This window comes from Lactuca sativa, chromosome 5 (assembly GCF_002870075.4).
Source record: "Lactuca sativa cultivar Salinas chromosome 5, Lsat_Salinas_v11, whole genome shotgun sequence".
In the NCBI taxonomy this organism is placed as follows: domain Eukaryota; kingdom Viridiplantae; phylum Streptophyta; class Magnoliopsida; order Asterales; family Asteraceae; genus Lactuca; species Lactuca sativa.
Window position 1 is genome coordinate 291,317,498 of NC_056627.2, and position 72,089 is coordinate 291,389,586.

At 36.2% G+C, this 72,089-nt stretch overlaps 1 protein-coding gene and 1 long non-coding RNA gene across 4 annotated transcripts; both read left to right on the forward strand.

Moving 5' to 3' along the window:
• Nucleotides 1–39,839: 39,839 nt before the first annotated feature.
• On the forward strand, nucleotides 39,840–43,604 carry LOC111910336 (protein Brevis radix-like 3). Its single transcript, XM_023906165.3, has 5 exons — nucleotides 39,840–40,562; nucleotides 40,657–41,030; nucleotides 41,998–42,133; nucleotides 42,819–43,150; nucleotides 43,294–43,604. Exons 1-5 carry the CDS (start codon nucleotides 40,443–40,445, stop codon nucleotides 43,370–43,372), a joined length of 1,041 nt encoding a protein of 346 aa, XP_023761933.1. The 5' UTR covers nucleotides 39,840–40,442; the 3' UTR covers nucleotides 43,373–43,604.
• Nucleotides 43,605–50,276: 6,672 nt separating this feature from the next.
• On the forward strand, nucleotides 50,277–53,856 carry LOC111910337 (uncharacterized). Of its 3 annotated transcripts, XR_008232569.1 has the most exons (3): nucleotides 50,476–51,117; nucleotides 51,229–52,653; nucleotides 53,429–53,856. It is a non-coding gene; the product is annotated as an uncharacterized LOC111910337 (long non-coding RNA). The 3 variants fall into 3 exon arrangements; XR_008232568.1 differs by having other exon boundaries at nucleotides 50,277–52,653; XR_008232570.1 differs by having other exon boundaries at nucleotides 50,277–52,653; nucleotides 53,447–53,856.
• The last annotated feature ends 18,233 nt before the right edge of the window (nucleotides 53,857–72,089 follow it).

The window sequence follows — 72,089 nt, forward strand, 5'->3', positions numbered from 1 at the left end:
TAGTGTATCCACTCTCCTAATATCTCCTTAGGTGTAAAACCCTGAAAACTGCCAAACTTATACCATAAGTCTGAATTTTCACTGTAACTGCTCTACTTCCATTGGATTGAAATGGTTTGATTAGAATGGAAAATTTCGGGTTGTCACATCTAATAACTATTATTGCAAGTATGGCTTCAGAATCTGATTAGCAATCGTAGCTTTCAAGAGCCGTTGTTGAACTCTGATCTTATCAGCAATGCGTTCTTTAGATAAGGGATCATATATTCCTCCATTCTCAAGATATCGTATAGACATAAGACATGTATTATAGTCATTCTCTTTGTCTATGTGTTGTTTCCTGATTTCCGGTTTAAGGCGGCTGACAATAGACTTCAGTTGAACACATCAACTTAGTCCAGGCTTGGCCAAACGCTTAGGTGTCATCACTAAATCATCGAGGGTCCCACAGATATCGCTTTTATCCGACTTTGGATAAAAGGAACAGATAAATGTCGACTCATAAGCTTGCATTATTTATTCATCAAATCACACACAACAATACGTTTTATAACATCAAGTTACTGATGCATTTAAGCATTATAAATGTGCAACCGACTCGCAAACAACAACTCATCTCTCTTCGTTTCAAGAATATAAGATATTATCATCTCATAATCACTCGTGATAAAATCCATGAAGTGATTCATGTGAGCGTGGGTTTAATCCAACACGTGAGCGTGGTTTTATTTCAGGAGCACTCATGGTCAATGCAGCAGACTTTTGCAATGTCTAAACACTTTAGACAATCTACAGTCGGATTCATGACAACCTTACCTCATTACCTACTTTCAAAGTACGATTGACTGTGGATGTTTGAATAACCTAGTTATTCTGGAAGTCAAAACATGCGAAGTGAAACACAAGAATAATCGAATCCAATATGGCCTCAACACTTTGAATATAAATAAAACACTTATTATTTAATCACCATATTTATTACACATTATTCATTATATAATGTTTCGGATAATCAACTTAATACTTGAATTATAACATTAGTTATCCCATGCTCCAAGTATGCATACTATGTTTACTTATGGTCCTTACTTTGTGAAATAGATCAATTGAACACATTTCCAATTAAGGCTCATTTCACAATCCCTAATCCTTATCACTAGTGTAAGAATACCTAATTCTTGCTACTAGTAGAATGTGTTAGATTTTAAACTATCATGCAATGATCCTTTTGTAATCTCGAGGCACTAAAGTCACGGAAACTTGGTCAATGATATTACAAAACATTCCATTGGAGATTGTTACAAGACAATTCCACGAAATCAAAGTTCTCAAATTCAAAGTACATTCCTTTGAACATCCTTATTGCATAAAAGTTTATAACCTACACATAGATTCTCAATATCCAACTCCCATTATGGAAACATTTCCATAATTTCCATATGACGTCTCATTCTTAATATAATCCTATCTATTCATAATAATGTCAATATGGTAAATCTAATATTTTACTTCCAACTGCCCACAAGTGACCAATCTTTGGCGAACCTTAGATCGTACTTGATAGTTGTTTAATTTACTTTAGTCATATCTGATTCTTTTCCTTTTCCCTCTTAACGCCCTCGGCATTTGGAATAGACAGAACGGTTGAATATTACAACCTATGTAATCGATCCTATACCCGAAGCGTATGGGATATGATACATAATGTCTTACATAAATACATGATACTTTACCAGTCTCCTGCTATAATATTGCCATATGTAGAATTTCCTTATGTTGAGTGCTATAATATTGCCATATATATAATTTCCTTATGTTGAACCTTTTCAACATAACATTCATATATGTCCTTTGACTAAATTTGATTAAAATTTCTCGATCTAAGCTTTTACATTTAAAATAAAGTATAAATTTCTCTCCCTTAATTATAGCAAAATAACTTTTTCAACCTCTGCAACTTTGCAAATTGAAACTTTTGTTTTCTATAATTAATATTGTTAACTCGCAACATAATAATCATGCTCCCACTAACATGACAATTATATCTTTACCAACATAACACTTATGCTCCCACTAGCTTTGACATGTACTCAGAAAACAGCTGGACTTCTAGAAATCAATACTTATTGACTTTCTTACCAAATTTCATATTTTTGATACGTGATGCTTCGATAAGACTTTATCTAAGCTCATACACCTTTTATTAGAAAGCTCATATGTGTGTCTAACAATTTCAGAACTTACAACAATAAGTCTAAAATGTTTAACTAATTGCCAAATCTCACAGTTCAAACTATGAAGAGGGATGCCATAATCATAATCGATTTTGAGAATGCAATTTACACAATCACTATCTCCTTAAAATCTTTCTAGTGAAAGCGTTTCCTCACAATCATTTTCATGAAATGGAAAGAAACCTTATCACTTAGATTTTACAGTGCATGTGTTCCTATCCATGTGAATTTGTCATAAACAAAATTATAAGACAATGTTTGTGACAAATCCAAACTCATATGGACTGAACTTGTTCAATCTTAATTTCTTGCCACCCGGTAGCACAAGGGCCTACCATGTCTTCCAAGTTGTTTAGCAGCTCACCTATACCAGTCAATGCACTTTCATTGATCAAGGTGCTCTGCCTTGTGCAATCAATTGAGAACTCATATGACTCACATGCATAGTTAACTTCAAATGGAATGGGCACAGAAACACGAATATGTCAACACGATAGGTTATAAACCTCAAGTCGTGTGCTAGTGATAGACAATAGGTTTATTCTTGATTAATTTCTGAAGATATTCAAGACTATTAAGACTCCTACTGACCTCTTGACACATAAGATTCTCTTGTCAAGAAACATTCATTGGCAAACAAATATTCAAGAGTTAGTGCGGGTTCTTATCAAGACAAACACTTCATACAATTAGTCTTAGTTGGTCTTTGTATTGTCCAAGACATCACAACTTACCAATTTTATATGTACAAGAGTAAGAAACTTTTCTACTCCACATTTGATGTAATGACCAAATTTTTCAAAATAATTTTTTCATTTTTAATTATCCAAAATACGATTCCATCATCCACAAAACCAGTTACAATTGTTTTCAAACTCAATCAACTACAAATTTATTTCATAATATCAGAGTGTTCCATAAAACGCCTGAGAGAGTGCATGCCGCGCCATCAAGCCTTGCCCTTGCCCTTGGGCTCAGATGTGCCTGAAAAAAATCCACAAACTGTAAGCTAACGCTTAGTGAGTTCCCCAAAGCATACCCCACACATAAGCCACATAATACATATCATATTAGCTATAAAAGCTATCTCTACCATATAACATATATCACATTAGCTGTAAAAGCTATCTCTACCACATACCACATATTATATTAGCCATAAAGCTATCTTTACCATATAACATTAGTTATAAAACATTTATCTACCACAAATCCCTGCATAAGGATGCCATGGGCTCCCCCACATGGTTTTACACCTAAGTGTCATGGGCTCCTCCCATGGTCTTTCCCTGCCAGACAGCCATGGGCTCCCCCACATGGTCTTACATCCAAGTGTCATGGGCTCCCCTATGGTCTTTCCCTGCAAAGATCTCATGTGTATATATATATATATATATATATATATATATATAGCTAGCATATTACCAATCATATCTAACTATCATACCACATATCTCTACAACAAGTATACTACCCATATCTACACAACAAGTATTCCATCTATCATAAAATGGGTTGGCCTTGGTGCCTTGGACCCATTGTTATTGTGAGAAAACTGACCTCTGTCTGAAGAATCCGAAAGATGCTCTCCTAACTATTTGTAACCTCCTATGTTGAACCATGATAACATTACACAAGGTTAGGGTTAAGCATAACCTAATTGAAAAAAAAAACCCAAACTCCAAGTCCTTTCACAAAGGCCCAAAAGGTCTTCCTTAGTTAATGGGCCTAAAGTCCATATCCAAAATCATTAATGGGCCTCATGGCCCAATAAAACCTAATCATAACATCCATGGTCCAAAACAGATAAACTGGCCCACTAACCCCAAAACATGACCAGGCCCAATGACTAATTGAGGCCCAAAATCTCAAAGGCCCAAAAAAATCCAAGTCCATATGCTGTGCCAACGCTTAGCGTACCACCCTGGTATGCACAGCGTACTGGGCCCCTGGGCCATACGTGCTGCGTATGTTAAGTTACGCCCAACGTACAAATAGATTAACCACTTTCTTTCATCAAGTGCTTAATACTCAATTTTCTCACGTCCGATAGTTAGATCTAAGCTCATTAATACGTCCTAGGGCATAAAGTTGGCAACTTTATGCCTTTGCATGTCTCATATGCTCCCAATAACCCATTAAAACCTTTCCAAGGGTCTTAATCCATGCATGAGGTCAAAACACCGATCAAGACTTCATTTTTATGCTATAAATGGACCAAAGGACCTCAGATCTAATCTTTCCAGCCTCTGGAGTTGCTCAACTCACAAGAGGAGATCCAAAACCAACAAAAGTGACAAAACTAGAAAACCCTAGCTAGATCTAATGAATAAGATGGCAAGATCAAAGCTTTATACCTCCAGAAGCTCCTCAAGGTGAACTAGATGCAGATTCTTGAAGCCCAATGCCACTCCAAGCTTGCTTAACATCTTCTTATTCTTAAATGGAGACTAAAATGGCCACAATGCACTCCTTAAGCTCAAAACACACTCTTAAATGGTATTAGGGTTTTCAACGACGTTTGAAGGTGAAAGAGGTTGATTAATGTGAGGCTCAAATAAGATAAAGATGCTTATATAGGTCTCAAGTCCGAAAATTAGGGTTTGGACATCCGCCACGTACGCCCGACATACTCTTGGTACGCCCAGTGTACATGATGTCCCTCCGCGATCATTCTTGCAAAGTATCTTAACCGTATCGATGAGTACGCCCCAGCGTACTTAAGGGACTTGCTATGCAATATTTTAAAATCTTCAAGGGCTTCAAGGTAATACCTGGTTTGGAGTGTCACAATCTTGGAGTACGACTCTAAGACATGATTTTGGAACGAAGTATGATTCAACTTTTCATTTAACCATTTCAAAAAATCACGATTCCTCTTCTTAGCCATACTAATGCACTAAGGTGTCCTTAGAGGATCAATTGTGACAGAGTTTCATAATCACTAAGTTAATCATAAAACATGATACTTAAGTACTCTCCCTTCTTTTTAGATTGGAGAAACTTTTATCTTTCAGCCTAATTGATTCTTCCTATTCGTTCTGCTTTACATTGAAACATTTTTCAATGATTCGGAATTACACTTAATCTTGTAAGCATAACCATATTTACTAAACTCTTAGCAAATCATGAAAAATATTCTTATCGTTCTTTATGGTGGACTTGACCTAATGAACAACAATGCATACTAGATCCCCAAGTCCTTCACTTGACTCACATACTTATGAGAACAAGGAATTAGTCTTAATTTCCCAAATACGAAGGTTCTCATTCATCACACAATACAAGTCGCATGACTCCAAGTTTCTGTCCAATTGAAACTTGGGCGATGAGAATCTTTCCTTATTTGGTAGATTTCCGACATTACCACAAATAACATAACTAAGAATCACATCCTTTTCAATATTGCTAACAATATAAACATACAAACATCAATTTTCACAAAAGTCATTGCAAGGATATAAATATAACAAAAATCAAAATTTATTTTACTTATAAAAAATGTGGAAAAACTTGCAATTACAAATGAAAACTATGTTACTAAATATTTCTAAGCAATCTATCCTAACTCTTAAACAGTAGCTCAAAAATCCGATCTTCGAACCATGCGATCGAAATCCATTTCTTCGTGATCAGACTCAGTTCACTCTTCCTTTAAGCTTCCTTTTTTTCATCAAAATGTAATCTTATCACATTATACATTAAGAATCTACAAATAGGAGCTTAATAGAGTTAGATAGTGGATTTTACCTGAAGTAGAGTCATACACCTTGACCCTCCCATCCTTGTGATCCCTCAAGTAAATATGGCAGCTTTGCAACCAATGCCCCTTCTTTGGCAGTAGAAGCAAACAAACTCTTTTGGAATAACACATGGGACAATCTCAGATTTAGCCTTTCTTTTTACCATCCGGTCAGACAGTTTGACCTTGGCCAATCCCTTTCCATTGGGAAGAGAAGACTTTTCTGGACTTCTAATGTTTCCATTATCAATGTCCATAGAAGTTTGGGAGGTTGATATACCAGTCAATTTTGCTTTACCAGTGCACCAAATCATTGCTGATTCAACAACAATAAGCAAATAGGTAAGATCAATAAGTGTCATGCCGTAGTCCATCATATATTAATCTTTAATGAACTCACTATATGAGTCAGGAATTGATTGAAGAACCAAGTCAACAACCAGCTTCCTAGAGACATCGACACCCAACATCCCTAGCTTGTCAATGTGTGACTTCATCTCCAAGACGTGTACACACACAGACCTTCCATCTCCATGTTTGCTTGCCAACATGGCTTGAGTCCTTGAACTTTTCAAGTCTTCGAACATGTGGGCCAGGGAGAATAATTGGAGGAGGTGGAGGAAGCGAAGCATGATTTCCATTTCCGCGATCCAATCGTGGAATATCGTCTTCACGTGTAAAGCTTTTTCCAACGAATTCAGGAAGGCCATAGTTGTTAGAATTTGACATCTACAAAACGGTAGAAATTCAAGTTAGTTGATTTAATCCTTAATAGAACACCCAAATGAAATATTAAGGCTATGACCCAACACAATATTCTACAACTCGGAAGAGGGATGTCGTAATCCAGTTGCAGAATATTTGAAGGTAGGTAAATGACGATTTACCAATTTCCACCATGAAAAATGAAAATGAAAATTAGATTTTAAATGAATTTAAACCCCTGGATCTTTTGAGATTCATTGAACTTTTCAATGGCACGTTTAATCCCAACTATGCCCTTCTAGTTTGTGACTGGGATACCGAGGATCACAAACAAGGTGTGAATAACCATGTAAATTAGCTTGGTACTCTCGAAGACATATATCACCTAATCAATGTGTCGGTTAACCACACACACTCCATTGATCTATGATAATCTACGAGCTACCCATTTCCATTCTTCATTGGTCCCATATTAGTGTGCCAATTAACCACACACGCTCCACTAACGACCAACAAGGTGCAATGTGCAATTTCATGGATTAGCACCAAATTCACATTTATCCTAAAGTAACTAAGATTTGGGAATTTATAGAAGTGTTTAATTACTTTGTATTTCATTATACTTATAATGGAAGGTTGTGTCCTATCCTACCTATTCGGCTAACGACCTTCCACTAGTCACAGGTGCGATGGGTAAGAGTGGATACCCAATGTTAGTCATTTTACAGACCGCTTCCTTAAACACCCCTTATAGACCAGCTTCGTGAATGAGACCTACTAACGGTGAGACTAACCTTTACTTATACATATATAATATATTAGACTTTTAATTTTATATAGTATAAGGTTGTATTTTACACTTTTAAAATACTAAGAGGTTTAATCTATTAATAAATTAGACTTTTAATTTGATTAATCTTAAACCATATTATTATGGATTTATTAATTCTCTCTTTTAATTAAACTCTTGATTAATTTAATAAAATCCATAAGGGTGTAATTTGAACTTTTCAAAACACTAGGGTTTTAGAAATTAATATTTCAAAATTATTACCTTTTAATTAAATTCAAAATTCTAAAACTTGAGGACAAATTTTGAAACTTTTCAAAATATTATGGTTTAATTATTTAAATTTCAAAAACTAAAACTTTTAAGTTCAAATTTAAACTATAAAACCTAAAGGGTGTAATTTGAAACTTTTCAAACATACTAGGTTAAATATTTGAATCAAAATAATGCTATATTATCCATATTTAACCAAATCCAACTATTTTGATAAGGATATCCATACCAATCATAAAAAATCAAATTTAGGCAAGGAAAACGAGTTTTGGTAGTCATCCTAATCAAAAACTGGCCAAAAATTCAAAAATCCTGGCAACAGCACCCTGGACTCGTCAAGTCCAATATGGAACTCGTCGGGTTCATGCAACTCGTCAAGTCCATACATGGACTCGACGAGTCATCCAGTTAGACAACAAGATCTTCGACTTTTTGATCCTTTGGCAGTTCACTTTTGCATCTATTAAAAAACGACCTAGGCTTTGATACCACTGTTGGATTTTGAGCATAACATCATTCCTATGGTGTACATGCAACCCTAATTGCTTTGGATCTAGGTTTTTCTATAATGAACATACAACTATGAATACCAAAGAAATAACCCTATGGACTAGTATATAACAATCAAAATTGACATATAAACTAGGGTTTAGATCTTACCTCTCTTGTTATGTAGCAATAACAAGTTCACCTTGAATATCCTTGACCTTTGAAAGCTTAGTGCCTCAAATGTTACACCTCTAATGGAGTCCAAAAACCACTAGCAACAAGGAAGAATAAAAGAGAGAAGAGAAGGCTTCAAAAACATCTAGGGCCCTCTTAGAACTCATTTGAACGATTTTGGGAGTCTTTAGGGTTCCTTTTATAGTTGAGGCTTCTAGGGTTATCAACTTGGAAACCCTAATTCCCTTGCTTAGGCCCTAAGAAACAGATGGACTCGTATTAGACAAGCCTTGGACGAAATCTTTATGGACTCTCATATAGATTTCGTCCACCTTATACCAATAAGGTCCATGAGCCCAAACTATAAATATTACTGATTTACATAATCAGTCCCCGCTAATTTAATCAATCTCTTTTGATCACCAAATTAATTCTAAATTAATTTCTGATCAATACTAATTAAATAATATGATTTCTCAATTAATGTATTATTCTTATAATATATTAATAAATCATAATTAATCCTCTTTCTCCATAATTCATCCTATCAGTTGTTATGGTGAAGGCAACCCAAAAGGACCATGCTCATAATCAAATCAAGCACATACCAATAATAGTTATGGGTTTAGACACCTAATCCAACACTTTCGTCCCGATGGGGATACGAAACTCATCCTAGTTTCACACTTATTACTACTCCTAAGTACCTGATTGATTCTCCCCCACTTAGATTCGTCTAAGCCTTCACGACACGTGAGAATTGAAGGATTACCAATCCTTTTTGCTTTCTAATAATCAATTGATGACAACCTGTGCTTACCAATGCTAGCGATCAATCACCAGTTAAACCCTAAGATCGCCCATCCTTGTAAATCTTGAAGAGTACTCTTGAAATTTGGTCTAGTCTGACATCTCAATTCACCTCTCATGTTGACAATTGGAGGCCTTAATCTTCACCCTGGCTCACGAACCCTCGTTCCCACTTCCAATCTTGCAGCTCCACTGAACTCTAACCAAACACAACCCATGCGAAAGTACATTTCTCTTGAACATCCAATGTTCGAACACCTATGCATCTAACTGATGGGTTTTAGCCAAAAAGAACATCCTATGTGCTCATACAAACCATAATGCTTGGATCTAGGTTTCTCTATTGTACATGCAATTCATCCAAGACTATAAACCCTAGATATAGCATATGATAATCAATATAACATATAAATTAGGGTTTAGATCATACCTTGATTGTTATGTAGCAATAACAATCTCAAATCATTCTTGTATTGACTTTAGAAAGCTTAGAATCACAAATGTCACTCCTCTAATGGTTCACAAACACCAAGAGCAAGAGGATGAAAAGAAGAAGAGAAGGAGGCTACCCAAAACGTGTGGAAACCCTAGAAGACAAGTTCACCACGTTTTTGGGGCTTAAGGGTCCTTTAAACAGTGAGGCTATTAGGGTTATCTAACAAGGAAACCCTAATTTGGATGCTTAAGCCCTAAGCAACCCATGGGCTCATTCCTTAAAGGCCTTGGACGATTTCTAATGGGTTTCCCCATAGAATCCGTCCACTCCTTTAATATGGAGTCCATTAGCTCAATATTCAACTATCATACAATTGACAGTTTTAGTCCCTTAAGTTTAACTAATGTCTTTTAGCCACAAACTTAATTCTTATTAATTCTTGACTAATATTAATTAAACAATATGATTTCTCCTTTAATATATTATTCTCATAATATATTAATAAATCATATTTAATCCTTTCTCTCCATTATTCATCCTATCAAGTTGCTTTGGTGAAGGCAACCCAAAAGGACCATGCACCATCGGGTCAAGTACATACCAAAATAGTTATGGACTTAAACACTAATCCAACAGTCTCCCACTTGGATAAGTCTAATAACTATTCTGTGTATGACTTCAGATCCTGATCTGCAATCGTAGCTTTCCAAAGCCGCTGTCAACTCTGATCATATCAGATACGCGTGTCCTTTAAATAAGCGATCATATATTCCTCCATTCTAGATATCGTATAGACTGATACATGGATCTAAATCATTCTCTCTGTCTATGTGTTGTTTCCCGAATTCAGATTTATGACGACTGACAACAGATTACAATTGAACACATCAATTTATTCCCGGCTTGGCCAAGCACTTAGGTGCCATCACTAAATCATTGAGGGGCCCACATACATCACTTTTATCATACTTTGAATAAAAGGAACGGATAAACTTTGACTCAATGCTCGCTTACACTCACTTACCGAATCACACACAACAATATGTTTTATAACACCAAGTTACTGGTATGTTTACATATTATCAATGTGCAACCGATTCGTAAGATACAACTCACACATCTTGGTTTCAAGAATATAAGATATTATCGTCTCACCAATCACTCGTGATAAAATCCATGAAGTGATCCAAGTGAGCGTGGGTTTAATCCAATGCTCAAATCATATTCGTAAGCACTCACGAACGTTGCAGCAAACATTTGCTTATGTCTAATGCTCTTTAGACAATCCACACACCAATTCACGACAATCTTCATTCATATCTACTTCCAACATATGAACGACTGTAGCCCGTTTGAATAATTTGACTGTTCTCAACCAATTAAATTATTCAGGAAGTAAAAACATGTAGAGTGAAACACAAGAATAATACTAATCCCATATGGCCTCAAACCTTTGAGTATAAATAAAACACCTTTTATTTATCACCATATCGATTACTCATTATTTGTCGTTTCGGGTAATCAACCTTTTACTTGAATTATTACAATACTTGTCCCATGCTCTTAGCATGCACACAATGTTTACCTATGGTTCTTACTTTGTGAAATAGATCAAATGAACACGTTCCCAATCATACTCATTTCATAACTCCTAATCCTTTTCACATGTAAAAAAATATCAAATTCTTGCCACTTGTGGAATATGCTAGATTCTAACATTTAATGCAATGACCCCTTTTGTAATGTCATAGCACAAAAGTCACAATGACTATTGCCAATGAGATTACAAAGTCCTCTATCGGAGATTGTTACAATACAATTCCATAGACGTGATGTTTCTCACTCAAAGTACATTCCTTTGAACATCCTTTTGCATAAAATTTCTAATCTAGACATAGACTCCCAATATCCAACTCCCAATTCTAAAACATTTCCATATTTTCCATATGACAACTCATTCTTAATAGAATCTTATCTATTCATAATAATGTCGATATGGTCCATCCAATACTATACTTCCAACTACTCACAAGCGACCAATCCTCGACGAACTTTGGATTGTCCTTTTTCCCTCTAAATGCGCTAGACATTTGGAAAATTTTAGAATGGTCAAATATTATAGTATTTGCAATCGATCTTATACCCGAAGTGTATGGAACACGATGCATAATGTCTTACATGAAGATTTGATACTTTATCAATCTTCTGCCATAATATTTTATGTGCTACGTTCTCACAATTCGAACTATGAAGAGGAATGCCGTAATCATAATCGAAATTTAAGAACTCACTATGTATCCTTGACTAAGTTTATTAACATTCCACAACCTAAGCCTTTAGATTTGAAACGAAGCATAATATTCTCTCCCTTAATTATAGCAAAACAACTATTCAACCCTTACAACTTTGCAAAGTATGACTCTTGTTTTCTATAATTAATATTGCTAACTTGCAATACTTGCCTTAATAATCATACAATCATAACATTTATGCTCCCACTATCACGATGATTATTACAAACATAACACTTATGCTCCCACTAGCTTTGACATGTATTCAGAAACAACTTAACTTTCAGAAAAACAATACATATTGAATTTCTTAAGTTCATGTTTCTAATACCTAATGCTTTGATAATCTTTTATCAAGGCTTCTTAAACTTATACACCTTTGCCTTGGATAGCTCATATGTGTGTCTAAATAATTCAGACTAATTGCCAAATCTCACAATTCGAATCATGGAAAGGGATACCGTAACCATAATTGAATTCAAGAATCCAATTTTCACAATCACTATCTTCTTAAAATCTCTTTTAGTGAAAGCATTTCCTCACAGTCATTTTCATGAAGGAGGTAATCTTATGACACTTAGATTTTAATGGTGTATGTGTTCCTATCCATGTGAATTTGTTAAAACCAAAGTTTATGACAAATTCAAACTCATATGGACCGAACTTTCTCAATCTTGATTTCTTGCCTTATGGTAACACGGCTGCTCACCATGTCTTCCAAGTAGTTAAGCAGCTTAACTTTCCTATCAATGCACTTTCAATTGATCAGGGTCCTTGCCTTTTATGCATTCAAATGAGAACTCATAGGCTCACATGCATAATTAACTTAATTGGAACGGCACAGAAACAAGGTAATGTCAACAAGATAGGTTGTCAACCTCAACCTGTGTGCTAGTGATGATCGATAAGGTTTATTCTTGACTTGTTCTTGAAACCTTTCAAGACCATTAAGACTCCCACTGACTCCTTGACATATAAGATTCTCTTGTCAGTAAACATTTATTGACAAACAAATATTCAAGAGTTAGTGTAGCCTTTATCAAGACAAAACATTTCATAAAATTGGTCCTAGTTGGTCTTTGTCTTATCTAAGACATCACAACTTTCCAATTTCAAATGTGCGAGAATAGGAAAGCCTTTTTCCAAATTCTACATTTGATGAATGTTATAAACCTTTTTAAGACTTGTCACTCAATATTACAATCTTAACTCTAAGACTTGTTTTGGAATGAAGTATGATTGACTTCTTGATTTAACCATTTCTTCAATTCTTGATTCCTCTTCTTATACATACACTTGTACTAAGACTTATTTTAGAGGATCAATTAATATATGGTTCTTAATCATTAATACATAGTATAAAAGGTACTCTCCCTTCTTCTTAGAATAGAGAAACTTTTATCTTACTGCCTACTTGATTCTTTTATTCGTTCTACTATTGATTTAAACCTTTTTCAACCAATTCAGAATTACGCTTAATCTTATAAGTATAATCATATTTACTCATCCTTTAGTAAATCATGACGACTATCTTTGTTACTGTAACAGCCCGTAATTCCAGATATTGCTATAATTATGATTTTGGGTGTTTTAAGAGGGGACTCGGCGAGTTGGAGCTCAGACTCGCCGAGTAGGATCGCAGATCTGGTCGCGGGTTCGCGACTGGACTCGACGAGTCCGGATATGGACTCGGCGAGTCCACGCTGTTTAGCGAAACCCTAACCGTCCAGGTTGGGGACATATATAAGGGGCCTTATGGTCGTCAATGTTCACCCTAGTCCTGTGAGTGAAGCCCTAATTCGATTGTGAGCATCTGGAGCAAGGTAGAAGACCATTGTTGATTTTGGAAGTGTTGTTTTGCAAGGAAGAGGAGGCTTGGTTAAGGGAACAACAAGAGAAGCCACATTCTGAGGATTGGGGACACAGAGAGCACGTTATTCAGGTAATATTTCGAGTTGCATTCTTCTATGTTGATGTGTTTATGGATTTAGGGTTTATTGAACCCTTTTGTGGCTAGATTGAGTGTTACCTTAGTCCCCCAAGCGGTTGGAACCCTGTATTGGGACCTTTGGAAGTCCGGAATGTCCCATGCCTGAGCATTTCGGGAATCAATGGAGGTTTTGGATTGGAATCCTTATGCCTTAGGTCAAAATGTAAATTATGAGTCATGGGGTGTATTATGAGCACCGAAATGAGGATCTTACGTGATGAATCAGTCTAGGAAGGCCAGACCTATGAATGGTCGGAGCAGTTCTAACCTTAGAAAGCAGTTTGAGCGGTTGCATGACATGGACTCGCCAAGTCCGATGAACAGACTCGGCGAGTAGCTTGAAGATTAACTGGGACTCGTCGAGTTGTTCTTCAGACTCGGCGAGTTGAGTCGGGGTGGCCCCGCGATTCGTCCAGGAGGAACTCGTCGAGTCAAGGGGGGATACTCGACGTGTAGAAAGGGAATCTTAGAGAATCGGTGAGTCAAGGACGAGTAGACTCAGAGTTGTTGAACTCGGCGAGTTAGATCGCGGATTGAGTGAAGTCCTGAGTATGGGGACTCGGCGAGTCATAGGGTTGACTCGGCGAGTAGGGTCAGTTAGGGGTTGACTTTGACCTTGTCTTTGACCAAGGATTGACCAGTGGTTCCAGGGGTATTTTGGTAATTGCTGTTTATTGTTTGAGTTCAGTGCATTGGTGGCTGCCCAGAGGTGGAGATTGTATCAGTGATCGGAGCAGCTTGAGCTATCTGTTCAGTCGGCAGTTTCGAGGTGAGTTATCCTCACTATATCGCTAGGGTTTATGGCACCAAGGCCGACCCTTTTATCGGATGGAAATCCGGGTAGTTGTCATTACATGTTGTGGGCCGGAAGGCATTGCTATGTGGACCGGAAGGTCATGGCCTGGAAAGGCGTATGTATGCATTTAGTATGTTGACTGATTCGTAGGGTAATGTTATGCTAGTGACCGGCTAGACCGGTATCTTGTTTAGAGTAATGCTATGATATGTGAGCTGTTGATCGATTGTTGTCTGTGAATTGCTATATGATTATGTGTTATGATTGCTAGATCTGGGGTGTGACCCGATATGTAGGGTCGTTCTATGATTTGTTATGTTATGTATGCATTTTATGCTATGGGCCGGAAGGCAATATGTTGTGTTGTGGACCGGAAGGTCGGCGTGGGTAGGACCGGAAGGTTTACCCAGCAGGGACGGAAGTCCCCTGAGACACATGGACCGGAAGGTCGTGGCCTGGAAGCGCGTATATGTGGTTGGTATTTTGGGGGTATCTCACTAAGCTTTCGGGCTTATAGTTGTGGTTTTATGTTTCAGGTTCTCAAGAGTCTGTGGCAAGGCAAAGGCGTGATCGTACCGTTCCTCGCATTGATGTTTATGATATGAACCTGGGAAAAATACTCTGTTAAATAATGTATTGAAAACCTTTTGTAACAACGTTATTAAAATGAGTGGTTTTTGAAAAGTTTTAATTGTTTTGAAATTTTGGACGTTACAGTTACCCTTGTGGTGGACTTGATCAAAACACAACTTTGTGTACTCGATTTCCTAGTCCTTCACTTGACACTTTGTCAACGAATTAGTCTAATTTCCAAATATGAAATTTCTCATTCATCGTGCAACCAAGTTGCATGATTCCAACTTTTTTGTCCAATTGAAACTTGGGCGATGAGAAACTCTCCCTATTTGGTAAATTCTTGACATTTCCACTATTAACATAATTAAGAATCACATCCATTCGTTGTAGAAATATGCAAACATCAATTCTTTCATAACGATTTCATTGCAAGGAAATAAATAAATAAATGATTCAAACCAAAATTTATTTTATTCGTAAAAAAAAGCGGAAGACATTTGTCCTTACAATGCAAAATCAACTGAAAAACTATGTAGCCAAAAAGAAAAATTCCTAACAACTCTATCATAACTTCCTAAGCTCAGAATCTAATCTTCAAATCCATGCGATCAAGATCCATTTCTTTGTGATTAGATTCATCTTGATCTTTCATCAAGCTTCCTCTCTTTTCACTAATCCTGCAAAACATTCAAATGTAATCTTATCATATCATGTATAAAGAATCAACGAATAGGAACTTAATGGAGTTAGATAGTGGATTTTACCTGAAGCACAACCATAATCTTTGACTCTTCCATCTTCTGGACTCTTCAGGCTCTTAGGGCAGGCTTATATCCAATGCCCTTTCTCTTGGTAGCAAACGCAGGTCGGTTCTCCTAGAACATCCTCGGAAGCATGGTTGGTTGACTTTCCCAACAAATATGCTCCATTGCTTTGCCAAATCATTTATGATTCAATAGCAATGAGCATGTAAGTTAGGTCAATAAGGTTTTCATCATGATCCATCATATAATACTTTCTTTTGAACTCATTATATGATTCAGGAAGTGACTGCAGAACCCAATTCACAGCCAACTTATCAGGGAATGACGCACCCAACATTATCAACCTATCGATGTGTGATTTCATTCTTAGAACGTGGGCACACACGGGTTTACCATCTTCATGTTTCATTTCCAATAGGGCTTTAGTGACATTGAACCTTTCAATTCTTCGATCTTGTGGGTTAGGGAGAATAATTGGAGGATGTGGAGGAAGCGAAGCATGATATCTTGTTCCTCGATCGAATCGTGGAATATCATCTTCATGTGGAATGCTTGTTCCACGGGATTTGAGAAGACCATAATTGTCGTACATTGACATCTACAAAACGGGAGAAAATAAATTCAAGTTAGTTAATTGATTGAGTCCTTAATAAATCACCCAAATGAGATATTAAGGCTAGGACCCAACACAATACGCTACAACCTACCGTAATCTAGTTGCAGAATATTTGAAGGTAAGTGAATGACGATTCACTAATTTCCACCATGAAAAAACGAAAAAGAAATTTAAGTTTTAAATCTATGAAAACTCCTAGATCCTATGAGATTCATTGAACATTTCAATGGCATGTTTAAATCTCGATATGCCCCTCTAGTTTGTGACTGGGATGCCGAGGATCACAAAGCGGGTGTGAATAACCATGCAAATTTACATGGTGCCCCCACATGTTACAGTCACCTATTCGATGTGCCGGTAAACCACACACGCTCCACCGAACTATGACAAACATTGAGTCACCCTTTGCTACCTTTGCTTAAAACCATTTAGTGTGCCGGTAAACCACACACGCTCCACTAACGTCTTCACAAGGGCACAAAGTGTAATTTCATGGAATTGCATCAATTCACTTTTGCCTAAAGTAACTAAGATTGGAAATTTGTAAAACATTTAGTTACTTTTGTACTTCATTATACTTATAATGGAAGGTTCTGTCCTATCCTACCCGTTCGGCTAACGACCCTCCACTAGTCAAGAGTGCGGTGTGTAAGAGTGGATACCCATTCAATCGCCATTTTATAGGCAATTTCCTTAAACACCCCTTATAGACCAGCTTCGTGAATGAGACCTACTAACGGTAAGACTGACTTTTACTCATACATATATATATATATATATATATATATATATATATAATGTTAGACTTTTAATGTTATATATAGTATAGGGTGTATTTTACCATTTTAAAATACTAGGTGGTCTAAATTTAACAATTATACTTTTAATTCAATTAACTTGTAAGCCAAAACTTTTATGGATTTATTAAACCTCTTTTAGTTATACACCTTAATTAATTAATAAAACCATGAGGGGTGATTTGAACTTTTCAAAACAATACTAGGGTTTTAGAATTTAACATTCCTAAATTAAACCTTTAATCAACTTTTAAATTCCAAAACTTGAGGGCAAGTTTTGAAACATTTCAAAACATTAGGGTTTATAATTTAAATATACATCAAAATTAAACTTTTAATCAAAATTTTAAATTCCAAAACTTGAGGGCAAGTTTTGAAACCTTTTCAAAACATTAGGGTTTCAACTATTTAAATTTCAAAACAAAACTTTTGAGTTCAAATTTAAACTATAAAACCTAAAGGGGAAAAATTAAAACTTTTTCACAAGATAATTCAAATCTAAATTACAAATAATCAAACTTTATCTAATAAAACAAGTGATTATCTAAATTTTGACAATTATCTTCTATTTAGGTAAGGATAATCACCAAATATTGATAAATTTTGGATTTTATAACAAAAACATGTTTATGGTAATTATCCCAAGCCAAAACAGGAAGAAAATCGCGAATATGAGCTGTCAGACGCTTTGACTCGTCAAGTATGGACCTGGAATCGTCGAGTACAGCTGAGTCGGCGAGTGCACCAAGTGACTCGGTGAGTCAAACACTCGGAAGCAAAAAATTTTGATTTTCAGTGCTGATTTCGATCAAATATGCATCAATACAATAGAACTCAATCAAGGCTCTGATACCACTGATGGGTTTTAGCCAAAAAGAACATCATTTGTGCTCATACAAACCCTAATGCTTGGATCTAGGTTTCTCTATTGTACATGCAATTCATCCAAGACTATAAACCCTAGATCTAGCATATGATAATCAATATAACATATAAATTAGGGTTTAGATCATACCTTGATTGTTATGTAGCAATAACAATCTCAAATCCTTCTTGTATTGACTTTAGAAAGCTTAGAGTCACAAATGTCACTCCTCTAATGGTTCACAAACACCAAGAGCAAGAGGATGAAAAGGAGAAGAGAAGGAGGCTTCCCAAAACGTGTGGAAACCCTAGAAGACAAGTTCACCACGTTTTTGGGGCTTAAGGGTCCTTTAAATAGTGAGGATATTAGGGTTATCTAATAAGGAAACCCTAATTTGGATGCTTAAGCCCTAAGCAACCCATGGGCTCATTCCTTAAAGGCCTTGGACGATTTCTAATGGGTTTCCCCATAGAATTCGTCCACTCCTTTAATATGGAGTCCATTAGCTCAATATTCAACTATCATACAATTGACAGTTTTAGTCCCTTAAGTTTAACTAATGTCTTTTAGCCACAAACTTAATTCTTATTAATTCTTGACTAATATTAATTAAACAATATGATTTCTCCTTTAATATATTATTCTCATAATATATTAATAAATCATATTTAATCCTTTATCTCCATTATTCATCCTATCAAGTTGCTTTGGTGAAGGCAACCCAAAAGGACCATGCACCATCGGGTCAAGTACATACCAAAATAGTTATGGACTTAGACACCAATCCAACACTAACACCCGCAACTGACACTAGCATCTTCATGCTACCAATCCTTTCCTAGCAATGGTGGTGCCTCGAACTCCAAAGTGTTCCATAGATAGCTGTCAACCATACCCGAACAATGATAGAAGCACTGAACTCTGACTTCCCTGGAGAACTATCGCTCTAATCCTGACCCAATATCCTCTAAATAATACTCATGCACAGATTCCAACCAAGATCTGGAATGATGACGGTACACATGAGACCCACTCCGCACGAGACGACCCTCTGTAGGTTCATCAAAGACTTTTGGAATGCAAAATGACATATAAAAATCTTTGATAACCCAGATAATAGTAGAGAACCGACCCGAGATCTAACTGTTTTGAACTCAATCAAAATTAAAAAGTGGTACAAATTCCCGTCATCCACCTATTAGTAGTATAAGATATCATACCCGTAACAACTGGAGGAATCCTGATCACCTTCTCCGAAGATACATAACCCTCCAGAGATCATGGTGAAAAAATCCATTCCAATCTTGATGATAAGAACTGACAATAGGACCCTCCTTTCTAAAGGACTCTAAGGATTCACAGGATTTGGGCTTCAGATGATCCCCTAAATGCCTCGCGACAAATATGTACTATGAACCAAGAGAACACTGAACACCCCGAACCAGCAAAAGGGAAACGATCTTACACTGACCACCAGTAATTCCACGGTATGAAATTGGCATATGGCGATATTGATGATCTAACCCAATAGGAGCAAATAAATAAATCGGGGATCCACTTACTCATCCTGCTATAGTATCCCAAACTACAACACAATTCCCACAACAATGTGCAGATAAAACTGAAAAAAGGCAAGGTTACATACCCACAACGTCGCCTGCTGGAGTTCTAACTTCTCCTGTCTGACACTGCATGGCCTTACTCCTTCTGCTAACATGACCAATCCCGCTACACTTGTAGCAGCCTAACCCCTGGAATATCAAACTCCATTGTGTACTTTTCCATACATGTTGTACTGACTCCGACCGTGCTGGCCTTTCACCTGATGATTTGAAGTCTTGGGTCTCTCCCCGGTACCCTATACTATATGCACCTGGCACGACCCTCTCTTCTCCAAGTGCTCCAAATCGATCTCATATCCTCGAACTTTGGAAGTCATATCCTCCAGGGTCTGACACCCTATCATGCTCATTAGCTCACTTGCCAATGGTTGAGTTGCAACAGTTGTGTTAGGTGGATTTTATGCACCCATTTTGTAGTTTTATTCCATAAAAGTGCATTGCATTTAGGTTTAAACTCATGCATTTTTCATGTTTTTTGGGATTTTCATGAGGCAATTTCATTCACACATGTTTGTGATATTTCAAGGACTTCTGGAGGTAGGATCTTTTTTGAGGAGGTAAATAAGAGTTGCGGACAAAATTTTGGGACTTGCGGAACACCGAGGAGGAAGATATCAAAGAATCAAAGATTTTGGCTTTTCAGATATTTACACAGTCATGTAAATGGAAGCCTCGTGTTTACACAGGCCGTGTAAACGAAGACTCTTGAGCGTTCTGCTTTTCGTGTTTACGCGGGCCGTGTAAACGTCAATGTTAATTTATGAGGGTTGTGTAAACGTAAATGTGGGTTTTAAAGTAGTTTTTCACCTTTCTTAAAAAGGGGAACCGATTTTTTACTTTGGGGAGTTTATTTTGGGATCGGAGAAGGCGATTTTCTTGAAGATTTTGGAGTTGATTAACGCTTGGGAACATTTGATTTCAGTTTGTAAGAAATTTAATTTCATTTTCTAGATTTGTGATCTTGTTCTAGTCATGAGTGGCTAGAACCCTAGTTTCTCCAACTTCATGTCTTGACTTTTTAGTTGTGATTTCAATCATGTGATTTGATGTTTGCTTCCAATTCCTACCTAGTGAATTTGATTTTGTTTCAATTGAATGTTTGATCATAATTGTGATTCTTATTGGCCATTTGAATTAGTGTTAGGTCATTCAAGTTATCTAATTGCAAAATCCGTAATTGTTTTGTGAATTGGATTAAGTAATAAACACTAAATTGATTTCCATTGAATGAATTTAGTGTGAATCTTATTCACATATTCTTATGCTCCCGAGCTTGTGAGGATTATTGTGTTTTGTTGAGAACATTCACACAAATATTATTGCAACCTTTTGATTTCTATCTAAGAGCTTGTGTAGACTTAAATTAGAAGGTTAGGTTATTTTCAAAGAGCTTGTTTTGAATTTGACAACTTGGTGAATGGGAAGTGTTAGAGCTTGTTAACACTTTCAAGTACCAACTTAGGTGGAATTGAGTAGATATCATTTCATCCTTGGAATCACATTGTTAAATTGTCTTGCATAGAGTTGGAGTTCTCACAAATCCTGAATTTGTTACATAGAATTGATCATTTACTTATTGCTTTAGTATTTTGCTTAAATGAGTGCATTTAAACTCCCCACTTTTGTGACCACATTTGTACCTTACGTAAAAAGGTATAAAAATTTGTTCTGTGTTTATGTGGATCAACCATGCTTGCCTTGTATTACATTTTTAGTGCAAAGTAGCAATGTTTTTGGAGTCTATTGTACCCCTATTATTTATTGGGTTTGACACGCCTAACAAGATAAAGCATACTTTGCCCCCAAATCGGGTCACAAACTCCTCACCGAAGCTTCCCAGAATCTCCAAGACTCTCACCGATTTGAGTATGGATCATGGGCTTTCAGTAGTATGGGCCTAATACTACATCCCGCACCTATCCATACTTTCCTCAACAATTCCAAATCACTTCCTCAAACTAATACATCCATGTCTCACTAAACCTCACTACTAACCTACTGAAACATATCCTAAGCTTTCCTAGGTTCCCGAACCCATCCAGTCTTTAGCTACTGAAAGATTCCCAGTAATTTCAACCAGCTACCTCATGAATATAGCCACATGCAACAGAGATAAGACAATCCTTCAAGTAAAAGACCCATCCCTAAAACGGTTGGACTCAAACAAGAGTTGCACAATAAGGTCAAGTCCATCACTCTGAGATTATCGGCATGTGTCCCATGTGACTTAGCATATTCACTTAGTAACTAACTCACATCACTAAGAGTCCCACAAAGCACAAAGCAAAAAATCATTCAAACAATGGAAAATCTAACCATCATACTGATGGGTTTAGAGCAATACATCATTCCTATGGTGTACATGCAAACCCTAATAGCATTTGGATCTAGTTTGTCTAATGAACATGCAATTGAATATCCAAATCTATAAACCCTAGATCTAATAAACTATAACTGAAATTAGGGTTTAGATCTTACCTTTGATTGTTATATAGCAATAACAATCAATCATTGGCTTTAGAAAGCTTAGTGCCTCAAGTGTTGCAGCTCTAATGGAGTCACAAACACCACTAAGCAATTGGATGAAGGAGATAAGAGAGGGGAGGCACCAAAAACGGCTGGAAACCCTAATCCAAGTGTTAGCCACGTTTTTGGGGCTTAGGGGCTCCTTAAATAGGTAAGCAATTAGGGTTATCTAACAAGGAAACCTAATTTGACTGCTTAAGCCCTAAGCAGACCACAGACCCCTTTTGGAACATGCCTTGGAAGATTTCTAATGGGCTTCCCCATAGAATTCATCCAACCTATTATTCCAAGGTGATCCATAGCCCAATTTCAATTATCTTACAATTACAATTCCAGTCCCCTAAGTTGAATTAATCTCTTTTAGCCACAAAATTAATTCTTTATTCATTCTTGACTAACATTAATTAAACAATATGATTTATCCTTTAATATATTATTCTCATAATATATTAATAAATCATAATTAAACCTTTCTCTCCTTAATTCATCATACATATTGTTATGGTGAAGGTAACCCAAAAGGACCATGCTCATAATCGGGTCAAGTACATACCAAAATAGTTATGGACTTAAACACTAATCCAACACATACTCCAATCAATCCATTCTATCCTCTAATCATGGATCTGTATATGCAATTCAAAGGTGCAAACAATCAGGCATAACCTAAACATGCTACCCTATCACTGACTGATCAGTACTAGCATGCAGATCTACAAGCACATACAGTAGACATATAAGGCATCCTTCGTAGATACTTAGCCCTAATCTAGCATGCAATTCACATAATCTCAATTCATAACATAACATAACATGTATGGGTATCTTGGGGAAAACTTACTTGAGCTCAGCTGATTGCACGCATCACTCCTTGTTCTTTATCAAACCTCTTTATTTTAATTTTTAGAAAATTAATTTTCTTGTAAAAATCTTTCAAACCCCAGATTTGAGTCCATACACACCCGAGAGTGTGTCTGAATCCCTCAAACCAGGACTCTGATACCAACTTGTAACATCCCAAAATTCAAGACCAAAAATTTCATTTTTAGTTTAACAATTCGTAAAACCAGCAGTATAAAAACATCCATAAGAACATCCCATGTCAAAACCAAAGTGTCAACAATCAAAGCATGTTATCATAAAACAATATCAGAGTGTAATCCCAAAGATCTCATGTGCGGAAAACATAGTGTGATGCGCTGTGATCTCCGACTCCTTTCATTTGAAAATGAAGTACTTGAAACCAAAATTGAAAACCGTAAGCACGAAGCTTAGTGAGTTCCCCCATCATACCATATATCATACATAACACATACTGTATAAGATATCCGGGTACTAGTTACCCCTTCGGTCTCTTTCAACCGGTAACTTGCCTAACATATCAGGGTACTGGCCTACCCCTTCGCTCCTATCGACCGGTATCTTGCCTAGCATACCAGGATGCTGGCCTACCCCTTCGGTCTTGTCGACTGATACCTCGCCTAGCATATCTGGGTGTTGGCCTACCCCTTCGGTCCTTTCGACCATTACCGGGGACTATTTCACCCTCTACTCTACCACATAGCAACCTAGTGCATAAACGTATAAATCATATACTACCTAGCTTGTCTGGGTGCTAGCATACCCCTTCGGCCCTATCGACCTGTACCGGGATCTATCCTACCCCTCCTATCACATACCAGATAACATCATAACATACTAGAACATAATCATAACATATAGCAACATACCATATAATTATCACAAAGACAATCATCTATACTATAACTCTTACTAGTGGGTTGACCTTGGTGCCTTAGACCCACTTATACCGGAAGGTAACTCACCTCACATTACTGAAGTCCTGTAGACAAAACTCAAGCTGCTGGATGACATGTTCTCGAACTGTCAGTCATGAAAATAACACCCAATCAGCAATTAGGTTCCAACATATACCTATAAGTCCATGTTTGGGGTAAAAGATTGCTTTACCCGTATCTTAGCTTGATTCAAGCCCAAGGCCCAATCCAAAGGCCCAAAAGTCAACTATGAGTCAAAGCCCAACATTTGGCCCAATTTCCCAATTGGGCCCAAACCTTTACATGGTCTTATTCTAAGGCCCAACCATTTAGTCCAATCCAAACATTTGACATTTCTAATGGCCCAATATCTCATAATCATAAAGGCCCAATTATTGCCCACCTATGACATAATTTTCCAAATTGAGCCCAAACCCTCTCATGGGCCTTACCCTAAAGCCCATCCAATTATTCTAGTCCATATGATTGTTCTTGGACGGTCCATTATTGGCCTAATCACCAAAGCCCAATAGAAATGCCCAACTTAAGGCACAAGTGAAATTATGGTTTTCACATAAAACGACGATTAGGGTTAAGTGTTTCCTACTTAACCCATTAAGGATTTAATCCATTAAGTCCATCAATTTATTGGGTCAATCATGTAGTGTGGTCGGGATTAATACATAACCCCAATCCGGTCATACAGGTCCTGATAATCCAAAACCCAAATATCTAAAATTAGGGTTTTCTAAACCCTAATTACGGTTTCCAACCCAATCACAACCCAATAGGCCCAAAACTAAGTCTTTAGATTAATTGGGGTTTCATTAGTCGGGAACCACCCACTACCACCCCAGATAGTGATGGTCAACGACGGCTCACGGCGGCGGCCACCACCCCACGGTGGTGGTTATGGTTCTAGTCTTTTTGTCCAAGCATCCGAAACAAAATCCAAACACAAACAAGCACACCGCCACCGTACACGGCGGCTGGTGGCGGCAGCCACCACCTCACGGCGGTGGTTATGAGTTTCTTTTCATTATTCTAATCTTTAATTACATTTTACAATGCTTTAACCCAAAAATAACACATACAAATAAAATACACACACAACCACCTTGTGGTGGCCGGCGGTGGCTTATGGCGGCAACCACCATGGCTGGCGGCCATGGTGGGTATCTTTTCTGTTTTCCGGCCATCAAACACCATCTACAATCACACACACGCGATTCTAATTTGTTCAAACGGTCCAACCACCCACCTGGTGGATCACGGTAGCGACAACGGCTGTTTCATTATGGCAGCCACCACCTCACGGTGGTGGCGGTGGTTTATTTTAGTTCCCAATCAAGCAAACTTCAACCCACGCGAGCAGAAAACACACGAATCTAAACCCACTTGCAAGTCACGCACCCACCTCGGTCACTTTGGGGTGGCAACAGAAGGCGGTCGAATAAAAGAACGACAATGGACAGCCTTCTGAACGGCGTCGAGGACGAAATTGGGACAAGAAGGCGGTAACAATAGTGTTTTGCAATGACAGGCACCACATTACAGTGGTGGCGGTGGTTTGTTTCTTGATTTACTGCCCAGCAACACGTCACACACGCAAGAGACACAATGCGAATCAACAGCCCTCAGCTACCGACTGTGGTGGCGCTACGATGACGATATAGTGGGTGGCAGAGCAAAGAGGAAGATAATGACGGAGGAGTGGTGGCAGTGGAATCCGTTCACAACTTCAAGGTTCGGTCTCGGCGGCTCAAGATGTCCGACAACAACACTCTGGCGGCATCCGATGGTTGACGACCTCAACAGAGGTGGTGGTGTGGTGTCGGCCATAGAGGAAGGGAAAGGTGGCGCGTGCTCATATAGTTAGGGTTAGGGTTTGTATAGGTTATATACCTGAACCCTACAAACTTATTGCCATAATAGCAAAAATGCTCCCTCCCCATAATCATCCTTTCAAATCAAGTCTGTAACTTACCTTTTTAACCCCGCCTTCTGAAATCCTTACAACTCAAGTTTGAATTTTACCAATCACCTCCTCCCTCTACAAATTATTTCCAGTTGAAGTCCTTATGTTACCAAATGGCCCCTCCTCTATAAAACCTTTTCAACTTAGGTCCATATGATACCAAACATCCCCTGTCTTCTAAAAATCTTTACAAAATAAGTCTCGAACTTATACTTTAACCCCCAAATCATCCAAATTATAACATCTGGCTCCCCAAAACCAACACCCCACTAAATATTATGGATTTTAGGGCTACTATTCATATTATTTATTTATTTATTTATTTACTGAACGAGTTGTTACAACATAATAGGGTCGTTGCACCATTTTCCCTATATCTAATGTTAGCAAATCTTTCTTTGTGTAACATATGACAAATGCAATGAATAAGCTCGTGTACAATAGATGTCCTATATGAACCAATATAAGAGCATCCATAATGGTGAGTTCAGTAGGAGGGTTGAATGTGGTGGCAAATCTAGTTGTCATTCAATAAATGAAATTCTACCATAATTAGATGCCATCTTGGAATTCAATGGATTTGGAGTTCAATGAGAAAAAGAAAAGTTTTCTAATCTTAAATATATACTATAAATTAGTTTTGCTAACTTTCTATTAAACCTTGTAGAGTACAATGCATTGTAAGAAAAAAATTGATACAACTGTATGGAATGTCAAAAAAATGATGTGACAATTCATTGAACTCTTTGGAGTTCAATGCATTATAGATGCCCTAATATTTCTTATAAAAACAATCCAACCTCTTTAAATATGGTGGGTTAAAATTATAAAATGAATCACCGTACAAATAAGCAATTTGATAATCACGAATCCTCCTTAATAAATAACAATCTTATTGCCACTTGTCAATTTCTTATGCAATTGGACATATGACATTTTCTTAAAATTTTGATTTACCTATTATTCCATTTGCCAATTTATTAAGATGCCACCTAATCAATATATAATGTAGATACACACTCTTCAAACACACGTATACATAATGTTAATTGTTTCCTAAATTTTTGTCCATAAACAAAACAAATATATGTTTTCATTCTATGACACCAACCGATTAGCCTCCAATCACGGTGAATTTTATGAATGCATTTCAAAATCACATCTCTTCCATTTATTCAAATATTCTCTGTGTATGTTATATGGACTTATATGGAATTTGATATGGATATATATTTAGTATGGCATCAATCATTCAAAATCATTCATCTTGTACCGATAATAGGTAATAATTTCCTAAAATTTCTTTTAATTTAATCGATATATAATACATTTCATCTATCGTTTTCTTTCAATTTCATTCATATATGTCTGAGTCTTCTTATTGACTCTGGAAATCAAGTCTGTTCAACAATCAAAATTAGCATTCCAACAGCCACAAAAGGTCAGTAATATCATTTTTTGTTATGTATAAATTGTCTTTTTTTTTCAACACATAGTGTAATATGGCCTTTTTTAATATGTCCGCCAAGTGTTCGATGTAATGCCTTCAACATTTTCTTCATTGGAAATATTGAAGATGCCCCTACATAGCTGAATCCTGGTGTGTGTTTATACTTTATACACGAAAAGACCTTCATTGCTTTCTTGTGATGTATCTCATCAGCATACAAGGAGACTTTGCCCCTGTGCTTAATGTGTAAATTAGAAAATACTGACAAATCATATCTTGTTTAGCATATGGGAAGGGGCATTTTGGTCCTTGTTTTTTAGAATATACTTATTAACTATCATGTGACACTTCCAACTAAAGGGAATAAAGAAAAAATAATTCACCGTGCATCGGTTTAGCAACTATTAAGATCAAACAAGTAGCTTCAGTCCGATTCTTATTTGCATGTAGGTCTATTAATATTTTATATAATGACCGGAGAAGATCCTGAATTAGTACAACCATGCCCCTGTGCTTAATGTGTAAATCATAAAATACTGACAAATCGTATCTTGTTTAGCATATAGGAAGGGGCATTTTGATCATTTTTTTAGAATATACTTATTAACTATCATATGGCACTTCCAGCTAAAAGGGAATAAACAAAAAATAATTCATTGTCCTTTTTCCCTATTTCTCCACTTGGGAAATATTACAATAATTTGTTTGTCCATGTGTATCTTTCCATTTTTTTATAGAATATTTTACCTATTTCTCCAATTGACAATATATATTACCTTGCAGCTCAAAGAACCATAACTTAATAACGTAATAAATGCTTTAAAATCTATGGATTCATCACTTCTGTTAATTTAGATTGCTAATGATATATTTTAGGAATCACAAATGTTTTGAAATTCTTAGGAACTTCTGAACAATCAACTAATGATGAAGATATATTTTTCACATGTTACATTTATAATTTCGTTGTTTTTGTATGATCTTTCCATTTGATAGACAGCACTCAGTTCAAGAATTGAATTCAACATTAATTGTTCGTTATAAACATCTTCAAGTTACAACTTGTAAGACATAATCAAGGTTAGAATCATGTTCCGCTTTTCAAGTGACTGTAAGATCAAATCAAATCCTAAATTTCAACCAAAACCATTTTAAAACATAAAAAACACATATCTATAATCAATTAACCATTCAACTAAACATTAAATGCTTTATTAAAAACTTGAAAAGTATTTTTTTTAATATTTTATTTACCAAAAAGCAATTCAAAATACATAATCCAAGTGCCATATTTTATACTCCAAAATTTGTCTGCCATTTAGCCGGGTTGGGGCTTCTATTCCCGGTTACCATGCCACGTAATGATATTAACTTAAAGATGCATTTGTTTGTAAAAATGTGTTTTCAGTTTCTGAACAAATTTTTTTTTTTTTATGTAACTGTAATTTTGAACAGGGGAAATATGCGAAGGGGCATTTTGATCCTTTTTTTAGAATATACTTATTAACTACATAAAAACAACTTCATCATCCGCTACATAAATTGATTTGTTTGTGTAAATTTTCTATGGTTTTCATCCATAAGACGAAATCACATTCATCGTTTGAATTCTACTAATAACACAGTTGACTGAATTTTTGAACCATATTCTGCTTTCTGTTGTAATTTGAAAATCCATTTTCAGCTCATTTAGGGAAGTGCTGTTTTCATGCATTAGAGAGAAATTTTTTTTATGGACAATGTATTTTTGATTTTTTACTGTTTTCATGCATCAGAGAGTAAAAAATTGATATGAAAAATGGTAGCAATGAAGGTTAAAAAGAACATAATGGTCATTTTACTGTGATGAACAATGTATTTTTTATTTTTTTTATCGTAGTATTTCACACTTGCAATAAACTTAATTAATAGTAACACAAACCCAAAAATGTTTGGACCGGGGAAATATGGGAAATGGCATTTTGGTCATTTTTTGTGAAATTGTTTCTGTTTTACTATGAACATAAAATAATTTCTGAACATAAAATTGTTTCTGTTATTTCTGAACATAAAATAATTTTCTTTTTATGTAACTATAATTCTGAACAGGGGAAATATGTGAAGGGGCATTTTGGTCTTTTTTTTAATATACTTATTACTTTATTTTTTCATGCAACTGTTCAAAATCTTAGTTTTTATATTTCTTTTATAGCTCATGGATCCAACCGAAATCACATTGATTAATGATCTAGGTCTCTCAAATTACAACTATGTAATTAAGGTCTGAATAATCAGGCTTTGGAAACAAACAATTTGGGCGAAACCACATGAGACACGACAAATCGGAATGATTTTGATGGATGAAGAGGTATTTAAAAAGAATTGTTTTTAAATTCTTTAATGATTTCATAAAATCATATAATTAGTTATACACTATCATATAATTAGTTATACACTATCCATGTTAATACTACAATTGTTTATTATTTATTTATTTAATCGTTTTTGAAGGATAATAAAATGGAATGCACCGTGGACAAATCATATGTGATATTGGGGCAAGCACTTGAAGAATATATGAATGTTTACATTCATAAGCCAACACTTGGTTTATATGTTGATGGTGTTATGAAGTTCTTTGACACTCAAAACAAATTGTTTTTCCAATATAACACCAGAGTAACCAAGTGCATTGGTTTTAATGGGCCCAAGAATTATTTTTCTTTTGCAAACTTCCAAGATCTTATTGATAAGGTTACCCCTTCAACTATTTCTTTTGGTAAGTTCATAACGTTGATTTCACGTTTTACATCTTGTATTATTTGTATATAAATTGTCCATCCTAACACTATTTATATACTAACATCTCCCATCGTGTATATTATAGATGTCATTGGTAATGATTTTCAATGTTATCCACTGGAACCTGCAACCCAAAAATTGGATAAAAGGATTACATTGAAGCAGAGATAATTTCTGGAAGTAATATAGGAAAACGTACGTTTATTCCAAGAATGTCACTGACCCCGTCGGATAAAATGATTTCTTTCACCTTTCAGCGAAGACAGTTTCCGCTTGCTGTATGTTTTGCGATGACAATAAACAAAAGTCAAGGACAGTCGCTATCAAAAGGTTTGTTTGTTTTTGAGACAACCCGTGTTTTCTCATGGACAGTTGTATGTTGTATTGTCTAGAGTTAAAAGCAGAGACGGATTGAAAATATTAATTTTAGACAACGAAGGAAACCCTACCAATAAGACATCTAATGTTGTATTCAAAAAAGTATTTGGAAATTTATGATTTCTAAAACTTATTTAGAATATTTCGTTAATGATATTTTTTTTGTATTTTCGGTTCAATTACATACTTATTCAATAAAGTTTTCACTTATACGTGTTGTATTATTTTAATAGTTCGTTGATGTTCAAAATTTTATCTTATTTATTTTAAAAAACCCGTGTAGTACATGGGTCTTATATCTAGTCTCTTGAATTTATGTATTCATAAATACATTATAATAATTAAACAATGAGAATGTGTATTGTTTATCGCGAATCAAATAAAGCCACGGTTAACAAGTGACATCTCTTACCAAGAATAGATAACTTGTTTGATCAAGTGCTAGTAGTGACAATTTCTCGAAATTGGAATTACGCTCAAGTTATCATCATTTAAAGGTACAAAAGGACTAAAGGAGGATATCCTAAATATTGATTTTTTGTTTTGTTTGAGGAAGGCACCAAAAGTGTTCATGGATCTCAGGTTGCAGGGAGTGGCCGTGGTTTGCGGCCGCGATTTATGCCACCTCAGCCGCAAACGCTGTCCCCTCACTATGGTCTCCTGCGGTCTTGGCCGCACCGCGACCCTCTATAGCCGTGCAATGTGATTAGTTGCGAGGAATCAGGTCAAAATACTACCGTTTTTTCCTATAAAATACTAAACACACTTCATTTTTTTTTCAAACAAAAAACACTCTTCTCTCTGTTTTATTTAAAAAAACTCACCAATCTCAAAAATGTGTTTTTTTTTCATATGTATTTTTTTTTGGAATGCAATGTAATGTTTTTTGAAATTTCAATGTAATGGGTTTTTTAATTTTCAAGTAATGAAAAAATGTCACAACTAGATATTTTGTGTCTTGTAATCACTATACTCAAGTAAATGTTGAATCAAAAACTTAAGAGCATGTGTGATACCTATTATTATGACATCAAAAACTTCAATCAAATACATCATACAAGTACTACAAATAGTCAACAAACAATTGGAAACCCTAGAAGTTCTTGTTTAGGTCCATTTCGGACTAGGACTTCCTTATTGGACCCAAATGGACCAATAAGCTTCCAATTTGACTATCATGGGCTTAGAACCCTAATTGGGCTCTAATTGGACCCACAATCATTTATTTCAACATTTTGGGCCATTTTGGGCCTAAAATGAAATAAATTAAAAGTTTTCAACCATGATTAACCTAAAATAGCCCAACAAAGTGTAAAATTCATATTATATTTCTTTTAGATTAAAACTCATCCAACCTAACTTCTACATGGGCTTGAGGGCATTAAAGCCCAAAATTTTCCTTTCCTTCAAAATTCTCGGCCCAAGGCCCAAACCCAAGAAGAAATGAAGAAGAGTTGACTTAATGCATGCCACCTCACTTATATCCAACATATCTCCATGCAACATCTCATACTTCTAGGAACACATCACCTCAAAGTTCATTTCTTCTCTCCCTCCCTCACTCTCGGCCGAATCACACATACACACACAATTCTCTCACAACTCTCTCTCTCAAGGAAGCCCCCTCCATCTTTCATCAAGGTCTCGAAAATTTGGAAGTTTTCAAGAGGATATTTCCACAAACTCTTCATCTAAGGTAAGGTTATGCTTGGATCTATGACTTAGATTCTTTGTTTTATCAAAAATCTCTTCCTAATCCATGCAAAAATCGTGATCTTGCACCCTAGAATCACCTCAAACTCGAGATCTTCAAGGAAAGGGTGCTAAGGCCAAAAATCACCAAGTTTTCTTCCATCTTTTCTTCAAAAACCGAAACCACACCCTAAGGTGAGCTTCATACTCCCTATTTTTCTGTTTTATAAGTTTTGTGTGTGTGTGGGGGGGGGGGGGGGGGGAATACAAGTGAAAGTGTAGATCTATATGTGTTGTGTATGCCTTGTATGATTTCTATGCTTATATGTGTGTTTTTGTGTGTTTATGATGTTGGATCTAGCCATAAACCCCTAAAAATCGAGATATACTTTATGATAAATGATACTAGCATCAAATATATTTCTACATACAAAGTGTTCCAAGAAAAATAGCTAAGTGGCTTAATAACATCTTCTTTGGGCTAAAAACTCAATTTTTGGACACAAAATGTTAAAAATATAAAGTTAGAGGGCCCAAAATGACATATTTCGAATTCTGATGGGTGAGATGAGTCAAAACAGTTTCAATAAAGTGTTTTCTGGAAATACATTCTTTTGGAGGATTAAAAATATAAATTTCAAGCTTAATGGGCTAAAAATGGCATTTTTGGCCCAATAGGGACCAATATGCGAAATTTTCTGTTTTGAAGGGCCAAAACTGTGTTTTTCTGTAAAACAGTGGACTACTAGTGTTCCAAGTCCTTTTCTAAGGTTTAAAATGCTTTTCAAATTTAAAAAGGACCAAAGTTGCAAAATTTTTCCAATTTGGGCCAAAATTGTAAAAACTACGAAAAAGAGGGGTTACAACCGAGAAAACTGTATTTTCAGGGACTAAAACTGTTTTCAACTAAAAATGTGCTGAAAAATATCAATTCCAATAAGTTTTGATGTTAAAATGCCAAGAAAAATAGTTTAAGGACTAAACCAGAAATTTATTTACGCAAAGGGTTGAAAAAGTAAATTTACAAAATAAAGAGGGGCTGAAAACAGAAAATCGTTGTTAAACGAATTGATTCGGTCTCGAATCAATAACAACCCGAAACTACTAACACGACGACAACTCGATTCACACAAGTAACAATTGGGAATTCAATACACACGTGAGAGTGCACAGACGTCGACGCACCACCTTTGGGCCCAAAAGTGTAAAATCTTGTTTGTTGGGCCTAACTAGCCCCATGACCTGATCTTTAGGCCCGAAGACTTCAACCTTACGAGTTGTTGGGTCTTACATGATCTAACACAACGTAAAAGGACTTTCAATGGCTTTTATACTATTGGTCCCCAAGGGTCCTTTGGTATTGCTAGTAAAGTCGGTTATTTTAATGCGAGTCGGGTCAAGGGCCCCTCGTACTCTTTTTTTTATCCCCAACCGGCTAACGGAGTTATCGAGGTCTTCGTGCCCACTTTCTCTTCGGATGTGGGACTACTCGAAGTCAGGGCGGTTGGATTAAGTGAATAGTACGGACGACGCCTACGGGATCGTTAGTATAGTTGTAAACTGGTCGTTTGCGTAACGCGTGTTTATAGCAATTCACCATGCGCAATAATCTGACGTTGCCTGGAATCAATAACTTCACACGCCGCGATGGTTCTTCAACTACATGGAATTCAAAGCATTAGGAAAACATCGGGTTTTCCTAGGGTTTTCAATACATACGGTTTCGAAATGCACACAAGTTTAAATGAACAATTTTTTTTACAACTATAGAAACAAACAAGCATACTTATGGATCTTCACAAACTTTTTCATAAACTCTTTTCAGAAAATATCGGATTTTCTGGTAGTTTTTCAAAACAATACAAAACATTTCTTTTCAAATACTGCTTATGAACTCACCAACATTTCATATGTTGACGTTTTTCAAAATACTTGTATTCTCAGGTAACAAGTAAACCGAAGGAAAATGTACTCAGTGACGGCTTGCAGTTTGTTTATCTATGAACTGAACAATTTATTTTTTTGGGAATGTAATGTTAAAACAATGTACTCAGTGTAAACTTATTCAGTTATACTATATTAATGCATGGTGATGAATGATGTTATGTTTCATATATATATATATATATATATATATATATATATATATATATATATATATATATATATATATATATATATATTCAATGTTATGGTATTCAATTAAGTCACGACAGCCCTCGGACGTTTCCGCGTCTGGTTCGGGGGTGTGACAAAAAATATGTTGTTTTATTAAAAAAGTTTATTAACTTAAAATAGTTAAACAAAACAAAAAAAAGAAATAAAAGTGTGGCACCACTCCCTTGGTGTGGCAAGAAACCACACTTGTTTGGTAAAAACTGACGTAACGCACATGTGGCGGTGAAGGGAGTGCAGTTTCGGTGACACCACTCCCTCCAGCCTCACAAAGTAGGTATGTAAGGCTTAACTTGACAATTTTATCTATTCATTGATAATGCTCTCATATATTCTAAAGGGTTATTGTCACTGTAGCCCAACAATGATTCGTATATTGGTTTAAATGGTCCATTGTGACTTTTTTTTTGTCTTTAAAGGGTATGAACTTGTGTTTTACCGGTTAATTTGGTACCTTTACCTATTTTTGAAGGTTATACTGTCTTTATCACCTACCAACTAAGCAGGTGAGTCAACAATGACTCATTGGTGAGTCGACTCATCGTTGCCACGTAAGTAAAATTGACTGGGGAGGAAAAGGATTGCACCTGCCAAACGAAATCAGAATTAAAATCGATTGGGGAGGAAAAGGATTGATCCTCGTCGCTCCAAGGGGAAAGAACGATTGCATATGTGCGATCGATTGAAAAAGCGGGAAATCAGGGTCTAGAAAATCGATTAGTCAAAGGGGAACGACCGATGATTGGCTAGAAAGAAGCACGTAGGTGCGTAGTCTGCTAATCCGGATGCCTTGGCGGATCGTGTTTGCCTATGGGGCTTGATGAGGCCGAAGGGAAGGAAGAAAGGGGAAGGCATCGAGGTTTCTTGCTTCGGTTGTGGTAGCGAGCTGTGAAAAGGTGTTCGGTGGTGTTGATAAAGGAAACGATCAGCGACAGGGCTCGGGCTCGGGCTCGGGTGGTTTGGCAACGAGGGTCGAAATCACATTTGGAATCACATTTGCTTGGGAATCCAAATCCAAGACCCACACACACCTCCTGATTGCAAGAGGAGTTTTTTCATTAGATTGGAGTAAATCTCTAAGTAAGTTAAAGGTAGGTTCTATACTATTCTTTAATCTTTTACGAAGGGATTTGGGTCTTGCAATTAGTATCTTGACAATATCAGAATCTGAAAGTCCTACAGAACGTAAGAACTCAAATTTGGGTAAAAGGTTTGTTTGGGGATTACATGTGATTACCCTGGGAAACTTTCGCACTAAATGTGATATTTGGGTTTCTGTAAAGCCTTGATTCTTGAAAAATGCTATCATAGAGTCTGCTCGATCTGGGGTTTGGATGTTTAAGAATTTAGAAGCTGAAATCGCCTTGTCTGGAGGGAATCCGCATGAGTTTATTAGGTAGGAAACTGTGAATGAGTTATATGATGCTGCTTGTGACGAATATGATGTGCGAGGAAATAATCTATGAAATTTCCTTCCCTCTCTCTCTCTCTCTGTTATTGTTCTTGTCAAAAATTGAAGAATGGAATGGGTGTTGGGGTTATTTTTTGATAGGATTTGATAGAGGAAATGTGTGTTTATTATAAGACAAAGAGGGAGGTGGAACGGTGGTAGGGTGTGACGGTTCAAGGTGGTTTTGGGGTTGTAGCAACCACCGATTGCTGCTGTGAATTTGATGGGAAGCCATATGTTCTTGGCTGGGAATGAATAAAGGGAATAATACAGGTAATCATCGGTGGAAGGGAACGGGGAATTAGGGCTTTCCGGCGATGTAGGGATTAGAGAGAGAGAGAGAGAGAGAGAGAGAGAGAGAGAGAGAGAGAGAGAGAGAGAGAGAGCTTAATTAATAAGAGACTTGATGAGGTGACATTTTTTAAACTTTAAACCTGCTGACTAGGAAGGGGTTCACCGGGTGACCCCTTCATTTTTTTTAAAGAACTTTTTAAACCCTAAAAACATGAATTCGTACCCTTTAAAGGCAAAAAAAAATCAGGAGGAACCATTTAAACAAATATACGAAACATTGTTGGGTTACAGTGACAATAACCATATTCTAAAAGCCAAGAATAACAAAAACAATATTTACAAATGACAACGTTAGAAATTTTGACACAAGAACAACTTATTCAAAGTTATCAACATCGAAGTCCCCTTCATAGGACATGGTATATCACAAAAGACAATATCATGGCAGGCCAAAATAAATTGAGTGCATAGCAAAGTGGGAAAACTCACGTTCATAAACCAATAAAATGAAGGTTTTATTAGATTACTCAAATATTGTCAAAGATTCATTCAAGATTTCCCAAAAGGAAATTCCTTTTACATCACTAGAAAAGAAGGTTTTGTAGCATTTTATTGGCATTTAATTTCTTATATTTTTACAACTAAACACGAGAAATCATCATTATCAAATTCTAATTCCCTCATAATCTCTCGAAAACTCACGAAGCAAACGCCCCCATGAGTTTTCAATAGTGTGGGTATCTCATTTAAAAAATATTTTAAAATTTGTTTAATATAAAAAGGTTATGACCAATTTCATTAGTGCTAAAACTTTTTTTTTTTTTTTTTTCTAAAAAAATCTCATGTATCCAACACACAATTCTATTAATAATGAATGCGTCATTGATTTTGCACAGTCCAAACTAGAATTATTAAATTTCCTTTAATGGGAACTTTTTTCATTAATAAGATAAATTATAAATGATAATTTTCTTTCACAAACCCGCATAGGGATGTCAAAAAGTCCCGTGGGACCCCGTTTCCGTGGGTTCCCTGTCCTGTTTGAGGGATTTTTTTTAAAAAAATCGGGGGCGGGGGAAAGGTTAACCCTCGTTTTAATTTCGGGGGCGGGGCGAGGATAGACAATCCCGCCCCGAAACCCCATGGGGTCCCAGCTAATAAATTACACATTTATTTACATATATTAATTATATAAATACAATAAACAATAACATGATTTTGAGTTTCCAAAATTCATCAAAAAACATATTTTTAAGTTGTTAGTATAATGTTTTTAAGATGCCATAACTTTTTTATTCTTAACATTCCGCAATAAATAATTATTTATTACTTAAAAAATAGCTTCTTTTAGCTTAAATAATAACTTCTTTTAGCCCAAAAAAATGCAACCTGAAATCAATCGGGGGCGGGGGTAATAAAGGGGATTCGGGGGCGGGGGCGGAGGCGAGGATAAGAAGACTGAACATTTTGGGGGCGGGGACGGGGATGGGGGAACAGGAAAATTCCGGGGGAAGGGGTGGGGGATGCACTCCCTATCCCGTTTGCCCCACTGTTGACATCCCTAAACCCGCAAGGGTTTGAGACGAACCTAGATGTATCATTTCCTTGTTTAATGGGGAGATTCACAAACACAACATACACAATTTGATGGGTTTTTTTTCTTTTTTTTTTCCAATATTCAAGATAAGAGAATATTAAGCTACTCGGCAACTTTATCAGCTAAAAGATATGCTTGCAAACTAGAAAGTCATCGTTACCAGTTTGGGAGCGGACCATGTATGATTGTAGGATGATTTTTTTGTAGGAACAAATATTTTACTCATCTTATGCGTTATTAAGTCTTGCCTAATTTGACAAAATAAGGTTGGAAGAGCTATTAGAAGGTGTTTGAGATTACTTTTTAAAATAATTTTTTGAACTTTTTAACATTTTCAAAAAGTTAAAAGTTTGAAAAGGTGTTTGTTAATTCTAGAAGTCATTTTAAAATTATTTTTTTGGCAAGAGGAAAAAATGAGTGATTTTAAAAGCCAAAAATTATGACTTTTGGTTTTTTAGCCTTTCGTCTTTCAAAAGATAATCCAAACACATTTTAAAACTCCTTTTATTGAAAATGACTTTTTAAGCTAAAAAACAATCCCAAACATCTCTTTAGTGGGTGCGAACTCCACCTTAGTCGTCTCTTTTTTCGAAAAGAAAGAAACGATGCTTGTTTGTCGATGAGAGAGAAAACATTGGTATGCTATGCATTTAACAAGATGTTCACATTAGTTTCTCCACTGTCCACATCATAATAAATTATTATCATCTCTAATAAATGAAGGTTTTTTTTTGCCATTTGTACTCTCATTCAAATTACCAAATGTTATTTTATGGTTATTTTGAATTTTTTTCACATGTCATTTTATGAGTTTTTCTATTTTATTAAATTTCACATAATATTTTAATATAATAATAAATTGATATCAATTTCATTAATAAACTTACATTTTAATCTCAAAATTTCTAAAATTAAAGCTCATTAGTTTCTTTTATTTATTTAAATTATTTGTTTAAATTTAAAAGATACAAAACATTTTCATTATAATAATTCATTATTTTTTTATTTATAAATTTAAAGTTTTCAAATATTTTGACCTTTATATTTTCTTTTTAAATTAACCCACATAATACGTGGGTCTCACAATTAATATTATATTATATTTTAAACAAATTATATTATATTTTAAACGTTACTAATAACTAGATCCAATGATAAATTTCACCACGTTACCACCAATAATAATTATTATTATAATAATAATTATTATTGGATAAAAATAAATATGAATTGAGTTAACCGTTATTAGTGTCGGTCGATGGAACGATGACATCGTTAGGACCGCAAATCCACATTCCTTCTCCTAAGGCTATCGGCAGTGGTTACGCGTGGTTTGTGAATAAAGGTGATGCCACGTAGATATTTTTATCATTCTACAGCCAAACCACCGGGACGGGGGCGGTGTTCACCGGTGGTTAGGTAGTGAAGGTGCAAAAAGAAGAGAGAGATAAAGAGAGAAAATATGAGGGAACTAATCAAATGCAACGTTTTCGTCCGTCTTCATGGTCACGACACATCCAAACCACTGGGGCTGGGGACAGGGTTCACGACTTCACGTGCCCTTAGGCCCTCAGCTCAGCCCTTCACGCGTGGAGAACTATCCACTTCGAACAGCCTAAACCGCTCTTGTCCGTTCATAGGTTATTCACTTTGGTTCTTGTCTTTTTAATTATCAAGATTTACTTTCATTCTACCACGACTTTGTTTAATTCAACATAACCCTGCCCATTGGACTTTATGTTATTTATTTTAATTTTTTTTTGTAATTTCCTGTTATATACTGAAATGGAAGTACACAAGGGGTCATAGTCACTATAAGCACCAGGCATTAGTACTACTAGCAGTATCACTAGCAGTGGCACTACTCGCCGTTCGGCCGTCGCCTCGTACACCGGTACCAGCAATATATAAAATAGGGTGGCGCACATCACATGACTACAGCCCTCTCTCTCTTCCATACTTGAAAGAAAAATTAATGCACACCTATCACAACCAAATCCCTCGATCAACTGGTGCAGTGAAGTGAACAATGTGTATGTTCTTCGTAGGTGGTGTCTGCTTAGGTTTTCGTTAACAGATTCGGAGTTTCAACAACTTTAAATCATTCTTTGCTTCCATCTTCGTCAATCTCCGTCATTAACGTTTCTATAACGGGTTTTTCATTTATTTCACAACGCGCAAACTGCGTGTATTCAAATCTATGTTTCGTAACTTTAGTTTTTCTTCGATCGAATTGTGTTGATGGAAGCAATTGCAACTGGAAGCGTTGTGTACGATTTGGATGTTTAACTCGTGTAGCGAGTTCGAATTGGTTTCAATTAAATCGGAGATTATTTTGAACGCGAGAGTTGGGATCGGAAAATAGAATCGAGTATGTTGACTTGTATTGCCTGTTCGAAGCAGCTCGGCGGTGGATCTCTTCCCGAACAGGAAGAAGATGACACCGGCGCTACACCTCGCAGTAAGCCAGCCATTAAAGCTCTCACATCTCAGGTAAAGCTGACGTTTCCGTCACATTACTAACAAATCGTAATGATTGATCGTTTGATGCTAGTTTATTAATATTTATATCATTAATGGTTTATAGATCAAGGATATGGCGGTAAAGGCATCGGGAGCATACAAGAACTGCAAGCCTTGCTCCGGATCCTCAAATCACAACCGGACTAATGATGGCTATGCGGACTCTGAAGCTGGTTCAGGGTCTGATAGATTTCACTGTGGGTACCAAAGGACTTGTAATTCTACACCTAGGGTTTGGGGAAAGGAAATGGAGGCGAGGTTGAAGGGGCTTTCGAGCGGTGGGAGCACTCCGGCCTCATACAGTGACAGAATTGAATCAGTTAAGTTCATAGAGGAAGACGAGCTTAAAGAATGGGTTGCTCAGGTCGAACCAGGGGTTCTCATCACGTTCCATTCATTACCTCAAGGAGGCAACGATCTAAAACGTATTCGATTCAGGTATGTATTCAAATTCAAATCGAAATATCAACTTCTGATTCTTCTTTTCAGTAGTAGCAATGCTCGTTTACTGTTGGTATCTATTACTTCCAAAATAAAGTCAAATTTCAGCTCGTATTTGAGAACAAGGCACTAGCTTGCATATATGAAAGTGGCCCCCAATTGGGTGTCGGTTAACATCAGCAATACCACTTATTCTTCTTACATAACAATTCACAAACGAAAACAAATTATAATGCGGACAAAATCTATCAGTTTGATAAAAGCAAGATACAGTCAAATAAACTCTCTATGTCATGTGGGTCCATTACATCCTTTGTTTAGAGCTTTAGGTTTTGTTGGTTTGAGCCATTTTGAATTTCCATTTATATGCTTATATGCTACACACACAAAGAACCAAAGATGTGACTGTTGTCTGTGGGTCCATTACTGCATTAATTTAAGATCACACCACAAAGGCACAAACTAGATATGGTCATGGTTGAAATGAAAACATAAAGTGTTAGATAATACATACATACTAATACTAATACTAATACTATAATAATTGGAGAACAAATACATCTGTTTGCATCACATGGAGAGTCCCTTTTTATCCTGAATTATGTTCCCACATAGGAATATGGAGGATGGCTGAGGTGAAGCAATACCACCTTTTTAAAGCTTTTAAAAGCATGACACCACCATGCGTATGAAGTTTATGTTGGAGACCCGAATTGTCTGTTGTTATATGTATATGCATTTGGTCATTCTTAGACAACGATTGTGACTCTTTATGCTGTTGATAAACTTAGGGGACCCCTCCATTCCTGCAGTTGAACATAATTGATTTTTTATATGGCCCAAAATAATCCAGTGGGGTCTTTTGATATTCCTGTTATTTTGCTTACTTGCTAGTTTAGTTTAATTATTGAGAAAGTGACATTTTAATGGTGTGTAATGTAATTACATGTATATATATATAAAGCCGTGAAATGTTCAACAAAAGGCAAGCTCAAAGGTGGTGGGCTGAGAACTGTGAGAAGGTTATGGAGTTGTACAATGTTCAACATTTCAATCATCAAGGAGTACCCCTACCTGCTCCTCCAAAATCTGAAGATGAGGTTAATCTTCAACCCCTTTTAGGAACTCAGATTCCTTCAAATACCATGTTTGATGGATTTCACCATTCCAAAAGGAATTGAATTGCATTTTTAAAAGACAAAAATACCCTTACTATATAGAGTAAATTACAAATAAGGTCCCTGTGGTATGTCATATGTGATTTTAACCAGGCTTTAGTCCAAAAACAAAACCTTTTTCAGTTTTGTTCTTTACTGCAATGTTGCATTTCCATTTTGGTCCCTGTAGCATCAACTTTAACAGATCTTTTTGTTAAGTTTGTTAAAATGTGCATTTTGCCCTTATTTTTTGAACCAAAATATTAACAATCACAACATTCTGTCAAATTTGATCTTTGTGGTATGTTAATAATTTTTATCCAAACAGAAAGGCAAAAGGGTCTACCAATTTAACAAAAGGGATATTAAAGTTAACCACACAAGGACCAAAATTGATATGAAACCTAGCCATAAGTACCAAAATCGCAAATGGTTCCATTTTTAGACATTCGTATACCACAGGGACTGTTTTTGTAATTTACTCTCTTAAATATTTATTTACAATTAAACATTTAAAAACTGTTAAGAGTTTTTATAATTGAATTTCCTTCCAACCAAACACATTACGAATTCCAATTCCTTGTGGCAGATTCCATTCATTGACTTTTATGTATTTTGTTTTCCACAGGGCTCAAAAATGGAGTCATTAGAAAACAGGCCAGTGACACCACCACTTAGCAAAGAACCACCACCTCGCCATTTCTACCAAAAACATGAATCCAATTCTAATGGGCCTGCAGATGTATCGACACCTGCATTATCAAGCATAAGTGGGGCCAAAACTGAAACATCATCCTTAGCTTCTGCTAGGAGTAGTTCCACTGATCACTCAGGAGACCTTTCTATCAGCAACGCCAGTGATTTGGAAACCGAATGGGTGGAGCAGGATGAGCCAGGTGTCTACATTACCATCAGAGCATTGCCAGGTGGCAACCGTGAGCTAAGGCGTGTCCGCTTCAGGTAACATTTTTTAATTTTCTGTACTTTTTAAAGTTAATATGTACAAAAAGAAAAAAAAAACAAATGTGGAAACATGAAATAGTTGGTTGGATAAGAGAGATGTAGAATTATTTATATATAAATATATAATGTTGGTTTTGCAGTCGAGAAAAGTTTGGAGAAATGAACGCGAGGATGTGGTGGGAGCAAAACAGAGGCAGGATTCAAGAACAGTATTTGTGATAAGAAAATGGGGTTTTAGGTGTTTTTTTTTTTTTTGGTTCTTGTTATTTATTTTAAAGTCATAGGGAATTAATTATGTGTTTGAAATTGAAGGTAGACTATGAAACTTACTTACTATATTGGGATTTTAGCTTTATAACATTCCAAAAAAGTGAGATTGTTGAATTTGTTTTCGATGGTAGGATTGCCTGGTAATTGGTATAGTTGAATCTATTGAAACGGGATTTGTAAATGAGTGTTCTTTCTTTTTAATAAACGAGAAAATATGAAATGTGTAGAGTTGGATGAATGGTTTTCAGAGTGTTAGTTATATGGCTAAATGAAAAAATTAAGACAAAACTGATTGGTTCCTGTCAAAAAGTTTTAGATCTACTTGCATTGTATAGAAGGTCTAAATTCAAGATTTTTACTAAACAACTTGAAAAAGGCTATTTTACCTTTTTCTTTTTTAATTATTAAATCTATATTAATACATTTATAATTTAAAAATAAAATAAATATCTATCCAGCCATCCAACATCCATAACCTCTCTCTCTTTCTCCATTATTTCCATCCATTTTTTGCACTTTAACCTCTCTCTCTCTCTCTCTCTCTCTCTCTCTCTCTCTCTCTCTCTCTCTCTCTCTCTCTCTCTCTCTCTCTCTCTCTCTCTCTCTCTCTCTCTCTCTCTCTCTCTCTCTCTCTCTCCATTTTTTGCATTTTAACCTACAAAACTCACCTCCATTCCGAATGTATGAGGATGAGAGACCATTCAAATTGAAACCAAAATCAAGCTAACAAAGAAAACCCAAAATCATGTTCATCATGTTCTGCACAATCAGTGATCAAATATCACAAAATAAAAAAAAAAAATAAAAACTCTTCACGCGTAGATACACATACCTACAACTAAAAAACAAGCTGCAACTCTAAAAAACAAAACCCACCCTCCCATGTATCTCTCTTATGCAAATTAAAGAAATATAACAGTCTTTGTCTTTATTGGATAACCAGAAATTACAAAAACAAATACATAAACACCCATTTCATAAGCGTGAACTGTAACGCCCCAAAAAACATGACCAAAAATTTCTTTTTAAAACATTAATAAAACCATAAGTAACAAATCATTTCATTCTTAAGCAAAGGTTTATATCAAATTAGAGTATCATCTCAAAACATATTCTTTTATCAGAGTAAACATCCCAGACTAAAACTTCTTGGTGTGTGCCATGCGATCATCCCGAGCTCTTCCTTTCGTTACCGGAAGTACCTGAAACCAAAATTGAAAACTGTAAGCAAGAAGCTTAGTGAATTCCTCAACCTACCACATACCGTATACGCATAACCATATCCACATAACCACATACTGGGCCCCCGCCCGCTGCATCGGGCCTTGCCTGGCATCAGGCCCTGCCTGACATCGAGCCCCGCTCAGTATACAGATCTGTCTCCCTGTCCCGCCTGGCTCCGGGCCCCGCCCGCTAAACACATACAATCTATAACATAGCACATAACACATAAACTAAACATGCCTTACTGAATTCATGTTCTAAGGCCTCGCCTATCTTGGGCCCCGCCCCTGTTCTGCTACTGATGAGTCATGGAACCTCGTCCATGCTCCTACTAATAATGAGATACGGGTTCCCGCTTACACTCACCTCTCTCCTAACTCGAGCCCCGCCCCTGCTCTGCTACTAATGAGATACGGAACCCGTTCATACTCTGCTAGTGGTGAGATATGGGACCTCGCCCACACTCACCTCCCTACCAGGCACATACAAGTATCACACACACAACAAATATAAACTAACATACAAACATTCCTTGGGCACCCGACCGACATCAGACCTTGGTCCGGAATCACATACATATAATCCTTCTTCGGGCACCCGCCTGACATCAAACCTTGGTCCGGAATAACATACTAGCATACAGTGCCTAGGGCTAACCCCCGGGTCTTCCTACTCATAAACTACATGGGTCGACATTGTGGCCTTAGACCCATTCACACAGTGAGGAGACTCACCTTGCACTGCTGAAGACTAGCTGAACACCTCTGACTGCTAACCGACAACTCCTGAACTGCTGATCCTTCGGCTCCCCGAACTATTAATTCCTAAAATAACACTTAGACCACAAAACCTTTTAAAAGTCAAACTAGGTCAAAGTCAACGCTCCGAGTTGACTCAACTCGCCGAGTTAGCCCACCAACTCGTCGAGTCCCACTATCCAGACGAAACTCTGGACTTCGATCCTACTCGTCGAGTCTTCCTTAAGCTCGTCGAGTTCACCTTCAAACACGTTGGGACCCTTATTCAACTGACTCGCCGAGTTCACCTTTGAACTCGTCGAGTCCATCTTCATAAGTTAGGGATATTGCCTTAGGCTCGCCAAGTTCGTTCCTTGACCTCGTCGAGTACGATGATCTTCAAGTCCATAATGAATCCAATTGGCTGAGTCCTCTACCAACTCTACACATACCCGCTATAAGAAGGGTTTTTGGCAGAAAACGGACTCAATCGCCGAGTCCTAAAAGCAACTCGTCGAGTCCTCCTAAGTCCAATTCCATTCAGACGATTTCAGTCGAACACAAAGCATCCAGGACCCAGATCTACCCTTCTAGGGTCGAAATAACACGCAAAGCCCCTGCCTTTACATCCGTGTATGGCCCTTTTTGCTCAAAAGGCGATAATAACCTCTTTAAAGCTTGCATGAGGGTTCCAATGGCATAAAGCTTGCACCTTTATGCCTTAACCACTCTTAGGGACCCCAAATCTGAAAGGGTCTTTGCTTGGGACATCCTTGTCCCATAGATCAAGCTCCATGGACCAAAACTCTCATAAAGTGGACATAAATAGATCTAAGAAGCTATAAGTCAAGATGAAGACTTGATTACCAGAAAATAATGGAAATGCGATAGTGTTGCTGGATCTACAAGTTCCTCCTTGAACCTTTAATCTCCTTCTTCCTCTTCTAGTCTCCAAGAACACCAAAACATCCAAGAATGGATCACACACTCACCAAATGATCTTGGGTTTTGTGGGTTAAGTTCTGGACAATGGGGCTGAGAATGGAACCAAGAGGAGGAGAATAAGATGCTTAAATAGGGTGCCAAGTCCTGAATTTAGGGTTTCCCAAACCCTGACCAACTCGCCGAGTCGGTCCTCCGACTCGTTGAGTAGGTCACTTAACCCGTGACCCGGAACGCGCTCCTACTCATCGAGTCACCCCACCTACTCGATGAGTCCCCTTATGATTTTGAGGTTTTCCTTTCCTTTCTAGGTCTTGTGAATTCGAGGTGTTACAACGTGAACAATAACATAAATGAAAAATCATACATTCGAAAAGTCCATTCGATTAATTTGCATTACCTTCCCATTTCAAAACTCACAAGAATCACTAAACAAATCCCCATTCATCAACACAAAGAATTTCAAATAAAAATTTGGGCATTTATAGCTCTTGCATAGCTGATGCCAAAAAAATCGAAACGGATTTATTGGGAAAAACTTAATATTGATCCATTTGCAGATTCAAATGAAGCAGAAGATGCGATGTTGAAGAGGATTTCAAGACCCAGAACTGCATCACAAATGAAAACCATACCTTGTTTCTCTCTTATACATGAATCAAGACCTAGAACCCATCAAATTTCAATCAAAATTCCATCTTAATCCCTCGCCTTCTTCATAGATTTATAGATAAACAACAACCATCTATCTCCAAGAGACCAATCAGGATGAAGATCAAAAACCCAGAAGTGATTATAAGGCGACCATCGGGCTGAACTATTTTTTTCTGATCAAACGAACACCAACAGTAGGGTTCTTGATGAGATGCGATTCTTTCTGAGATTTAATCCCTATCGATTCCAAGTCCTTGAAGATGAAGATGCTTCTCATGTGGTTTTCTTTTCTACATAGCAAGTATCAATTTTCCGCATAATTCGATTTTCAACAACCAATATCAACTACAATAAATTTTGTTTACTTAGCAAGCAATCAATTGTAATGAACCATCAATTTTCAGGAATCAATCGATTCTCACAAGAAATCGGTTCATGAAAGAAGACAACTCAAACGATGACAAATAATCAATCGATTCTCAACATCTAAATCGATTCATACCAGCGATTAAAGAAGGGGGGGGGGGAGAACAGTGGTAGGGTGGGGAATAATTTTTTTTCTTTATTTTTTAATTAAAATAGTATTAGAATGATTATAAAAAATACAAAACAAAAAATAAAAGGCCATCATCATCTTTTCAAGTTTTTTTGGACCAAAATCATAGAAATGTTTTGATTTTGGACATTCCATACAAGTGGAAAGTTTTTGGATCTCATCCAAAGTTTTTTAAATACCACATGGACCAATCTTGCAGTTTTGTATTTGAGGTTTTTATCATATTTGAGATTCTACTGCATAACTTTAATGTTTGAGGTTTTTGCCATAAAAGTTTCAATAATGGAAGATTTAGTCCCTAAGCATTTTAATATTTTAGATTTTTGCTACAAAGGTTTTGAATATTGACCGATTTAATCCCTATAACTTTGTAATTTACCGAAAAGGTTCCTACAATCCATATGTTTAAGATTTTCGTATGTTGGCAGGTTTGACCTATATGTAGAAAATAATTTACAAAATTATCCTTGTAATTTACACAAAAAGTCGTTGTGCATTTTTTTTACAGTAACGATCAACAACACGAAGAGTGGATTGCCCCCGGGTCCGCAACACGAATATTGGATTGACCTTGAGCCCACAACATAAGACTGGAATTCCCTCTCGGCCCTCATCCGAATACTGGATTGCTCTCGAGTTTGTTGGCCTACCACCTCAACCCAACCGCTTACCTGAGCCTCTAATCCATGACTGGTTCCTCTCCTGTGCCTACGACTTAGAGCCGGCCCCACACCTAGTATCTTGGCCTACAACACGAAGCAGGACTGCCTCAACCTGACCCATCGCAACATGTTGGCATATGTACTCAACCAAGCAATCAATAAAAAACATAAGCACAAACAACTATCTACATGAATCTACCTGTCTAATATCTCACAACTGCATACTAGGCCTCTCCCAGCACACTACGCCACTACCGTCAAATATATAAGGAATGCATAGCTATATGTAACCAAAGGTGAGATAGACATTCGAATAGATGATCCCACTTTAAAGCCATAACCAAAAAAGGAACATGAAAAAAAAACCTAGATGAAGAGTTCTCGGGCTATCCTATGTGGCTACATACAACCCCTAGGGTACTCTACTAGACGATAAGCAGCCTACCGATACTCTAACCAACATACCACTACTCATATATCCTAACATACAAGGATATATACTGCAACACGTACTATAGTGAGGAAACTCACCTGACTCGGAGACCCAAGAAACACTGTCACACGCTCACTCTCTACACTGATTGCTTCTACGAGTCGAATGAAACCAAAACACAGAAGGATATGACGCCACTGGACATGACGCCTTCAGTGGTTAGGAGTTGAAAACGGTGACCACCTATACCACCACCACTCTCCTCTAAGCTAATTTCTCTCTCTTTCTTACAAAGTCTCCCCACCAACAAACATGCCGTCTCTCATCTCTGCCAGATCTCCCTCTTTATCCACCCCACTCATATGCATTTTCGACAACACTCAAACATCACCTCTCATCTCCTCCACCATATCTGTCCCTATCATGTCTCTTTCTCCCTCTAAAACTTTGACATTCAGCCGATGGGATTACATTAAAGTAGAGGTAGTAATGATGAAGGTGCGTTGATAGATCGAAGCAGATCTGAGTAGATTTGTATGAGAGATGGAGGAAGAAGTAGTGACATGCATGGTTCAACGACGACAGAGTGTAGATGAATGCTGCTGGAGGTCCTATAATGGTGGGCGAGGATGGAGGTTCGTCACTCAATTTCTGAAATTTATATGTGTGTGTTCATATCATTGCTAGAGGACAGATGAAGTAGAAAAACTGAAATAGATGTGCTCCGATTTTCTTATGGTGGTGGCAGATGGAGTATCAACAATGACTAAAGCTTTAGGGATGTTTTCAGGTGCTGGCCAGACGGGATGAACCGACGATGGGTGAGATTATGTTCTTGGAGATATATGTAAATAGAGATAGGGGAGTTGGTGGGTGGAATTTTATTTTTGATTCTTTTAATTAAAATGTATTAAAAGAATAATAAAAGAAATTAAAAAAAATAAAAAAAGAATCACTAAAGGGGCATATTAGTCATTTTAGGTTGGGATGGACCAAAACCACAAAAAATGGCAACTATAGGGACCAAAACCACACAATTTATCCGAAATTGGACCACTTATGCATTACTAAAATTTTTGGACCAAAACCACATAATTTTGACAAACACAAAGACCATTTTTGCAATTTTGGTTAAAAACTAACAAACATTTTTTTTTCCAATATAAACCAATAAATATCATCTTAAGTAAAAACCATCTAAATAATTAATACTCATTCCGTCTCATAATTATAGTCCATCTTTCATTTTTGGTTTGTCCTAAAATAATAGTCAACTTCTAAAAATAAATAACATTTTTACCAAAATACCCTTTCATTAATGCTTCCTTAATCTGTGTGTTTTTTTGTTCGGACAATAATTTTAGGACGGAGGGAGTATATTAATAAACCGGAACATTGGTGGAAAACAATTATAAAATCAAACTGTTTAATTAAAATTGATTTAGTATATATTAGTTATAAATACATACATGTCCTAAGAAAAAATACATAATTCTTTTCTTTTTGTATATCTAGAGCTTAGATGCAACAGGAAAAAAATTATTTTTTTCTTCAACCAATAATACAAAACAATAGAAACATATAGATACTATAATAATAAAAAATAAAAAAATATTCTTTTTTTTGTGTTCTAATTTGACGAGTAGTGTACCAATCATTTTTCTTCTCTTGTTTGATGTATATAAACAAAAAAAACATATTTTTATAGCAAAAAGTAAAAAACAATTTACTAAAAAACAGCAAAATGATTAAAAGAACTAAAATTTTAAAGAAAATTAAAAAATTTAAAACTAGACAATAAATATTTTTAAAACAACACCTTTTTTTTCTTCAAAAACTATCATTTTGGTCAAAAACTCCCGCTTCACTTCTTCCGTTTCACAAATGAAGATGACAACCTAGACCCACCACCGCTTCTCTTTCCTCTTCCATTTCGTTCTCACATACGTATCTTCTTCCTCTCTCTAACATCCTCTGATGAAGATAAAGAATCCATGAAATAATCGCAGGTTTTTAATGTGTATTTTGAAAGTGATTAGGCTTCCAGAATCCAATCTCTCTCCTCCGCTCTCTCCTCCTTATTATAAGACATCCTTATAGCCATAAATCCTTCTCGGATTACAACGAACCCTCTTTTCTCAATTTGTAGGCATGACGGTTCTGCACTCTTATTTACCCACCCGTTCATCCTTTGATTGTGCAATGACGGTGGTTCCGAGGACCATGTAGAAAATCCTATGTCGGAGGAAAAGAGGTCCCTTAATGAAGAAGATGGTTGGTATTTCAGTTGGTTTTCTGCTTTTCATTTCACGTCTATGTCGTCGTTACCATATCCTGGGAAGAATATGATATTTACTTGAAGATTGCCTTTTTACTCAATAATACACTTCTTCTACTTGAAGATTGCCCTCTCTCTCTCTCTCTCTCTCTCTCTCTCTCTCTCTCTTCAAACATGGTTCTTCCTTTTAATCTTTATTGTGATTTGGGTATGCACCTATTTCAAGAGATTATTCATCTGTTTTTTCTTGATCGATAGAGAAATTGGTTAGTATTTTCAATTTAATGTTGATTTTGATTGGATTTGTACGAGATTGAAGACATCCGTGAGCATATTGGTGGAAGATTTTGAGGGAGCATGAAAAAGGAAGAAGAAAGAATACTCGATGTATGACCGTTTGTACAGTTGCCTTCTATATTTTAGGGTTTTTGAGGTGATATCTATTGTCTCTACCTTTGTTTTCCATTATTTCTCATAATTATCAATTTAATGTTATAATTTAGCTTTATAAGGTAAACTTTAGTAATTTTGTAAGCTATTTTCCAAACGTTCATGTGCAGCAACCCCAAGAAAACACCCACTATGTTTTTTTTCTTGTTTTTTTCTTTTTTTCATTTATTATATAGAAAAGGTTTCATGTTAGATTACATTCTCATCTATCATCAGTTTACTTAGAATTTGAAGAAAGTGAATCTATGTTCTAAGCAATGTTTTAAAAACCGGTTTGAACCGATGGTTGGACCGGTTGGACCAAGAACCGGGAATGGAGCGGTTTAACTATCATCGGTTTTACATTGATTTATGAACCGGATTGAACCGGCTGATTTTTAGAAAAAACCGGTTGAACCGATCAAAATAAACCAGTTGAATCGAAAAAAAACACATGAAAAAGAACAATTTACATAATAAACTATGGTGATTATTTTTTCATATCTATTTAGTTTTCTCTAAATAAAAACATATGGTAAATGTTATAAAGTTTTTTGTTGTGATTGTATTCATTTAAAACTATATTTTGTTCCGGTATTATACTTTATTTTCTTTTTAGCGTATATGGATTGATGTAAAACACTAAAACTTATGGTTATGTGTTATTTTAATGTATTTGGCTTCATCTACAACTTATTTTTATGTGTATTTTTAATGTTTGAATTTATAAACATCAAATTCATGAATAGAAAAAAACATTGGTTAAAAGAGGTTGCTTGAGAATTTAGCATGGGCTTTTGTAAGATTTTTTTAGAATTAATGTGGATTTTTGGAGAGGACACGTCACACGTTATCAAAAGGAGAATGCAGATCCGTTTTGCTGTGGGGTTGGATTTGCTGCTGTTCCACCGGTTTAATACACCTGCATACTCTTGACTTCCAGGCACCACTATTGTATTTCTTCTCCAAGATACCACCCTGGCCCGGTTTAGACCAGGGCAAAATGGGCATTAGAACAGGGTCCACAATTTTAAGGCCCATTCTTTTTACAGTCTTCAGTCCAATCCAGTAATGCAAATGCAAACCAGACCATGATCATCTGTCACCGCTTACGGGAGAAGGCAAAAGACGCATCGAGTATCGACAATTCAACATACGACGAACAGAAGCCAAAAACATCATGTTTGTCGCTCAAAAGCGATCGCCAGCAGGATAGGTTACTAGGTTAGTGACAGGCCGACATCAACTCAGCGGCATTGAGTCATCATCGACTCAGCATTCAGCAAGACAGCAAGGGTCGATTATCTTTAATCAGGTAATACCATAATAGTCTAATAGATTATGAATTATGAGAAATTGAGGATTATAGTTCATAAATGCCAATCGCATACTTGAATGATTCATATAATAGAAATCAGTTTAATAGAATGTTGAATGAATGAAAATATGAAATCTTATCAGTAACCACTAATCAGTTGCTGAATTGCTAAGATATTACTATTAGAAACTGAAATAGATTATTACTATTACTCTATTAGAAATTGAATTCTAATAGTAACTGAATTCTGAAATAGTGAAATAGATTGCTGATTTTAACTATAAAATTGTATCAGAAATCAAAAATCAGAATATGATTATTAGAATCTGATTTCTTGGTTTAGTGAGATATTACTATATTGCTAATGTTGATGGTTCTTGATTTCATAGTTTAGTGAAATATTACTCTATTGCTGATGTTGATGGTTGTTAGTTTGTGTAATTTAATTGTAAGGGCCTTTTATATCCTTTTTGCATTTGAATCCTCAACCGGCCCTCATACCACCGCTTCTAGCCTTATTCCTTTACTATCACCGCTTCCTCTGTAGGATCTACTTAAACCACCACGTCTCTCTCTCTCTCTCTCTCTCTCTCTCTCTCTCTCTCTCTCCGGTGCTGAGATTTTTTAGGGGTTTTAATGTTTGGAATTAAAATTTGGGATATGTATGTATTGAATTGATGCGGTTAGTATTCTTCTTCTTTTAATTCGGGTTTTGTAACAAATTATTATTATAGTGAATCTTACTTTTTTCTATACCGGTTATGGCTATCAGATGTTTTTTCTATTACAGCAACAACCACTGGTTGACATATGTTTAATTCCATTGGTTTGGATTCTTTGGAAAGGAGAAAGAAAGACAAGATAAGTCGTCTCAAGCTACTTCCATCACCCGTACATGTACCATTTCTAACCAAGTGTTTCTGAATCATCTATGCAGATCAAATGACTATTTATTAGGGTTTATCATACCTTTTTTTATTCATGAGCTTCAACTCTAATGTGGGTTGCTTTTTGAACTCACGAAATTGGGTGTGTCTAACTATTTTTGTGAGTGTAGAAGGTGTTATACTATAAACTATGTTTTGGACTTCTATGTAAATGATTAGGTTTGTTTCTGTTACGATTGAAGTTTACATATTCTGAAATGTGACCTTGACTAACAAAATAATAATAAAAGATAAATTAAAATCGTTTTTGCAAGTTTTTGTAATTTATTTCTAAATGTGTATTTGTAAAACAAACAATAAGAAACTGTTTACAAAAAATCAATTATAGACAATTTCCCCATTTGTCTTTATTTACATTCCAAATGCTTTGTTAGATCTACAAACGAAACAAAATTATAAGTAGGAATATATTTGAATCCCATTTGACATCCTTGCTAATCAAAAGCAATGACAGATATCGGAATCTTCAAATTCAAATTCCAATTCCTTTGACCGATTTAACTTCATTTGTCAACCTGGGTGTGTTAGAGGTCCAAAATTGATATATGCATTTTCAGGACTTTCCATATTGTCTCTAATAGCCAATTCTGTTCATAAACTATATAAATGGAAAAGAAACGATAACAATTCAATCGGGATGTATCTTCTGTGCTTACATTCTTAATCCTACTATTGTTATATTGACATTTATGTGATGTCCTATGTTTTGCATTGTCTAAGAATGACTCGTATATCGTTTTAGTCCATATGTTGTAGTTTAAATGGAGCATATGAGCATTTTAAATGTCTAACCGGATCAATTTCATGGAAAAAGAACAAGAATACTTAATTGGCGTATTTTTAATCTGAATAATCCTATATATAGATTACATATGTTCACATTTTATCCTATTTTATTAAGAAACTAGGTGTGAGCCCCATGTATTACATGGGTGTATTTAAAATAATTAAATATGTATAAATATTTGAGAAATTTGAATTTATAAAAAAAAAATAGAAAAATATTGAATTATTAAAAAGTAAAGTGTTTTTTTTTTTTTCTCTTTTAAATTTAAACAAATCATTTAGATAAAATAATCATCTGTGCAAATCAAATTAATGAGATTTAATTTTAAAATTTTGAAATTATAAGGAAAGTTAAATAATGAAAGTGATATGCATTTATTATTAAATTTAAATACCATATGCAATTTAATAAAATAGAAAAACCACAAAATTACATATGAAATAAAAATTAATTCAAAATAACCACAAAATGACATGTGACAAAATGAATGAGTGTGTGACAAGTGGCAAAAAAAACCTTTATTTATTAGAGAAGATGACACATACATGTTACGCAATTTTGATTTATGTATCACAATAGTAGTATTAAAATTCAATAGGTAATTTATTTTTCCATTTGCGATGGAAGGATATATAAGGCATGGTTGTGTAGTTTCAATTTACTTGTCCATGTAATCATCTTCTTGGAATATCACCTGTGAAGATCTTCATGTTCTCATTAAGTTGTTATCCATTGTTCTTTGTTTACGATAACATTGCATTATACATCATCTACGAAATCAGTTGGAAGCTTCTATGTGATTTCATTGTGTTTATGTTTCATCCTTAACACATTTTCTATTAGATTTCCATAATTTATTCTACTTCGTTTTGCTTAACATAGATTGGGGTGCATTGTGGTAGTGTTAATGATCTTGCACTCTCTTGCCCTAACAAACAAGTTTCTGTTGTTAGAAGTGGAAATGATAGATTAATAAAGGTTTTCAATATAATTTTATTCTGGACTTTATTTTGTATAAGATGAAGCTTTCCACAAGTGTGGTCTGCAGTAACAGGGGTAAAACAATATACAATTGAGGTCACGAAGCACCTATTTATTATGTATGTCAGAGATTTCAAGCCACTAATTTATCTAATTCGTCCATCTTTTTTGGATGTTCAGTGTCCTGTTTTAGCCGGAGGCGAGTTCGAGTCTAAAGGAACTAATAATATTACTTGTCTGCTCAAAAGTGTTATATGATGTTTTGCTCAAAAGGACCTCTTTGGATCATTTGAGTTTCTATTAGAAATCGGACTAGATTTAGTAGCTTTTTTCCTGTATGTTTGTAGCAATATTTTGATTGGATACCGATCTTGTTGGTTAAATACACTTGTATTAGTGTAGTATATATACTGTACATGTATTTAGTCTTGTAGCCCACATCTGTCTTAGCCCATGTACTTGTATAGTTCTAGGGTATTGGCCCAATATCTTATGTATATATATTCCTTCTTGTACACTAGAGGTGCACAAAAATCGGTCCTGAACCGGTCCTGGATCGGTCCTAAGTCGGTCCTTTTTCTTTTGGATCGGTCTTTTTTTGGACCGGTCCTGATCGATTATTGGTTGGTCCTTTTTTGGTCCCATCATTTCTTGGATCCGTCTCTTTTTCGGATCAGTCTTTTTTCGGACCGGTTTCGCTCTAATCTAGTCCGGTCTTTTTCGGTTCGGATTCGGATTCTTTTCGGGTTCAGTTTCGGATTTTCCAATTTTTTTTGCTCCGATTGTCTTATCATCAAGTACATATATAATAACTTCAACATTTTATAAATACACATATAACTCCAGCACATCAATATATTAAACTTAAAATTTGGGTTCATAATATTACATAGAAAACTTAAAGATATTGGGCTCGTAACACTGCATAAAAACTTAGAAAAGCAAATAAGTTCAAAACATTAGTGAGTATTTATAAGAAGTCAGTAAAAAGTAAGAAATAGCATTTATAATTGTAGCCGTTGATGAGTAATTTAGTATTACATTATTAATTAGTTAATAAAGATTAAAAAGAAAATGGGAAGGGAACTTTACTCATCCCACATCAGTGAGAAAAGAATCACAAGGATTGCTTAATTGGAGTCTCGTAGGCCTGTAGCTTAATTGGGCTTCCTAGAATATTTGGATTTTCAGTTTAAACTTTTTAGAGCCTAGGATCGGTTGGACTGGCTCCTGTTCAAAAACTTGGACTGGTTCATTTTATGACCGGTTCATTATTGGACTGGTCTTAGGATCGGTCAAGGACTGCCACGTATGTGTTTTTAAGGACAGATCGGGTGGTGTTCATTGATCACTGGCGAGCCCGATGGCAACCCCCAATTCTGACTGACCGGTCAAAAACTAGTTTAGACAGGTTCAGGTCATATACATTTTTTTTGGACCGGTTTAGACGGGTTCTTTTGTCCCCCTCTACTGTACACTTTAAAATGGTTAGCTTACTTCTTGTTGTTGCTCTTTTCTCCTTTGTATCCAACACTTAAAATCCTTCTTAAATTCCTGACATCAATAACAATTGTCTTAAAAATGTTTGAAAATTTTCCTATACAAACCTCCGTGGGTCGTACTTAGCACGTCACTTGTACATCCCGCATGTATATATATAGAGTTGGTGTATTATTGTATCTTAAAAATTATATCTTAAATTCTTGTATTAACTACCACTGAGTACGAGATCAGTTTTGATGGGCTTTAGGCCTTTCATATTTGGAATCCATGGACCACGACCTTGTTAAATTTTAACATTGATCCATACTCAATCCTCATGCAACCCAATTCCCTAGGCCTCACAAAGTTTTTCTTCATAAAAAAACCCGGATATTTAAACCGGTTCACTTTTTAAGGGTAAAACAGTAAAACTGTTTTATACTAACTTGTCGGTTTACACAAGTAATAATGTAACCGAACGGGTTTCTCGAAAGCCGATTTTCATGTCAACTGGGTTTGAATCGGATTTGAGCTAAATGTTAATAAATGGTTTTGTTGTGCACCTCTATTTAGGTTCTAACGTTCTGTTGCCGGTGAAGGGGACAACTATCGCCGGGACAACCATAAATGTCGCCGAGATAGCTTTTGTTGGCGACTGTCAGTCGCCTGGACTCTTGGACATAGTCGTTACCATAACTACTTTGTCCAAACGATTTTTTGTGGCATCACGCTATATATAGGCCTCTGTCTGGGCGATTTTTCATTGCCATAAACTTGTCATCATTATTCATTTTTCTTTTTAAAATTTTTAGTTTGACTCGTGTTTAAATCCTGACGCTACTCAGACATGTGGTCAGCAGGTTTGACTATAGTGACTCCAAGACATGAGACATAATCTCATATTTGCATGAGTTTAGTCGATGCGTAAAAGCTGATCTATAAACCATTGTTAGGAAGTTCCCAATAAAAAAAAAAGTATATAAAATGACCCATATAAAACATGTGCATACATAAATAAAGAAATATGTTGGTGAGCGTTTGAAACCCAAAAGGTGAGATTTAGGTTTTTAATGGGTGAAGAATCTATGGGTTAATTAATGAAAAGTTGGTGGTTATTTACAAACTATAATTAAGTTGCAAGCATTCAATATTGCTTGAGCTTTCTTGATCAGTCGTGTCCATGCGTATCTATGAACTTTTAACAGCATCAACCATGTGATGTAAAGCAAAAGTGATCATCTTTATGAAGTTTGCTTTGTTTTGTTTTGTTTTGGTTTTGTTCTTCTTCACATTCCCTTCTATTCCCAGCTGCATCGGTTGTGCATCCTCGGGATTGCAGTCTCTTGTCTTGATGCATACTTTATTCCATGAATCCCAACAGAAAAGGAATTACCATTCTCTCTTTCAGAGCCTCTCTCATCACCAAGATATAATTATTTATTTCGTTAAAAGAATCACAAGGTCCACCATAAGAATCTCATGTCCTTTTTTATGCTTATAACACCCACCCATGTTCTTTCATGCATGCTGCCAGAAGTCTTTATCAGCTGCACAAGGATGCTTGTTGTAAACTAAATCACTTTACTTTTTTTTCCTGGATACTTTGTGCAGTTTTGTGTGCTTTTATCAGAGTATGGTATTTGAATATTTACATAGTTACCTTTCTTTTGATTCTCCATAGGGGTGTGTTACTGTGTTTTCGTTAGCCCACAAGTGTACTTTAGGATATATAGAGTTCTGGTGTTACTCCTTTTGTGTTTTTAGGAGACCATAAAAACAAAGTACTATTCGCTATACGGATTAAGAGATAAATAAAAAGTAAGAGACTTGTAGTTTATGTTATCCGTTTTATTTATATTTTTTTGGAAAACGTTTATTTGTTGTATGTGCTGTATCGTATAGAATGGAATTGATGAAGTGGCATCTTTGGGTAGAATAATTATTGAAAAAAGGGTGCAGAAGCCACGAGTGCAATGATTATATTCCCACTGACTACAACTAGTATATATATAGGTAGCTAGTAGTCTAGTAGTACCTCCACAGCCCCCAACCCCATGCACACGGACACAAATGTATTTGTAATTTTGTATTGTATTAAAAGGGACAGAGGAGTGCTGCATGCGCATCAAATTATTTCACTTGTGTTCTAAGAATACTAAGATTTAAGTACCATTACTATACGCTCACAATGTACGGCCTACTTTTGTTTCTCTCGTTACAAGAGTCACAAAACTTCATAAATGGTCCAGAACTATAATCAACTACTTCTGATCAGTTTTTCGAAAAACAATATAATTTCAACCGATAAATATATTTCAAATATTAATTAGGGTTGTCTAAATGGTAAAATGGGGTGTCTTTTTAGCCAACCCTTTTTTAGAATTTGAGTTTTATTCCCTAATATTTTTACACGGTCTGTTTTGGTCCGTTAACCCATAACATGTACAATATAAATGAGTCCAAAATTGTCCTTTACAATCCACGATCACCATTTATGAAGTTTTAAATAAATGAGGCAGATGGATAGTGATGAATTTAAAACAAAAAGTTACATGGTTTCTTATACGGAATTAGATAGATCATTTATATTTTTCAATACAGAAGATAGCTCCTAATATAAGTTTCTATATAATTGTTATAAAATATTAAAATTTAGGTAGGTCCTTTCATAGAGTACATGTAGCTACGCCCCTATTGAATATCATATCGCACTATTGCATCGTGACATCGTCACAATGTTGTAGAACTCGCTACTCGGTACCTGCTCGGCCGACTGGGGAGTAGCGAGTACTCGGGGAGTACTCGGATTTGGTAATTCATGTAGAAATATTTTTTGGAAAATTATATATGTCAAAATCATAAGTTAAAATCATAATTTGATTGAAATATATAACCAAAATTAGATACATGTGAATACATAAAAACTGAAATACACATAATTGTCTCACTACGTGGATAATTACTGAAAATTTAAGATATATATGTAGTAATAATCACATGTTTGTGTTAAATAATAAATCATTAAGCGCATTATACATATTAATCTTGATATTCTTGATTTTTTTCTCTTTTTATGACAATTTTGACCATTTGACCGATTTTGATCGAGTTGGCCGAGTTTGACCGAGTAGGACCGAGTAAGACCGAGTAGGCTCGAGTTTGACCGAGTTTGTCCGATTTTTGACCAAGTTTAACCGATTTTTGGCCGATTTTGACTAAATCCGAGTTTTTTGACCGAGTTGACATTACTCACCTCGGTGGAGGGCCGATTCCGAGTAATCGGCCGAGTACTTGGCCGAGTAGGCCGAGTTTTGCAACACTGCATCGTCATATTATTTTTTTCCTCATCTCATAAAACTGATGAGTGTCATACCATATTTTCTTTAATTGAATAAAATGTAATTTAATAAAATTAATAAAAGGAACAATACTTCACTAATTTAATTAAAATGATTACATAGCTAAAAAACGACAATTAAATAAAAGCGCTACGTAAAAACAACAATTTCTTTTAAATAAAAACAATACTTGTAATAATTTTTCATGATGTCCATGATGAGTTTTATAAGTCATAACAAACATGTACAATACAAAAAAATCACTTAACAATTAAGATGGTACATGCAACCTATAAGAATCTATGTCTTTACGAATAATAACAACATACTATTAACATCAAGAACCCTAAAAGAACCCGATTGAAATCGAAAATTCAAGAGTAAGGCTTACATATCTTTAGATTTATTATAGCAAATAAATCTTAATTCCTTTCCTTTGCTTCTTTAGAAAGCTAGCATCAAAAGTTTAGTGATGCTCAAGGAATCCTGAAAACCTTAATTTGAATATAATAATATTATTTCAAATTAGACAATTATCCAGATGGAGGCTTCCAGGAACCCTAATTAGGGCTTCCAAAATTGTTCATCCGTGGAAGGTTTTGGAACCTCGCTATTGTTCAACTATTGAACGATTACAGTTTAAGTCATTGCACCTCTAATTAATTCTAATTAACCTATAATTAAATCTAAATTAATTCTTAATTAATTATCAATATTTCCAATTAATATATTGATCATATAATATACCAATAAATCATTTCTAATTAGTTTATTATTCATATAATAAACTAACAAATTATCATCTCTCTCTAAATATCATTCTATTCGGTTACTTGTTATAAGGGCAGCCCAAAAAGAACTTTGCTTTTAATTACAAGTTATACCAATTTATTTATGAGCTTAGACACCTTAATCCAACATTATCCCACTTGGATAAGTCTATAACTACAATTGCAATTATAACCTTGAACCCAACAGCAAACTGTGCTTTCTAAAACCACTACCGAACTCTGATTTAAATTAGACATTAGTCCTAAGATAAGTGATTAACTATTCATTTGTTTTTCAAGATATCGTATGTACATGAGGCATGAAATCCAATCAATCTCACTGTCCAAGATTCTGTTTCCCAATTCACCGATTTGTGATGACGTCACTAGACTACAAATTGAACACATTATTCAGTTTTGGCTGAGCCCAACACTATAATGCCAGCACCAAATCACCGAGGGGCTAAAAGATATCGGTTTTCCCGTTAAGGCAAAAGGAATGAATAAACTTTAACTACATAACCGTAACCTTTACTCATCAAATTATACATGGTCCTACGTTTTATGTGTTCAATTTAGTCATGGCTAGGCCCAACACTATAATGCCAACACCAAATCACCATAGGGCTCAAAGATATTGTTTTTCCCGTTAAGGCAAAAGGAACTCATATACTTTGACTACATAACTGTAACCTTTACTCGTCGTATTATACATCCCGATTTGTGATAACGTCAATAGACTATAAATTGAATACATCAATTTAGTCCTTGCTGGGCCCAACATTATAATGCCAACAAAAAATCACCGAGGGGCCCAAAAATATTGTTTTTCCTATTAAGGAAAAAGGAACAAATAAACTTTGACTACATAAATGTAACCTTTACTCATCAAATTATACACGACCCTACATTTTATAACATCATGTTACTAATACATTTATGCCACACCAATGCACAAATGACTTGTAATTACAACTTGTATATCTCTATTTGAAGAACAAAAGATATTATCGTCTTAGAACTACTCATGATTGAATCTATGAAGTAATCTCTAAGCGTGGGTTTATCCAATACTTAAACTCTCAATTTTCGAAGTACCCATGAATATTGCAACAATCCTATGCCATGTCCAATCTCTATGGACAATCTACAATTGATTCACGATAGTCTCAATTCACTACTTACTTCCAAAATTATGAACGACCGTGGAACTTTGAATAATCAAATTACTTAGGAACTAAAACATGTAAAGTGAAACATAAGAATAAATAATTGAAGAATACAGTACCGATACTCATAAATAATTCTCTATTATTCATTCATCAAAATCAATTACATTTATTTTGTTACAAAGTTTCAAACCATCAACTAACTATTAAAACTAATATCCCTCTTAATCCAATGCTCCTAGCATGCTGGTTGTGCTTAACCCTACTTAGAGATTTCATGAAAGGATCCGCAGGATTATCTTCTGATGATACTCGTTTCACCAGGAGATGTCTATCTTCAACCCTATTGTGACGCCCTATTCCGAATCGTTTCCTAATTCAGGGGTGTGGCCCGAAGATCGGTTATCATAAGGCTTAGGGCCTTTGGGAACAGATCCATTAAGGTGTGGGTAATGTATTTTAGATGATCTGGGTGTCTGGTTTGTATTTTAGAGCCAAGGGGTATGTCAGTAAAGTTTCATTTCGGGCTTTTATGAATATTGTATTTTTATTGGAAAATTTTAAGGCAAGGTTGAGTTGATAGAAGTGTAAAGATTCTCATTACCTTTCTGTGGGTATAAGGATCGTTGAAATCGGACTTAGAACGAATAAGTTATGGCTTTCGAAAGTTTGGCTGTCAAGCCTAGTACGCTAGGTATACTAGGGTTAAGCTTAGTATGTTGGGCGTACTAGGAAGGGTGGTCGCAGAAGCCTTATGGAGTACGTTGGGCGTAGGGGTGGCAAATCGGGCATCGTGTCGTGTTTTTGTCTGACACGACACGACACAACAATGTTTTCAGTAACACGAACACGACACAACACGATGTCATGTTTTTTTAACTAACATGAAAATGAACCAATTAAAAAACGACAAACACGACACGATACGACAAAGATAAATTAAAATAAAAATTAGTTTATTTAGTTAATACTTAATCATATATAACACGAAAAACACGACATACAAATGCTAAATTGTGTCAATTTTGTGTCGAATTTTGAACACGAACACGACACGACGTCGTGTTTTTTACACTTGACATGAACACAAATTCAAATTTCATTTTCGTCCCAATTTCGTTTCGTGTCGTGTATTTTTGTCTTGTCGTGTCATCAATTGCCATCCTTACCTGGGCATACCAGAAGTACGTAGGACGTACTCCAATTAGACCCAAACCCTAATTTAGGGTCTTAGACCCTATTTAAGCTCCTTAACTCACCACCAAACCTTATTATCTTCAACTTCCATCCCTCTAAATCCTAGAAACGAAACCTTAGCCCCTATTTGAGTGGTTTTTGAGCTTTTGGTGGTATTTCATGCACTTTGGTGATCTTTGAAGAAGAAGGAGCTTCTTGGAAAAGTGTGGTATTGCTTGGAGCTTTTGGATCCAACCTTTGTGCACCTTAATCTATCTTCTGGAGGTATAAAGTGTCTATCTTGAAGAATCTAGGTTTTAGATCTAGTTTAAGGAGTATTTTGGTTCATTTTGGTCCTTAGAGTCATCCTTGTGAGTATGGGCTACTCCAAGAACTTTGTATGCTGGATGTTGACATTTAGGAGGTCCTTTGTTCATAAAAATGTCATCTTGATGAGTTGTGTTGGACCATGCATGAGTTTGGGTGCTTATTGTGGTTTGTATTAAGGTTTTGGTCCCATTAAGCCATGAAAAGGGAGTAAAGTTGCCAACTTTGCGTGTTAAGACATCTCATTAGGGCCATATCTGATTTTGGAAGTCATTTTCTTAACCATTAAGAGCTTATTTGGGATTTTCGGGCCCCTAAAGAGTACGTTGGGCGTACGTAAGTGTACGCTCAACGTAATGTTGATTTTGTGCATATTGGACTTATACTTTGTACTTCGAGGGTGTGTACACGCGATTGGGGGGGGGGGGGGTACTCCCCAACAAGTTGATTTTGGGTCTTTTAAGGTTTGGGCCTTGTTGGGCCATTAGACTTCTGCCTTTGGGCCATGGATAGTTTGTGGGCTTTCTTAGTATTGGCCCTATGATGTTTTGGGCCCAATTAGGAAGTTGGGCCATATTGGGCTTTGGGTTTCCATTTAGAGATTTGGACTTTTTGTGCTAATGGGTTGGATCTTGGTTTTGGGCCAAGTAAGAAAAAGGTAAAATGGTCTTTTACCCTTTAGGAAGTTGGATTATGGTTGGGCCTCGGATTTTGAGTTATCGGATTAATTATTAATTAAGGTTGTATGTATTGTTAGTTGGTGCGAGGTTATCCAATTTAGTAGCCCGAGTAGTTAGTGGATTATCAGCGGTTTAAGGTGAGTCTTCCTTCGTAGTAGCCGTGGGTCGAAGGCACCAAGGCCGACCCACTAGTTTATGTTATAGTGTGATTATTGTCTTTGTGATAATTGTCAGTTATGCCTGTATTTTCTTGATGACTTTGTGTTGTTATGATACTATATGGTAGTAGTATGGGGTGAAATAGAAACGACATCCGGTTGAAATAGAACGAAGGGGTAGGCCAACACCCATATATGCTTGGTAGTATCTGGTTGAAATAGACTGAAGGGGTAAGCCGACACCCAAATATGCTTGATAGTATCCGATTGAAATAGACCGAAAGGGTAGGCCAGCACTCAGATATGCTTGGCAGTATGTTTGTTTAGTATGTGGTATTTTGGGGAACTCACTAAGCTTCGTGCTTACGGTTTTCAGTTTATATTTTAGGTACTTCCAGTTTGAAAGGAAAGGGTCTGACTTGATCGTAGCGCATCCACCCATGTTTCCGCTTATGATGATTTTGGGATTATACTCTGATAATTGTTTTCTTATAAAGTACTTTTGAATATTTAGACAAAGGATATTGAATGTTGACTTAAAGATAATTACTGTTTTGGTTGAATTAAAAATAAAATTTTTACCTCATAATTTTGGGACGATGTAATGGTACTTTCTGTCGATATGATTTGGACGTACCATGGTCTTTTGGTTCTTTGGTCAAAGCAATCATGCCGTCATTATCACAAACAAGTTCTATTGGATCTTGAATGGTCGGGGAAACTCTGAGATCTCCGATGAAATTCATCAACGAAGACTCTTCTTTCTCTGCCTCACTCGCTACGATGTACTCTGACTCACAAGTAAAATTAGCCACCGTTGATTTCTTGGAACTTTTCCAAGTCATTGCTCCACCATTCAACAAGAATGCCCAACCAGATTGAGAACAAAATGTAACGACCCAAATTTCACGTCCAAAAATTTCGTTTTAAAACATTACTTTAGAAAAACATTAACTGTTAAAAACATTGTTTGATCAAACCTTAACAAACGTAAGCCATGTCTAAAAATCAAATCATACAATCATCATAATATCAGAGTATAAATCCTAGAGAATCTCGTAAGTGCGGAAATCCATGTGTGTGCATGATGTGCCGCTACCGCGCCGGCTCCTTCCCCTTCGACGAAGAGGTACCTGAAACCAAAACTATAAACTGTAAGCACAAAGCTTAGTGAGTTCCTCCATAATACTCCATACCATGCAAACATATAACAACCAATGTTCAGCTAGGAGTTACGGGCCTTGCCCACACTCGGGAAGATACGGGCCCTGCCCACACTTCGCTAGCCGGGAGATACGGGCCTCGCCCACACTTGTGAAGATACGGGCCCTGCCCACACTTCACTATCTGGGAGATACGGGCCTAGCCCACACTCCGACCTCGGAGAGATACGGGCCCTGCCCACACTCAACCGCTAACCCATAACATACAAGTATCACGCAGACAACAAGTATAAGCAACTCTATCATATTAACACATATATCATACTTGACTAAACCCAGAGATACGGGCTCGGCCCACAATCTAGTACTAGCATCTCGTCTACACGGGTCGGCCTTGGTGCCTTAGACCCGTTCCTACTGGAAAGGAAACTCACCTCGAAATAGCTGCCGGTCTGTGTGGGAATTGATCACCTACTACTGCTGCTGTTGCTCCGGAAACCCTCCGGCTGCAATTCCCACAATACGATCAGTCAAACACGCTAGATGTTCTTAGGGTAAAATGACCCTTTTACCCCTCACCAAGTCAAAGACCAGGTCAAAGTCAACTTCCAGTTGACTGGACTCGTCGAGTCCAGAGAGCAACTCGCCGAGTCTATCTCTCACTGATCCGGTCCCACTCACCAGGTCCCTCTTTCACTCACTGAGTCACCCCTGACTCGCTATCCGGGACTTTGGGGCCGACTCGAGTACCAACTCGCCGAGTCCTGCGAGCAACTCGCCGAGTTCCTCGAGCAGGTCCTCTGCTTGCTTCCAATCCACACCAAAACACCCCATTCGAGGGTTTGGGGGTTTCGGGACTACGTTATACGGTTAATTCCGTGCACAGGTACGAAGGGCTGAGCCTTTGACGCTTAAACCCCTCGTGTTCTGTGGATGTTCATATTACTCGCCGAGTTTGAAGAACTACTCGGCGAGTTCCAGGCAATCTTCATAGGACTCGGCGGGTTTGTTCATCCAACTCGCCGAGTCGACGACCATCTTCATAGAACTCGCCGAGTTCCACCTTGGGACTCGCCGAGTCCTTCGACCCACTTCCTGAGTAGGCCAGATCTAGGACATGCAACACTTCCAGACCACAGATCCATGGTCCTAGGGTTCATTTACCACGTAAAGTTGTAAACTTTACGTGCATGCATGGCCCTATGAGCTCAAACATGCACTTCCAAGCTATACAAGAGGTCCCATGCTCATTGGGGACTTCCACTACCTCAACCACATAGACTTTATGCTACTATGAAGTCCAAAAGGTCCACATCCAAAGTTCTTGTAGAACATTAGTCATAAACACATAGAGATTTAGGTTTTTAGGGCTTAAAACCTCTTTTCTTAGGGGCAAAAAGGGGACTAACGAGCTAAAGATCAAGTTAGGGTCTTTTCTACCTGAATAGAAGCCTTTCACAGAGTAGATTCCGGATCTTCTTCCCTTCTTGCACTCTCCAATCTTCTCCTTCTTCTCCCAAGCCCCAAATCACCTTCAAAATGTTAACAATCACCCACAAGGACACAAAGGAGGCTAGGGTTTCGTTCTACAGGTCTCTGGGAGTGCTAAGGGAAGCGGAGGCTAGGTTAGATCGATTAAATAGGGTGCAAACACCCGGGTTAGGGTTTAAGTCCAAACAGGGTCTACTCGCCGAGTCCATCGGACCTACTCGCCAAGTAGACCGAGTAGATCCCGCGTCTAGTCCCGCTTCTACTCGGCGAGTCAGTCCCTCAACTCGCCGAGTCCAAGGCTAATTATGCAAAATAAAGAGATTTAATAATCACGAATACATACCAGGAATCAGGTGCTACACAAAAGCTGTCTCAGTTTATTTGAAAGCTGACATCATTGTAACCACTCACGCTCAATATAGCATTGCCACCAAGAACTGTAAACATGTCTTTTTTTCTGTGCAAATAATTAAGAATGTCCGTGACTGCTGTCCAATGGGTTCTACTTGTATTTCTCTGAAATCAACTAACCATGCTCAAAGCATAAGACAAATCGAGGAGAGTACATGTCATAACATACATGATCGATCCTATAGATGAAGCATATGGGACTCGACTCATGTCATCTATTTATTCCTCAGTACTGGGACTTTGAGTCTTACTCAGTTTGACAATACATTGAATGGTAAAATCCCTTTTCTTGGAGTTATCCATATTGAAACGCTTCAACATTGTATCCAAGTATGTACTCTGGCTAAGACCAATAAGCCATTTCTTTCTATCCCTCAAAATTCTTATTCCAAGGATATAGGTCGCTTCTCGTAGCTCCTTCATATAAAAATGCTTCCCAATCCAAGATTTCACTTCTTGCAATGTTCGAATGCCATTTTTTGTAAGGAGTATGTCATCAACATACAACACTAGGAAAGTTACTAGACTCCCACTGGCTTTGACATACACACAAGACTTATCCTCACTCCTAGATACTCCAAACTCTTTGAGTTTATCATGGAGGAAAAGATTCCAGCTGCAAGATACTTGTTTCAATCCATAAATGGATTTCTCAAGCTTACACACTCTATTGAGAAATTTGGCATGTACAAAACCTTATGGCTAACTCATGTAGACGTCCTCAGTTAACTTCCTATTTAGGAAAACGGTTTTAACATCTATTTTCCATACCTCATAATCATAAAATGCTACAATGGCAAGCATCGTCCTGATCAATTTGATCTTAGCCACTAGTGAGAAGGTCTCATCTGATGGGTTTTGGTCATAAGACATCCTATGTGCTCATACAAACCCTAAAGATTGGATCTAGGTTTCTCTATTGTACATACTTTGAATCCAAGACTTTGAACCCTAATTCTAGCATATGGAAATCAGAATTCACATGTAAATAGGTTTAAGAACATACCTTGATTGTTATATAGCAATAACAATCCAATTCCTCCTTGAATTGACCTTGGAAAGCAGAGAGTCACAAGTGTCACTCCTCTAATGGCTTACAAACACCATAAGCAAGTGGAGAAGGTATAAAGAGAGAGGAGGGAGGTTAGAATTTGTCCTTAGGACCTCTTGGGAGGGGTTACACGAATTCATGACCTTGGGATTGTTTATATAGGTGTAGAGATAGGGTTTCAGTCATTATCCTTATCTAGTTGATTATCCATTAAGCAACCAATAAGATAATCCTTGAATCCATATCATACTCGAATTCTAAGGCTTTCCAACCTTAAATTCGTCCACCATACTTATAAGATAATCCTTACCTTATTTTGTAACTATCACATAATTACAAATCAGCCCCTCTAGTTTAATTAATTACATTTGATCACAAAACTAATTCTTAATTAATTATCGACCAATATTAATTAAACAAATATGATTTCTCCTTTAATATATTATTCTTATAACATATTAATAAATCATATTATCCTCTCTCTCTATATATTTCTCCAATCAAGTTGCTTTGGTGAAGGCAACCCAAAAGGACCATGCACCATCGGGTCAAGTACATACCAAAATAGTTATGGACTTAGACACTAATCCAATAGTCTCCCACTTGGATAAGTCTAACAACTATTATGCGTATGACTTCGGATCCTGATCTGCAATCGTAGCTTTCCAAAGCCGCTGTCAACTCTGATCATATCAGATACGCGTGTCCTTAGATAAGGGATCATATATTCCTCCATTCTAGATATCATATGAGACATGATTTCAAATCATTCTCTTTGTACTACTTCTCAATTTCTGATTTATGACGACTGACTAATTGAACAAATCAAATTAGCCCTAGCCCGGCCGAGCATTTACGTTTGTCATCACTAAACCATCGAGGGGCCCAAAGATATCGCTTTTATCCTACTTTGGATAAAAGGAACGGATAAACTTTGATACAATGCTTGCTTGCACTCACGCACCGAATTACACACAACAATATGTTTTATAACACCAAGTTACTGGTGCGTTTACATATTATCAATGTGTAACCGATTTGCAAGATACAACTCACACATCTCGGTTTCAAGAATATAAGATGTTATCGTCTCACTAATCACTCGTGATACAATCCATGGAGTGATCCAAGTGAGCGTGGGTCTAATCCAATGCTCAAATCACATTCATAAGCACTCATGAACGTTGCAGCAAACATTTGCTTATGTCTAATACTCTTTTAGACAATCCACACACCAATTCACGATAGTCTTCATTCATATCTACTTCCAACATATGAACGACTGTGGCCCGTTCGAATAATTCGATTATTCTTAATAAATTCAATTATTCTGGAAGTCAAAACATGCAAATGTGAAACACAAGAATAATACTAATCCCATATGGCCTCAAACCTTTGAGTATAAATAAAACACCTTTTATTTATCACCATATTGATTACTCATTATTTGTCGTTTCAGGTAATCAACTTCTTACTTGAATTCCAACACTTGACCCATGCTCCTAGCATGCACACAATGTTTTCCTATGGTTCTTACTTTGTGAAATAGATCAAATTGAACACGCTTCCAATCATTCTCATTTCACAACTCCAAATCCGTTTTTCATAAGTTAAAGAATATCAAATTCTTGCTACTTATAGAATATGCTAGATTCTAACATTCTATGCAACTATCCTTTCGTAATATCACTGCACCAAAGTCACAAAGACATTGCCAATGATATTACAAAGTCTTCTATCGGAGATTGTTACAAGACAATTCCATAGACGTGATGTCTCTTACTCAAAGTACATCCTTTTGCATAGAAGTTTCTAATCTAGTCATAGATTTCTCAATATTCAATTCCCAATATGGACACACTTCCATATGTTCCATATGACAACTCATTCTTAATAGAATCTTATCTATTCGTAACGATGTCAATATAGTCCATCCAATATGGAAACGTTTCCATATCTTCCAATACTATACTTCCAACTACTCACAAGCGACCAATCCTCGTCGAACTTGGATTGTCCTTTGATAGTTGTTTAATTATTTTAGTCTAAACCGATTCTAGTCCTTGTTCCCTCTAAATGTGCTCGACATTTGGAAAAATTTTAGAATGGTCAAACATTAAACATTTTCAATTGATCCTATACCCGAAGCGTATGGGATACGACGCATAATGTTTTATTTGCTATGTTCTCAAAATTCGAATAGTGAAGAGGGATGCCGTAATCATAATCGAAATTTTAAGAACACACTTTGTACCTTTGACTAATTTTATTAACATTTCTCAACCTAAACCTTTAGATTTGAAATGAAGCATAATATTCTCTCCCTTAATTATAGCAAAACAACTCTTCAACTATTGCGACTTTGCAAAGTATGACTCTTGTTTTCTATAATTAATATTGCTAATCTTGCAATACTTTCCTTAATAATCATACAATCATAACATTTATGCTCCCACTATCATGATGATTATTATAAAACATAACACTTATGCTCCCACTAGCTTCGACATGTATTCATAAACATCTTAACTTTCAGAAAAACAATGCTTATTGAATTTCTTAAGTTCATGTTTCTAATACTTAGTGCTTTGATAATCTTTTATCAATGTTTCTCGAACTTATACACATTTGCCTTCGATAGTTCATATGTGTGTCTAAACAATTAAGACTAATTGCCAAACCTCACAATTCAAATTATGGAAAGGGATGCCGTAACCATAATTGAATTCGAGAATGCAATTTTACAATCACTATCTTCTTAAAATCTGTCTTAGTGAAAGCATTTCCTCACAATCATTTTCATGAAGGAGGAAATCTTATGACACTTAGATTTAAACAGTGTATTTGTTCCTATCCATGTGAATTTGTCAAAACCAAGGTTTTCGACAAATTCAAACTCTTATGGATCAAACTTTCTTGATCTCGATTTCTTGCCTTTATGGTAGCACAACTGCCCACCATGTCTTCCAAGTAGTTAAGCAGCTCACCCTTTCCTATCAATGTACCTTTCATTGATTAAGGTGCTTTGCCTTTTATGCGTTCAAAATGAGAACTCATAGAACTCACATGCATAATTAACTTGATTGGATTGGCACAGAATCAAAATAATGTCAACACGATAGGTTGTAAACCTCAACTCGTGTGCTAGTGATGATTGATAAGGTTTATTTGATTTGTTCTTGAAACCTTTCAAGACCATTAAGACTCCCACTGACTCCTTGACATATAAGATTCTCTTGTCAAAAACCATTTCTTGACAAACAAATATTCAAGAGTTAGTGTAGCTTTTATCAAAAGACTTCATAAATTGGTCCTAGTTGGTCTTTGTCTTATCCAAGACATCACAACTTTCCACATTTGATGAATGTTACAAACCTTCTTAATACTTATCACTCATTGTCACAATCTTAACTTTAAGATTTATCATTGGAACGAAGTATGATTGACTTCTTGATTTAACCATTTCTTCAATTCTTGATTCCTCTTCTTAGACATACAATTG

What these genes read in the sequence shown, in the direction of transcription:
- LOC111910336 (XM_023906165.3), top strand. Translation starts at nt 40,443, where the DNA reads ATGTTGACTTGTATTGCCTGTTCGAAGCAGCTCGGCGGTGGATCTCTT. An exon ending in TTAAAGCTCTCACATCTCAG is followed by an intron (nt 40,563 to 40,656) that starts GTAAAGCTGACG and finishes AATGGTTTATAG; the next exon opens with ATCAAGGATATGGCGGTAAA. An exon ending in CTCCAAAATCTGAAGATGAG is followed by an intron (nt 42,134 to 42,818) that starts GTTAATCTTCAA and finishes TGTTTTCCACAG; the next exon opens with GGCTCAAAAATGGAGTCATT.